Source organism: Cygnus olor, chromosome 16 (genome assembly GCF_009769625.2).
Source record: "Cygnus olor isolate bCygOlo1 chromosome 16, bCygOlo1.pri.v2, whole genome shotgun sequence".
Classification (NCBI taxonomy): Eukaryota; Metazoa; Chordata; class Aves; order Anseriformes; family Anatidae; genus Cygnus; species Cygnus olor.
Window position 1 is genome coordinate 14,327,612 of NC_049184.1, and position 68,595 is coordinate 14,396,206.

Sequence of the window (68,595 nt, forward strand, 5' to 3'; positions counted from 1 at the left end):
TTTTTTTTTTTAATACAGTTAAGATTAACATAGAGACCTCAAAACTTACTATTTCTGTTACAAAATGTATTTACTGAGATACAGCACGGCAAAGTTTATGCTGCATGCACAAGAGCTAATTTTTCACTTAAATCACTTAGTGATCCTAATAGCTACAAATGTCTTGGGCTTTGTTTCGTAAAGAAATTAATTTCCCTTCCATCCCCATCCAAAATCCACTGTGAAGAGCAAATGTATTCAGAGTAATTTGCATGCACCGTGCACCATTCCTACTATTGTTAGGATATCACTCCCTCCCACAGACACTAAAGCTGCTTACTCAGTGCTTAAGGCCAAACTCTAATACTACTTTGATGGATTCTAAATTGAGGTAAGTTGGCATCTTCTGGCAGCTCCCAAAACTGAGCTTTTGCAGAAATTTAACCTCCTTTATACTCAATTAGATTTTTCTAGTCTCACTTAAACTGCCACCCACCTTCCATCGTGTGTTATAAACCCTCCTAACACCCTAAACTTTCTTCTTTTGTATTAACATGTAAATTAAATCAATTTACCTTCCTGCTAGTCATCTTCATCTGGGTACAAATTAATCTAGGGAGAACCCAGCTGAGGCAAAGGCAGGCTGATAATACTCCACCATATCCCTCTGCTCTGAGTGTGTTTTTTCCATGTCTTGTTGGCTTGTCTGCTTAAACGTGAGCCACTTTACTTGATCTCTTTTGTTTTTAAGAACACTCAATGAACTAAACCCAAGGATCTGTGTAGCACTCATGAAGCCTAAGACTTGTTAGCGTTGTGGGGACCAAACGCGTTTGTTGCTCCTGACCAACAGTGTTTCCTGTGATAAGAATAGTTTCTGGTTACCACAGGCTGTCACATACTTATGCACAAATTCCAGTTTCTGAGAACTAAACCAGCATGCCTTGGGCTGCCCTTCGTGTGAAACTTGACAGGTTTGGTTCACACAGCTTGGTGAAAATGATCTCAAATCCCGTAGCTTGTCCATGGGCTTGTACTCATTCTCCCCAGGCCTTTCAGCTCCGGCAAGCAGCTTGCAGCATTTCACCCATGATATCTGTGTGTAATCCACCTTTAGTGTAATTTTCACCTGCAGCCATTAACCACCTCGTGTTGATTCTGCAGTCAGCTATGTTTTACACTGAGGGCTGAAACCAGGAGCTAGACTTTGGGTTTCATTACAGAACACTGGTATGACTCCAAGGAACCTGTTTCGGTAGCAACAAGCTAAATTCAACAGTAGTTTCTGTTTTATGCAGGCTGTTTTCAGAAGTTGTTGACCTAACCCCGCCTGCCTGGGCTTCTCTGTCGTGACGACATCTCAACCGTGAGAGCCCCTTGTTTGTGTGGCCGTCCTTTATTTGAGAGCTGTGGCTTTTCAAAATCGGGATTCTGGCCAGCATTCCCCAGCCGCCGTGCATGCTACAGGTACCTGTCAGCAGCAGCAAGTGTTGGGTGTTAGAACTCTCAAGTCCCAATTTTAACAGGGGAGCTGATGTCTGCAATCCTTAGTCAGCTAATTACCCTCTTGTGGCCTCAGGAAAATGAAGGCTGTGCTACTTGGGATATTCCCAGGCCTCATAAGAATCAGTTGGTTATTGTACGTGGAAGGTTAGAATATGTCTGATGCTTTCTGCACGACAGAGGTATTGAGATTTCCCAGTCACCCAACTATTTGGTGTCCAGAGGCTTGTACCTTCTTCATCGCTTTCAGACAAAAGTAACCAGCATAGCAGATGCAAGGCAGTATCGAGCATCTTTGCGCTTTTTATACTTGGCAAGGCCACAGGAGCCTTTCACGGCCTTGCCTCACGCCCTCAGCTCCCACTGCAGCTGGGGCGGCTGCTGCAGGCCTCGGCGCTCGGACTGAGCCCCAAGAGCAGTTCCAGGAAGGCCGCCGGGCCCCGCTCCCCTGCTGATGCGAGCTGGGGGTGCTCCAGCTCTTCGTTGGAGCCACTCTGGCTTGCTCTGGCCTGTGCCCGGCCATCTCGCTCCTGCCTTTCATTTCAGTTTGTTCACAGGCTGCCTCAGAGCTGAGGAGGGCTGAGTCTCTCAAAACACACTTGACAGGCTGACACGGCCTGAGCTACTAAGAAAACCACCGGCCGTGACAGACTTCTCCCTGTGATCCCCAGATATTTACAATCTTCCTGTTTTACTGTGCAGGTAAAAACGATTCCCTGTTGTGTTTCTCTGGCAGCTGTTCTGCTTCCATCCAGAGACATCTTTTCTGAGGACTTGAAAATATCATTCTTTAATCAGCTGAATTGGACGTTGAACCTTGTGAAGTGGCAGGGACTAAGCACAGTGTCTGTAATGCCCCATCTGTCTTCTAAGAAGCTGTACAGAGCGCAGCCAGAAGACCTTTGGGCTCATCTAAAAACACTACACTCGAATGAAAACTGAACTAAAAATAGTAATTACTGGAAAACAAAGGGGACAACCTGACCCCACAGTTGGCAGACTTCGTGCAACAGCAATGATATGCAATTGTCTGCATATTTCTAAACTATACTTGAGAACAGCTTCCAGGAGCTTCCAGGCAGAGATGCATACACACTCTGACAGATGGTTTCTCTTTACAGGAGAGATGGCTCCTTGGACTAGCCAGGCCCCATCCCAAATATAGACCCGACCGTTTGGCACATTGCAGCTCAGAGACCTGCAAAAGCTCTGAAATGGCCCAGACCTGAATCTTTTCCCTGACAGCTGAAGATTTGAAGAAAACAGTGAAGCTATAAAAAACCATGATAAATAACCATGATTAAATACCAAACCAGGGGTCATTTTACAGTAAGAGTGATGCGCTATGCTGTGGTAGTACTTAGAAATCCAAGTATAGTTCAGGATCCTGTATGATAAGGCAATGCACAGATGCCCTGGAATCAAGGTGAAGAAAATGGATGCATTATGAGAACTAACAAGGATTTGAGCTTGCTAGGGTTAAAGGACAGGTCAGCATCAAAGCTACAAGCAAGCTGTGTATCTTCTGAGCCACACTGAAGAAACCTGTGGTGCCATAAATGACTGCTAATGTCAGAGAGATCTGCTCTAACTACTCCCTTGTCCAGATGGCCTCTGTTTTTTCATGTAAAGTATACCAGCTAACACAAGGAACCCCATGTATATAAGGAACAAATATAATTCTCCTGCATTCTTCCTCTTTTCCCCCTGTAGGTTGCTTTGCAATTCACAGCTGAAAGAAAGATGACTTCAAGACAGAGAGATTCATACACACCAAAGATTATTCCTCAGACCAGAAGCATCCCTCCATTTAATGCAGCCCAAGAGAGGACAAAGTGCCTGGTATTCCCCGAGCCAGCCCATTGATAAGAAAATGAAAACCTCACTGGCCTCCTATGTCTTCATGATGGATAACAGCTACTTCAAGGAAGCCAAGCCTAGCATAGACAAAGAGCAAAAGAAAGAGGCCAGGGTCTTCAGGCTGATCAGGGCTGCAGAAACCTGCAATCATTTCAAAACCTGAGACTGCGCTATCAGGAGCCGAGGGTACGTTAACCACCAGCAGATCTCTCAGCAGGGATCAGGCCAGAGCAGTGTGAGGCAGGGCTAATGAATGCAGTGTTATCAGCCTTGTTCAGCCTGTCCTGAAATGTCACTTTTCAGCTGTTTTCTCTATGATTAGAACCAGGAAGAGAAGAAATAAAAAGTACTTTTTTTTTCCTCCATGCATTCGAGTTTCTCCTCTGTTTTTCACAGGGCACCCTCTGATCTGTGCTGTGAAATGGCATTAAGCTGAAGGAAAGCATTCCAAGAATTATCACAGACATCTGCATGTGGCAAACTTCTCTTGCCTTACGTTAGATGTGAAATTTGGACTGGAAGCTTGGACCACAGTTCTATGGTCATTTATACCAGGTTTGAGCACTACTGGACCATTTAGCATGACAAATTCGATCCAGATCCTGGGCACACAATTATGTTTCTGTTGAATTAGCCAGAGTACATAACGTGGTGTTATGCTGGCTTTATGCCGGCAGCAGGAAGAAAGACAATATCTAATCTGGCACAAAGCCTGCCAATACAGATTTAATGCCACAACTTTTTTGAACGATTTTGTATGGGATCAGTGCTTTGGGTTGTATGGACAAGTATTTTATAACCAGGAGCCCTAGGGCCAGATTTCCTTCTGCCAGCAACCTATGGCCCTTCTCACAGCATTGACAGTTTCTCCATATTTTTTTTTTCCTCTTATTATGCCTCCACATAAGCCCCTTGTCCCATTTGAGGTTATTGTCGTAGTCCATTATAGCACCATAAATATAAATAACAAGTATTTAGGATCAATCTCTAAACACAACAGCCTTCTACTGTTGCTCCCAGCATCCTGCAGAATTGTGGGTGCATACAGTTGTATGTAAATTTTCTAATACAAATATCACAGTTGTTTGTTCGACTGGATGGATGCACACTGTCATTTGCTTGCGCAGTTACTATACCGCTGCCCATGCAGCCATGGGAACTGTCACTGCTGATCTCTCAATCCATCTTTCTAATGGTCATTAGCAGCGTCTGATTTCTGAAAGGACCTGTGCTTCCGCATGGCTCCACGGTGCTGGACTTGGGCTGGAAAAGACTATGCTTGGTTTCATTCACAGAGGGTGCCGTTTTCTGAGGAAACCAAGAGCACCAGGCTGTCACTCACTGAGAAACTTTGAAGAATTCACCCTCTGTGCTGCTTTACCTGCTGACGCTTCTCATCCAGCCAGTTCTACCAAACTAATCCTTCTCACAACTACAGCCTGGAGCTTCTCTTTGGAAGAAAACCCACTCTGGAAAAGTTGCTTATTTTAGAAGCCACAGCCTCAAGGAAGATATTTTTCCCTAATCCCAAACTAAATGATATCATACTTGGCCTAGTGCTGTAACCATGGTACTGAAGTTATTTATGACTGAAATTAATGCTATAGTTAGCAACACTGGAACAGGGTTTCTTCTATGCTACTGTCCAACTGCCTCCCTCCCCCAGCCCCAGGCTACACTGGAAAGCAAGACCGGGTGTCTCCAGAGGGTCTTTAATCTGCGGTAAACAATGTCAGCCTCCACCGATCCCCAAAACTTGGCAACACACAGCTGGGTATGCACAAAGACGCATCTCCTAAACAAAAACAAAACACTTGGCTGTGCTTTTATTGATCTTATTTTCTTGGGGGATTTATCTGGTTTTGTTTATTTTAGTTCTTAAAGTAACTGTTAATTTCCACGGAGGGACCTGGGGCTGCCGCGGGCAGAGCCAGGCCTGGCAGCAGCGGGGAGAGCTCGGCTGACCGCTGCTCAGCAGCTCTAAGCTCAGGGAATCACCGCGAAGGCGAAGAGGAGAGGTCAGCTTTTGTGCCTGGGGACACTGCAATAGTCGCCTCGGAGAAACTGATAACCTCTGTATACAAGCTACTGGGAACCAGACCAACGTTATTCCTGTCTGATCCCTCCGCAAAGATCCCAGAGCAGGTGGGGAAGAGTTCAGCAAAGCAGAGAAGAACAGAAATGCAGAAAGCCACAGAGTGATGAGCCTCTCCCGGTCAAAAATCAGGCAGCTCCCTGCTTCCACAAGGCAGATCACAGAAAGAACAGCTCCCAGCTTCGTACGACAGCCCAGAGACCAGGGCACCTGTGCTCCCTTGGGGTATCTTCACCAGCTTCTGCACGCCCTACACAGCAAATCACCTCACAAGTCAGAGGCCCATAAAACAAGACCATGATAAAAACACCGCAAGCAGAAAAATAAAAGGTGAAATAAAATTAAAAAAAAGGAGAAATGAGAGACAAGCAGTATGAAGAAGTGACGGGATGCTGTGCTGGGAAGCAAGCGTACAAGGGTATCAGTCCATCGCTTGATCCACAACAAAGGGCAGCTGGAGGGAATTTAGGCATCACCTGTAACAAAGCCTGGCCCCCTCAGCCACACCACTGCTGTGGTTCTGCCGGATGGAGCAATGACTTCATGTCAGTTCTGCTACCTGGAGCAACCTTTCAATGCCTTTCTTTGAGCACCAGTTGGCACAGCAGCCCTTCTGTTCGCCCCAGGAATAATGAGAAGCCAAATCCCTACCCCATGGGTTAGGGCTTCTCAGATACTCTGACCTGGGTCCAATCCAATTTACAACTGAAGTCAACAGAAGAAACTCTTAAGGGCTTCACTGAGAGGTAGATAAGGCATTCCAGGAAAATTTACTTGGGGGGCAACACAGCATTTATTTGGTATCTCATTTTTTTTTACAGCCTAAAGCTCTGATTCCCAGAGCCACGATTCTCCCATTGCCCTCATGGAATTTACACTGGAGTCACTTGACTGGGTTTTGCTATGTCTAACGCGATTGCCGCCTTTATTTTTTGCTCTTTTTTGTTTTTAATTTTTCTTCTTTTGACCACAGGCAAAGGAAATAAATCATCTGATATCCTGCCAGCAAACTGCCATAGGCATTTTGAGACCGGAGGCATTTCTCCTGCCCCAAAAGAGCTTTAAAAAAAGCTGATAACTTGGACAGGATTCAGGTATGTTTGTGCACATACCAGCAGTTAAACTGATTTCTTCCACTATCTTATCTGTCCATTTCTGGTTTTGAAGGAGAGGAAGTTTGGCAGCCAAGTTACTCTTGGAATGCGCTCAGTAAACCATGGACAGGAGAAGTGAAGAGCATAAATAGAAATAACCATAGGTAGAGCAGCTGGGAGCCTGGCTTCTGGCTTCTATTCCCAGCTTTACCCATGACTCACTTGGTGACCTTGGAAAGCCACTTCACCTCTCCCTGCTCCAGCCTTCTCAAAGAGAAAAATCACCCACTGCACAGGGCACCCCAGGTAGAAGGGCCCAGCTGCTCCCAGCTGGGTGTCTTTGGAGGAAAAGCCTCGTCCTGCTCCCTCCATCAGCCCCAGGCCATCCCCTCCACGCAGGGTCAGGGCACGGTGGTGCCTCTCCCCCCCCGGGGGAAGCTGACAGATTTAACCGAGTGCATTTTGTGAAGCTTTTTGGGATCCGTCAAAGAAAGGAAAAGCGCTATAACAAAACGTTGCTAATTATAGCATGACAGCGTACAACACATTCCTGCTCTGGACGGAGCTCTGCTATCAGCCAACTTAATTATACATTATCTCTGCCCAATTCCCTCCTTATTAATTGTGGCCGAAGCACTGAGCAAAGCCAAATTGCGGCTTGGTCTCCATTTCTCCTTGTTCAAGACCAGTTCCTTGACAGCGACAGCTAGATTGGGAGGGCTGTGTCTGCTCCCCTGCCCACACTCCCTGCCCCCTCCACCAGCAGTTGTAAACATCTCTCTCCACTTGATTTCTGCCTGCCCAGAGCAGATTCCTGGGATGTCGGTGCCAGATACAGCCCCGGCCTTGGACAGGCAGTGCCATGGCTGGAGCAGGATGGAGCTGTGCTGCTGCTCCAGGCACCTGCGAACACCCAGCTGGGGGCCCTGAAAAAGCAAAACTCATTTCTCTAAGCCTCGTAGCGGGGCTTCGCAGCCTCCTGCTCAGCTGGAGGGGTGGCTCCAGGCACATGGGCAACGCTGCAGCAAGCCAAGCACCCACATGCACCGCTAGCCCCTCCACGCAGCGGGGGGGGAGCAGCAGCAGAACAAAGGCATCCCGGATTAATTGCAGCAATTACAGCCGCATAAAAACAGGAAACTGCCCCTCCCTTCACCAAGGCAGAGGAAGGGCTGCTACATCTGCACCGCTGAGAAACAGGGCAGGAGCAAACAACTCACCCTGTCTTATCCCGGAGCACATCCAACAGAGGATGCCTTGGTGAATTCCTTCTAGAGATGCTTTTACCTCTGCCCCAGCACAGCTCCTGGAAAACAAAGCGCTCTGCTCGCACCATGCTCAGACTGGGTGGCCTCGGCCCTGCAGCACCCACTTCCAGCAGGAGAAGCTGATGGGAGCTCTGCCACAAGCAGAACTTGTGCGAGCATTTTACATTTCTAAGGTGCAAACATTTCACATGGGGCCTCTGCTTTTGTGTCACTTCGGTATTGACAAACATCTTTAGAGTGCAGGGACATCAAGCAGTACCCATCCACTGTCCCACATCCACTACAGAAAGAGGGGAAAAAAATCCATACTCTACTTGTTGCCTTCACTGTCCTGGACAGAGGTGGCTACCACTGGCATACAACTTGGGACCCGAGCACCTGAGCTAGAGGAACAGGCAGGTTGGCCACACGAGCTAGCCCACGATGCCTTTAAGCAAATCCTGCTGCTTGTTTGCTCTGGAATTGCACATGCATAAGTCAGGCCATAGTCAAAACTTCCCCGTTTCGGTATCACCTGATCAGTTAGAAATAGGGATTGTGCAGTGCAAAGCCAAAAATCATGTACAGGAACAGCTGCTCTGCATGTAAGAGTTGTCAGCTTGGCACATGTGAGAAACCTCAAGGTCATGAGTGCTCCTCCTGACAATGAGCCCTGGACCTTGCTATGTCAAAACAGAAATATCAGAATGATACTTCGAGTCATCAGCTGTCATCTGCTTTGTCTGCTGCCTTGTAGCCAGCAGCTCACGCACACTTGTTTAGATGTGTCCACGTGGGAATCCAACCTACAAATAAAGAACTGCAACAGAAGCTGTGGTTTTGTTATTACTGCTCAAGACCCGGTTTGTATGAGAAAGACACTTTCCAGTTCAGATGGAGGAAATGGAAAGCACAAAGACTCATTAGTTTGTTATGCAGCAGGGTAGATTTCTAATGAAATGCATCTACCAAATAACTTAGAGATGAGGAAGCAGTGGGGAGAGGTGCTTTTCACACAAGTAGAATAAAAATCAGAGTACTTTTAGTGGACTAGATTACACAGCCAGGAATATCTTTACCTTTCCATCTTTTGCTAAATATTTCATTGTGATTGTAGGCACTTGGCCTTCACCCCAAGGACACCCTTCCCATCGCTGATCATCTCCATCATCTCCCCCTCCAACCAAAGAGCAGAGAACTCCCACCAGCTCTCCAACACACCTGCGGGAGCTGCTCCATCCATCTGTGGACTTCCACAGACACCAGACCAAACCATGCTCCTGGACACAGATGAAAGACTTCCACGGTGGCTTTCAATTCCTCCCACATATTAAAAGTTTTTGAACTACCACAGTGGACAGGTTGGAACAGGCCTGATGTGGTCCAACTTCTCTGCCTTGTAGTCAAGAAAAGGGCACAGACACCCAGGTGCCTTCTGCCTGCCTTGATTCCAACCAGAAGAAGCGGCACAAGAATGCATCTGCCTCAGCTTCGTCCCTGCTGTTGCCACTTGCCACTTCTTTCTGGGGCTCTGCATTACAACCATGCAGCTATCTCTCAAGCAGTGATGAGAGCTTGAAAGAAAGTCTGTCATTGGCTGGCACAGGTGGAAATTGTAATGCTAATATGCAACATTATTCACCAATAATGCAACAAGCAGTAAAGTCAACAACTAAGCGAGTACTGCTCTGTAAAAAGGCTCATGCCTGGGGTTTCCATACCTTCCACGACTTCACATTACAAACAAGACTACAGTGGGGTTAGCCAGTCACAATACAGAACTGTTTCTTCCAGCCTTGACCACGTCAGGAAGCAGCAAGGGCCTCACCAGCCAGGGTCCAGCCAAGCAAGGCAGCTCCAGAGCTCACAGCCACATCCATCCACGAGTCCAGGTCATCAGACAGATCCGCGATGAGGCAGGCCAGCAGAAGTCAAGCCAAGAAATCAGTCCCCGGGTCAGGATCAGGTCCGATGACTGCTAAGCAGCTCCACAGAGGCAAGGCAGGGCTGTGGTCATGAAGCCACCCTCCAGATTTGGGTCCTGCCCACCCATGGGCCCTGCATGAGCTGGACTCCAGCACTGCTGCAGCATGGCCCAAACAAGTGCTGAATGCTCTGGGCTGAGCTTAAATAGAGTTCCTGGCCTGTGAGCAAGGGGCGTGGATGGAGGCCCCAGGTGAGGCTACTCAGGGCCCTTAAGAAGTATTCGTGCCCCCTGTTAGCAAAGCTGACAATTCGCAGAGATTCCTCCAAGGAGGACACCTCTGCAATGCCAAAGCCTTTGGGGCTGCAGCCCCAGCGCTGCTTTGGTCCCATCGCTGAGCAGCAGCGCTGTCCCCCTGTCCGTGGCTTCTGCCAAGCTTGCTCCCCGCTCCTCCTGAAGCTCGGCACTAAAAAGCAAACAAACAGCCCTGCGAGCAGCAGAACTCACAGAGTCTGGCTTTCAGCGGGCTGGCGTCTCTTGGGGGACCGACCTGGGTGCCTGAGAGGGCACAAACTCCGACTGAAGCTTTTCCCACGGCTCGGGCATCAATCAAATGTCAGAGCCGCGCGGATTCTCTGGTGTCTAATAGGGGCTGACATCGTGTGTTGGTCTTTCTCACAGCTGCAGCCCTGGCAGGGTCACTCTTTACCCAGCTGATTGTAAATGGAGGAGTTGAGCTCTGTGCCGCTGCTGGTTTGGGCTCAAACTGGCCAAAGGGTTAACAAGTTTTTTAAAGAGAGGAATTTGGAAGAAAACGAATGCACTGATATACAATGTGATTGCATAAGCTCTGTTACATTAAGAAATCAAACTAATCAGCCCCTTTTTTTTCCCCTAAATATGATAGAATTTATAGTTGTGTTGCTCTTGGTGGTGCAAAAGCCCCTTTTAAACTTTGCTCTGTAACCTGAGGAGAGCCACAGCCCAGAACTTCATGTTGCTGCTTTATCTTCAAGCTCTGGGGCCTTAAAAGAGCACAACGGCTGTGAAGGGTGCCCAGGGTATTTCTGAGAAGGGAATAAATTAACTGTGATGACACTGCACAGCCTGAGCCAGGTGTTCTGCAAAGACAGCTGGGGAACCAAGACATCCAGGGAAGGTTTCTGCCCCAGGGCAGGGGTGCTCTCAGGGCAGCTCTGCCTCCTCCTGCCCACAGCACCACCTCGGGCTGCAGTGACAGCTTGATCAACTCTATTGATCCCTCGGAGCTCCGGTCCCAGGTGCCTTTTTTGGTCCCTCCACTCAAACTTCCCTCTGCCGCCTGCAAAGCCCAGGTGGGGTGGGAGAAGGAGGCCTTTCCAACACAAAGCCTCGCCGAGCAGCCTCCACACATCCCATCCCGTTGCCTGCCAGCCTCTTGGGGCGTGCAGAAGCTGGAAACACCACGGGAGGGATCAGCCCACTCCGCAGCTCCAGCGAGGCTGGTACTGCGGAGTGCTTTGGAGATGGGTATTGAGCAACCGTTGACAGGATTGCTCCATCAAATGGTGCTTTGCAAACCCACCGGGGAGCCTTGCTGTATCTCAGTCCTGACACAGGCTGACTCCTCTCAGATATTCATCAAAAGAGATCCCTAGCACCCCGCCTGGAGGTACCAGAGCTCTGCTTTTTGGGGTGGAAAACGGACTTTGCAGGTGCTTGCTTTGTGCCCCGCTTGCAGTCCCCACTGCCCCTGCTCTCTGGGCAGCGATCACCCAACGTTCACCCCGCACTGCCCGGCAGGAATCCCATCGGCAATGCCAAAAACCAGAGGCAGGCCCACCAAAAGACCCCGCTCTGCGCTTTGGGGACACGCTCTCTCCCTCCGCCAGCACCCAAGGGCCTCCCATGGCTGGGAGAAGGGGACCGTGAGGCGGCTGCCCGAGCACCCTGGGGCCGGGACAGCTCAGCCCCGGGGTCGAGGTAGCTCAGCCCCAGGCCGGGACAGCTCAGCCCCAGGCCGGGACACCTCAGCCCCAGCCCGGCCGCCCGCGGGGCCCTGTTCCGGGCCCAGCCGCCGCCGAGGGCCCAGGCCCGGGCCCCGCCGCCCCGCGGAGCCGCTCCCGGCGGAGTCGGGCGGCACCTGCGGGCGGGCCCCGCTACTGCAGCGGCCGGGCCGCTCCCGGGGAGCCCCGGAGGGGGGGGGAAGGAAAAAGCTGAGGGGTTTGGGGGGCACTGCCCGGGGCTGGGGCACGGCCGGGGGATGCACCGGAGTCCCCCGGGGCCGCACTCGGGGCTGCGGCCGCCAGCAGCGGCACTGCCACCGGCAGGCACCTGGCACGGGAAGGGCTGGAGCGAGGCCTTGTTGTAACTTAAGAGCTGGCTCGGGTTGGAGGGGAGCGTAAAGATCTCCCAGTTCCAACCCCCCTGCCGTAGCAGGGATGCCACCCGCTACATCAGGTTGCTCAGGGCCTCGTCCAGCCTGGTCTTGAATGCCTCCAGGGATGGGGCATCCACAGCCTCTCTGGGCAGCCTTCCCCGGGACGGTGGTGGCCTTCCCCTGCTCCCATCCCCGCTTCTGCCTTCCCCTGCTCCCATCCCCGCTCCACAGCCCCGGCTGGTGCTGGGGGAAGAAACTCGGAGCTAAATCCAAATGGGAATCCTGGTTGTTTGTTGGAGCTTTGGCAATTGCTGGAAAAGATGCGTTTCCCCTTCCCTGTGTGTGTTTAAGGAGGAGGTGTCTGGGCCAGGCCCTGGCACTGTGAGCACAGGGCTATTCATTGACCAGGATACTTTGCCGGTGATCTGGGAGCTCCGCACACCTTCTCCCCATTCACGCTTTCTCTTTCAAAAGGCTACCTCCTTCACATCCAACGCTCCTGGCTTTGTCACCATCTGAAGGGATGTCTGGCCCAAGAATCACAAAGACTCGCAAGCCCAAATATGCACGGGGATTTCTAAAAATCCCAGACACACACTATAAAGCAGTTCTTGGAGACGTGGGAGGCTTTACAGGCGCTTGCAAGCTCCCAGCTAAATGAACCGCTAAAGCAAAGCCGGGAGCTGGCAGCCCCACGCAGCATGAGGGAGCAGCCACCCGGCACTGGAGCTGCTGAGAACGAAGATTTGGGAAAGTTACAGCTGGAAGGGCCCTTGCCCAGGTCTGCCCTGAGCAAACTCTTTGTAGCGAGTGTGCTGCAGGGGTGAAAACAGGAAAATCCAAAGAGTATGCTGAAATGGCAGGAGGCGCAGCGGGACTGTGTGACCCGCCTGCACGGGGCAGGGGTCTCGGCTCCGAGATGCTGCTCGCACGGGAAGGGGTCGGGATTGGGGTTTTCAGCTCAGCAGTCACATGTAAAGGCCTATTTTAAACGCTTTCCCCACGTAGCAGAGTGCACGTCTCAGGGATTGAAATAGACGGTGGTTTGATCATTGTCTCTCCCAGGGAAATGGGTTTTAATGAGGTTTTAAATAATAAAGTGGGATAATTTCCCTGGCTGGCACGATCATGAAATTTTTATGCCTCTTTTCTCTCCCAAAGTTTTATCACACTTTATTTTTAGCGATGCATAATCCCCCTTAAAAAAAAATAGAAAAAAAAAAAAAAAGCAGAGAAACCACTGATTTAGGGAAAGCCGCTCCTTGGCAGGGACTCAGCCAGGGAAGCAGCCTCTGGGGCAGCTCCGCTCCCAGCAGCCCCATGCTACGGGGACCCCACAGGACCCCACAGAGGCAGGGGGACCTCCAGCACTTTCCTTTCCCCACGCATTTGGGGGAAGCCTCAGCAGGAGAGTGCGGAGGGGACACCTCCCTCCTTGTGCCCCCATGGAGAGGCACAGCGCGGGGCCGGCTGGGTGCTGGTGCAGGGGATGATACTGGGTCCAGCCTGCAGGGTGCTGGTGCAGGGCACCAATACTGGGTGCTGCTGCAGCTTGCAGGGTGCTGGGGCAACACTGGGTACAGCGTGCGAGACACTCGGTGCTGGTGCAGAGCACTGGGTGCTGGGTGCATGCGGCGGGTGCTGGTGCAGGGTGCTGGTATTGATCGCTGGTGCAGGGTGCCGGTTTGGGGATCACAGTGCTGGGTGGGGTGCCAGTTTTGGGATCATGGTGCTGCGTAGGGTGCCAGTTTGGGGATTATAGTGCCGGGTAGGGTGCCAGTTTGGGGATCACGGTGAGGGGTAGGGTGCCAGTTTTGGGACCGCAGTGCCGGCTAGGGTTTTGGGATCGTGGTGCTGGGTGCTGGTGCAAATGTGCCGGGTGCTGGTGAGGGCATCGTGCTCAGGATACCGGTGCAGGGTCCCAGCACCGTGTGCTGGCTCAGGCCACCAGCACTGGGTGTGCGCTGCTGGGTGCTGGCGCAGGGTACCGGGTCCACGATACCGGTGCAGGACCCCAGCCCGGCCGCACGTGCGGGACACCAGCACGGGTGCACACCGCTGCCGCCGCGCACTGGTGCGTACTGGGAGCTGGGTGCTGGGTGCTAGCTGCCGGGACCGCCTGCACGCCCAGTACCCCACCCACCACCCCCCCCGGGCACCGGTGGGGAGCAGAACCCAGCCCCGAGCACCGCCGCCCGCCGCCCGCTCCGTCCCCGCGTGTCCGCGCCGCTGTGTTTCGACGCGAGGAAGCGCCGGAGCCGCAATCGCTTTAGGAAGTCGATCGCAGGGGCCGGGAAACGCGTGCGCAGTGCCTCGGCTCGGCTCGGCTCCGCTCCGCTCCCGTTGCCTCTCCCTCTCCCTCTCTCCCCCCCCCCCCCCCCCCACCCCTCACCCCCCCCACCCCCTACCCCCGGTGCCGAGCCCGGCGGCAGCGCAGCGGCGGCGGCCGGGGGCAGCGGGGCAGCGGCGGCAGCGGACGGCGCTGCTGGGCGGCGGCAGCGCGGATGCCCGGCCCGTGAGTACCCCCCCCCGTGCCCCCCCCCCCCCCCCGCCCCGGGCTGGGCTTGGGGCTTTTTTTTTTTTTTTTTTTTTTTTTTTTTTGGGGGGGGGGAGGCTGGAAAAAAAAAAAAAAAAAGGGCGGGGGGGGGCACGGACACACGCGCACGGGCCCGCCGCCCTCCCCTCCCTCGCGTATTGCCGTGGACCCCCCCCCCCCCCGCCTCCCCGCTCCAAAAATCGGTGACCCCCCCCCCCCCCCCGCCGTCCCTCCCTTCTCCACGCCGCCCCTCCGTGCGCGCTCCCCCCTTAACGTGCATCCTCCCTTCTCCTCCTCTTCCTCCTCCTCCTCCTCCTCCTCCTCCTCCTCCTCCTCCTCCTCCCCAGCCCCGGCCACATGCACGGCGGGGCGCTGGGGGCTGACGGAGGGGTCGGGCTGCCGGCCGTGCGTCCTGCTGGCCCTGCGTCCATCTGTCCTGCTGTCCGGGTGTCCGGCTGTCACCAAACCCCCCCCCCCCCGGGGCCGAGGGGGCTGCCGCCCGCAGCGGGATGCTCCGTGGGGACCCGGCGCACCGAGCGAAAGGGGGGGGGGGGGGGGGGGGGGGGGAGCTTCCCCGCCGCATTGCCCCCGGGGGAGGGCAGGGCCCCTGCGAGGAAGAGGAGGATGGAGGAGGAAGGAGGAAGGAGGGGGCCCCCAGCCAGCCGCAGGGCCGGCTGCATCAGGGCTTGCCCAGCCTTGGAGGGGGGGGGGGCTGCTTGCCTTGGGTTTCGCCCCCCCCCCCCCCGCCCTTGGAGGCCTCCCCGGCCTCGCTGCACCCACAGGTGTGCACCAAAGCAGCGCTGGAGCATCCTGGGCAGGACGCCCGGGTCCCTGCGTGGTCCCTGATTCGGAAGGGGCGCTGTGCCCCACCGCTACGAGCGGCAGCACCGGGGAGCCCCGACCTCGCCGGCTGGGGCCACGGCTCGGGGAGGTTGGCTGAGGTCAGGGCGACCGCGGGCTCCGGTCCCCAGCGGGTCCCCCAGCACCAGCACCGCCGGAGGAGCGCTGGGCAGGGGGACCTGGCTCGGCGGTGCCCGGGACATGTCCCCCCCCATGGGGATGTGACATCTGCCCGTCGCCCAACACGAGCCCATCACGTGGGCGCCGTGGCAGCGGGGTGGTGCCGCCGCTTGGCGCCGCGTCCCCGTGGCCGAGGGATGGAGAGGGCCAGGCGCGGCCGGCGGAGCTGCGCCGCGGGCGGCTGGCGGCACATGGCGGGGCGCGGAGAGGTTCCCCCCCCCCCCCCCGCCCTGCCCCGGGAAGCTCCCTCTCTCTCCCCGCCGCTGCCATGAGGCTGCTCTGGCACGGATCCGTGGCCTTGTTTAAGAAACTAAACAACAACAACAAAAAAGTGTTAAGTGAGTGGGAGGGATTTCCCCCGCTGCGAGGGGAGTTCGTTCCCCTCCGGATGCGTCGCCACCGTCCCGGTCGATGGAGACGCTCGTCCCGTGGCGCGCCGGATGCGCCGAGCCCGTGGTGTTTGCTGTCCTGGTGGATATCGTGCTCGTTGGGAACACGGGTCGCCCCAGTGGGCACATATTTCAGAATGTCTCCCAGGGGAGAGCGCCACATCAGATTTCCCTACAAGGATTTTAGCTCCTCCGCGTCAGCCCTTCCCCACAAATGACTCAAGCCGCTAATCAAAATACAGTCGTGTTCTTCGGCAATTAAACAAACTCCACCTCATAAGATTATAGTGGAGAAGAAGGAATTTAGTGACTCGAATATATTTCAATCAGGGTCTGTGTGCCCGTTTTGATACTGTTATTAAACAACAACAACAAAAAAAGGAACCGAAGGGAGATAATCTGATAATGCTACTCAAACCCAGAGAGAGCAAGGGAGAAAAATACCTCGGCGGGGTAGTTAATGCTGAGCTGCCCACGGTACAGGAGTAGCACGTCTCTGCCACCTCCCAAAGTGCATCCTCTCCTGTCTTTGCTTCTCTTTGGTTCTAATCTCACTTTTAGGCTCGACTCGGGCTACAGCATCTTGAGTTTCAACTGGGCCCATGCAAAGGGCACAGGGAGCTCCACGCTCACAGCGCTTCTCTGCACTCCGGCGACCCCCAGGTACGGAGTGGCGGAGCAGCGCCGTGCCCCTGGCACTCGCTGGCGCTTTTGACCCATCCAGGCCAGAAGCTCCTCGACCTCTGCAGGGAACGGGCAGCGGCTGCCATGGCTTTTCCTCCTTTCCTTCAAGCTTTTATCCTCTGGATAGAAAATGACTTTGGAAAGGCAGCTCCAGAGGAGGTGGGATCGCCGCGCGCGCTTCTGGCTCCGTTCCTCAGCCATCCCGGAGGGGACCCTGCGCCGCGCCTTCCCCGCCAGCGCCTGCTGCTCCTCGGGCTGGTTTCTTGCACCGAACCCCCCCCGGCCAGGAGTCAGCACCCCAAAAACAGAGCAACCACCACGGACGGGCCGTGCCAGAGGCGGCATCGCCGCGGGGCGCAGCGCTTCGGGCTTCGGCTGGGATCGCAGACGCTTCCGGGTTACCCCGTGCCCGCGGCCTCGCCGAGACTTCCTATTACTCAGTTCCTCGTTCGTCTCTGCACATCTCTGTGCGTTTCCATTACAGAAGCTGTTCAGAGGGGGGGGGAAGGATCTAAAGCCAGTTGTTTATGGACGTTATTTAATCGCTACTTCTTAATTTGGGGGAAGAAATGAGATTGGATGTCGCCACCGGTTATTTTTTTGCCCTCCAACTTGTTCCAACAATGATTTTCAGCCGTGTGGGGAGGAAAAGACAGGGGAACGGCGACCAACACCTTGTGTGGTGCAAGAGGGGAAGGTGCTGAGCCCGCCGGCAGCCCCGTCACAGCCCCGACCTGGCAGCTCCGTGGGGACATCGCCGTCCCTGCTCGAGAAAGCTCAGCGTGCAGGCGTCAGCCCCACAAGCATCTCGCCCTGTGCCCCAGCCGCTGAGCGCTCCGTGAGCCTCTTCCAGCTCATTTCCATCACAGCTGGGCTTGCCCAGTCCATTTATTTCCCCCGTCTACTTCACCACGTGCCACCCAATGCTGCAGTCCCTCCTGCTCCCCTCCCTATCATCAGGCGGCACCCGAGCAGTTTTAATTTCCCTGTTTTCTTCCGTTATCCCTCACTGCAAACCGGGCCCGGCCAGCGCTGGGGACACCTGGGCTTTTTAGCTGTTGCAGTGAGCCTGTTCGTGGCAGCCCACGGGGCCGGGGCCGCCCTCCGTGCCGGCCGGGGGTGCTCCACGGGGAGCTTGACCCGCAGAAAGCCTCAAATCCCGCTTGCCGTGGTGGTGCTGAGCCGTGCAGAGCCGTGGAGTTGTTTGTGGCGAACAGCCCGTGAGCCTTTTCGGGACAGCCACAACCTCCTGGAGGGATCAGATGCCTCCAATCCAGCTGTGCGTGCGTGCTGGGGACGAGCGTGCCCGTGGCCTGGATGCGTCCCCTGTGCAGCCACCCAGGTGCCGCGTGGCACCCGGGGACCCAGCAGCTGGTGGCTTTGGGGTGAAACCAAAGAGAAGGCAAAAGCTGGGCTCCTGCTGGATCCGGGTGAATGCAGAGGCACACGGGGAGGGGAGAGCCCCCAGCCCACGCTGTCGGCTCCGTTGGGTGCACAGGACCATGGAGCTCAGCATCGAAGCAGGGGTCGCTCTGCCTCCCCCCGTCCTGGTCCTGCACGGCCTCCTGCCCCCGGCCGTCTGTGGAAGCAGGGCTACAACCCCGGGGAGGGCGGAGCGGCACCAGCAAGGAGAACTACAAAGTCCTTTGGGGTTCAGCTTGAATATTCATCTCGGGCATGGAAAAAAGGGGGTTTCCTGACGGCGGGGAAACGCATGGGAGCGTTTCAGAACAAGCCGCCCTTCCAGTTCTCTAACCACCCTTGGAAACAGCCTCGCCTGCTCTCAGCTGACCTTCTGAGGGCTCCTTGCTCAGACTGCGAGGATCCGCTCGCTTTGGGGACGGAGCTTTTCCACGCTCCTGCCTCGCTTGTCAGCACTCGCCCAGGCACAAGGCAGGGGAGGCTGCGGCCGGCGGGATGGGCGCCGGCGGCCGGGAGCCCTCCCGGAGCCGAATTTGCTGCTGGCCCTATATAGAGGGGACTCGGGGAGCCGGCAAAGCTGTTTGGGGCTGAGGGTTTGAGTTTTTTCCCATTGCTCCCCCTCCTGCAGACGTGAAGCCGATGGGGGCTTGGGGAGTTTCCTCGAGCAGGAGGAGGAATGCCCCAGCAGCATGTCAGTGCAAAGGGCAGGAGAAGAGCAAACAGCCGCATATTGGCATTAGCGGGCAGCAACCCCGGAAAAGGAAGGGAGAGCTTTGTGCCAGCCTTGGAAAACAAAGAAGAAATGGGGAAAGACACCGCTCGTGAGCCCGGCGAGGCTTTCTTCACGAGGAGGGGGCTGGCAGAGGGGATTTGGTGCTGGGCATTGCCGTGGCAGCGGTGGCGGGCGAGCACCCGTGTCCTCCAACAGGCACAGCCGAGCCCTGCAGCATCCCCTGGGCCTCCCTGGCCTCCAGGGCTCCAAAAGGGGACCGGCGTGGCCTCTCACACCAGGGGACTCACTGAGGTCCCCAGCGAGGGCCACCCCTGCGATGCCACGGCCCAGGGAGCCGCAGTGAGCACCCCGCCGTGCCCGGGCTGCCCCAGCCGGAGCAGGATGCATCCAGCGGCTGCGCCGGTGCCGGAGGTGCCTGCGCAGAAAGCAGCGGCCGTGGGCTGTCCCCGTGGCGCAGGGGCCGTGCAGGGTGACAGCGCTTCCTTCCTCTGCCGCTGCCAGCTCCTCCCCGGGGGTGGCCGAGCCGAACCCCGCAGCCTTTCTTCCCCTTTGGTTTGGGTTTTTAAATAACCCCCGGGGCTGCTCTCGGAGGATGCGAGCCGCTCGCAGAGCTCCCCGGTGCTCAGCAGGGCCAGGGCAGGGCAGGGCAGAGCATCACCGCTGTGCTGGCAGTGCGGGGGTCACCTGTGTCCCCTGGGGTGCTCCAGAGCTGGGACAAGGAGTCAGGTCACCAAATCTCCCCTGCCCGGGGTGTCAGCCCGCGGGACGCTCTCCTGGGGGATGCCCCGTGGATGGGGGCAGCAGAGGGGCTGGCAGGCGTCCGCAGGGCAGGGGCCTGCTGGGCTCTAGCAGCCAAGCTGAGCCGACGCCTCCCGTGTGCAGCATTTGGGAGGTGTTCCCCTGAGCCCCCGGCCATGGGGGTGGCGTGGCCCCGGCCGGTCCCTGTGCCAGGCGAGCGGCTGCTGAGCACAGCCCTGCCCTGACCACATCAATGAGAGCGGGGCCGGACGCGTCCTCGGTGCGTCCGGAGCCACCTCCCGCCCGTGCCAGCTCAGGATCCCAAACCACCGGGTGCGGGTCCCCAGAAACAGCCAGCAGCTTCCCAACAGGGGTTTGGTCTCATCCCGGGGCTGGGGGGAACGTCGCCCATCGGCGAGCGCTCGGAGCCACGGTAAGCGAGCCCTTTGATCCAGCACTCCCCGGCACGCAGGGGTTTTCCCCATCCTTTCACCTCGCTCCGGGGCTTATCCTCCTCCTGGTTCCTCATTTCCTCGGAAAGGTCAATTCCTCCTCTTCTTCCCCTTCTTCTCTTGCACTCCCCAAGCCCCCAGATGACTCCGAATCCCGGCGGAGCCGTGCCACGCGCTCCCGGGTGCGTGTGGATGGGGTCGGGCGGTGTCCCCCCCGCACCCCACCTGGGTTCCTGCAGGACAAAGCCAGGCGGGAGCAGATCCTCGCCGCGCTCTCCTCTCACGGGGCGGGGGGGGTGGTTACCCATGGCCGGCTCCCACCGATGCTGGCGTCTCGGTGCACGGTGCAGGCGCTGGGGCCGGGGATGCTCGGCACCGGGTGCTGCCTGCCCGGCTCTGCCTGCTCGAGGTGCCCGACCAGTCCTGCCGCCTCCCGCTGCAATTCCGGGGCTGGAGCTGCGGCCACGCCGACGCTTCTTCCCTCCCTTCCCTCGTTCCCTCTCTCCTGCGAGCCTCCGGGCTCGGTCCGTGCGTTTTAGCCCCCGCCGGGTATTGATTACCGGGATCTTTCTCCTTTCGCATGGCTCATTACCGAGTGCTTAACGGGAGCCTGCCTTAACAACGCCACGGTACCTCTCCTAATAGAAACATAATTGTCAGGGCTTGCCTTATTAAACCCCCCAGCTGATTGTCGCGGGTGCTATTTTTAACGCCGTGAAATAATTAACCACGTTTCTGTGCAGGAGCCGGGGCCGAAGGGGAGGCTGCCGGCCGCGCGTCCGCTCGGGGCGTGTTCGCTGGGGTGTTTTGGGGGGAATAGCGACGGGTTTTGGCTCGGAGGGTGCTCGCTGCAGAAATACCCGGTGCTAAAGACGAGGGAGGTGCTGGGACAAACCAAGCGCCGCGTGCAGCATCTCCTCCTTCCTGTCGGCAGGCCCTGCCTCTCCCCCGCCGTAGCGGGTGGCAGAAAAATCACAGCCGGGCTCCCCCGGAGGCATCCGCTCGCTGCCGCCGCCTCCGCCACGTGCGCGGGTGCCTCTGCGGGTGCTGGCGGTGCTGGCGCTGGGCAGGGCGGTGGGGAGGTGCAGATGTGGGAGCGTCACCTCCACCCTCGTCCCCATGGGGCCACGGGTCCCCGGATCCGGCCGGTGCCCTGCTGCGGTCGTGGGCAGCGCTGGCACCTCCCGGTAGCATCCGGGGTCAGCCTTGCCCTGTGCCCGTAGGACACCAGGCCGGTGCGGGGGCTCGAGCCCAGCCTTTTTAGTCCTTTTCTAATTGTTGAAGGGAGAAAAAAAAAAAACAAACACAAGAAAACAGTGTCTAAGAATAGCTCCTAAAACTTCCTGTGCGCCGGCAGGTGGCTGGGGCAGGCTGCGGGGGCGGGAGGCAGCTGTGGGGCTCGGCGGCGCCGTGCGCCCATGGGGCAGCCCTGGGAGAGGGGGTCCCGGGGGTCCCGGCCCCGCTGCCACCCTCTGGGGCTGCCCACGGGGCTGGCCCACGGCTCTCCGGGCCCGGTGGCCGATTCCAGATGGATTTGGCAGGTTTGGCAGAGGTCGGAGGTGCTGAGGTTGTGGATGCCAGAAGCTGGGAGGGCTGCGGGAGGCATGGTGAGGACGAGCCCCGCGGTGTCCCCGCACCGTCCCGTGGGGACGGTTCCACGGGTGGCAGTGGGGGGCACGACCTCCGGGTGTTTTGCAGCCCCTCTGGGGCACGGAGAGGCAGCAGAGCTCATATGGCTGCGGGTCCAGCCTGGCCTTACCTCTTTGACCCCTAAAATACAAAGGGATGCTCCCTCCTTCGGCAGAAAGCCAACCGCCGCGGTGGAAAATAAAAATACCTGCGGTGCCAGGCGGTGCCCAGCGAGCTGGGGGTGCTGGGGGCTCCCACGCGGGTCCGGGAGCTGGAAAAGGAAACCCCATGGAAAATAAACGAGCTTCGGGTGCGAGGCACTCTGCGCCCGGAGAAACGAAACGTCCCCACCCAAGGAGCCCCGATAGCCTCCAGGAGAGCGGCGCTGCTCAGCTGCTCCGGTCCCCGCAGGCGGTGCAGGATGAGGCCCGGCGGCGAAGCCCCAGCTCCGGCTCCCCAGGCGCTGTCTGGGCGCAGTGGGAAATGCAGGTGCCTGGTGGGAGTCCCGGCCCCGCAGCATCCCCACCCGGTGCCGTACCCCACCGTGGGGCCAAGGTGCAGGAAAAAAAGCTGCTAAAATGCGGGGGGACTTCGCAGGGGGCTTCCCCCCCGCTGCGGTGCGTGCTCGGCCCTGGGATGGTGCCGATGCGGCCGCTTTGTTTTTGGGTGCTGGGGTGCACGGCGTCGGGAGGAGGTGACAGCCGGCATCCCCCGGGGGAGGCGAGGCAGCGAGCAGGGCGCTGGGCCAGGCTGATAACGGGCACGTGCTGCGGCCGGGGCTCGGAGCTGCCCTGGGGTGGCCGAGCAGGGCACGCTGCCATCGCCACGGCCCCTTGGCTCTTCTCGTGGCAGCAGCGGGGCCGTGCCCGGTGCCTGCACCCGGAGCCGGGGGTGGAGCCCCCTCCGCCCGCAGCGCTGCCGAGGGCAAATTCAATCAAGGAAGCTGAGGTCGTGCGTCTGATTTTTCTCTCTCGTGTTTTTTTTTTTTTTTTCTAAAGAGGAAAAAAAAAAAAAAAAACCAAACAACTTTGTTTGTGAGTCACTCTTGGCCGAGGGAGTACAGCTCTACTCTGCATGTCAAGCAGGCTGGCGCATCCCTGTTCCGCGCAGATGCTGCTAGAAGGCACCGTGCGAGGCTCTGACTCAGCCCGCCCGGACTCACCGGCCCCGCTCGCCCGCCGCCGAATTCCTCGCCCCGCGGGCAGAGCCCTGGGAGGCTCCGGAGACCCGAAAAACCCTGGGGCGCGGCGCGGTGGAAACCACGGGCTCTTCGAAGTGCTCGGGACGGATCCTCGCGTCACTTAGGATCACTCGGATCCTCGTGGTGGCCGCTTCCTCGGCTGCGGGGCTGCTCCACCGCCGGCGCGCCCTGACCGTCCCCACCATGCCCAAAACGCCCGGCACCGCGATGGGCTCCCGGCACCGCCGGGACAGCCCTGTCCCCACGCTGCTCTCACGCTTACGGCATCGGCAGGAGGCAGCCGAGGGGAGGAAGCAGGAAGAAAGCACGGCCCCGCCGCCGCCGCCACCAAGGCTCCTCGTGCCCCCGGGCTGCCCGGTGCCCGTGGCGCTGCCCTCCCGTGCCACCCGAGCGGGCGCCCGCGGCTCTTGGCCGGCGCGGAGCAGCGGCGGGGCGAGCAGCCGGGCCTTGGCGGGGCTTTCCCAAAAAAGGTCTGAACTCTTCGTTTGAGTTTGCCACTTCCCTTACCACTCCCTTTCCTGTGAGAGGATGTGTTCGGCTTCTTTTCTTTTCTCTTACTTTCTTCTTTTCTCTCCCGTCTCCCTGCCCGCCGAGCCGGGCGATGCCGCGCTCCCGCTGAGGCTGCCGGGCCGAGCCCAGCCGGGTGCCGGCGGCGGCGTGGCGATGGCCGGAGCGCAGGTACGCGGACGGATGCGCTGCTGTGGTGGCCCCTTGGGGACGCTGGGGCTGCCCCTGGGACGTCCCGACGGGGGCCGGGTGGGTGCAGGGGGGCTCGGCGAGGCGGGGCCGGGGCGGGCGCGGGGCGCGGCGCTCGGTTGTGCCCCGATTTGTGGCCGGAGGAGGAGGAGGAGGAGGAGGAGGAGGAGGATGCCCCGGCGCTGCCAGGGTGGCTCCAGGCACCGTGCCCAGCTCGGGGAGCACGGGGTGCGTGCGGGGGCATCACCCCCATCGCTTGGGTCAGCGCTCGCCGTGGCTTTGCTGCGCGGTGTCAGGGTGCGCGGGGCCTCTTGCAGCCGGTGCGGGGCGATTTTGGTGCCTTCACCCAGGGCCAGCAGTGCACATGGTGCCTGGGGGCCGAGCTGACACCATGGCGGCCCCCGTAAGGAGGCAGCCAGGCTGGGGAAGGGGACTTTTCCCTTCCAAAGCGATTTTGGGTAGCTTCCAGCATGCGCAGCCGAATGGGGGCTTGGAGCGGTGAAAGGCACCGGGGCGGCACGGCCCCGTCCTCGTCACGCTCTGCGTTGGGATGGGGAGAGCTGCGGGGCGGCACTGGGCTCAGCGAGGAAGTCATGGGGGCACAAGATGCCACGGTTTGGAGACACCCAGCACGCAGGGACCCCGAGGCCGGGTGCCGCGGCTGCCTCACCGGGCAAGGGGCAGCACCGGCGAAGCCCCCAGGGAGCTCGGGGAGCTGCCTGGGTGGGGACGAGGGTGGCTGTCGGGGCGTCTCTCGCCTCTGCTTGGGAAACGTCCCCTTTTTCGTCCGCCTTCCTCTTTTCGCAGCCTCGTGCGCACCCGCGCCTCCCCTCCGGCGCCCGTAGGCTCTCGCACCGCGCGGCCCCGCTTCCTGATCCGCCGGCACCCCTGGCCCCATCCCTGCGGCCCCGTCCCCCTGTCCCCAGCCCTCGGCCACCCCACGGCCTCCTGCTCTTTGCCCCGGGGCCGCCTGCAGCAGGGTGTTCCCAGCACCCAGCTTTCCCCCGCGTTTGCCCCGTTCCCGCAGCCCCGTTGCTGTAATTCGCACCCCCAGTCCCTGCCGGTTTGCTGTGGGATTTTGCTGCCTGCGGGCAGGGGGGAGAGCGGCTGGTGGGAGCGAAGGGGGCCTCGGTCTGGGAGAAGCAAAGCAAAGGGGAAAAAAAAAAAAAAACAAACGAGGATTTTTAAATGCACCTGACAGCAGCGCCTGTCTGAGGGCGCAGAGCCCGCTGCCGAGCCGGGTGACAAGGTCACAGCCGTCCTGCCAGCACTCGGGTCTATAAATAGGGACAATTGGGAGAGAAACACAGCCTCGCTCCTTTTTAGTTCCTGTGGGAGCGAGGGGAGCCAGCGGGAGGGTTTCAAGGGCCGGGGCCAGGAGCTCGCTGAAGGCTCTGCCATGGGGTGGCCGTGCCCGGGGAGGGGGCGACCGCAGCCCCCGGCCCTTGCAGCCTTGGTGCACGGCTCCGAGCGCCCGCCACCAGCATCCCCCCGCTCAGCCCGTCCCCAAAACCTGGGGACAGCCCTGTCCTGCACCCCGGACCTGGGGCTGTGGCAGGATGTTGACCCTGGGTGATGGGACAAGGGGCGGTGGGGTCGGGGCTGCTTCGGGCCAGGGCTGCCGGGGGCCGTGGGGCAGGCGTGCGGGGTGAGCCGCAATGGAGAGCTCGGGGCTCGGCCACTGCTTGGCACCCGTTGGGTCTGGTTTAGTGCCGGGAGCTCGGAGAACTTCCCCCCCGGTTCCTTCCACTCACATGATGCCGCGGAGCGGCTCCGACTTCCCCATCCCCAAAATGCGCCGCCGGGGTCCGGCCGCGGCTCCCCGGGGCACAGCCACGGCACGGGGCACGGCCGGGGGCATGCAGGGCTCAACCCCGCTCCCCGCCCGGCCCCGCTGCTGCGCGCAGGGCTCGGCACCCCCGACCCGCTTTGTGTAGCCAAACACAGCAGGGCAGAGCCAAGATTTGGGGGCGTCGAACCTGGGGCCAGCCCAGAGCAGCCCCCAGGAGCCCCGCACCCATGGGTGCCCGGCAGGGCGCAGCTGCCGTCACCCTGCCAGCAACGCACGAGAGGGGGTCGCAGCGCGGCATGGGGCAGCCGGAGCGCCCGCTGCCTTGCTTTCCCCTCCTCCTTTCCTTTTCACTTCCTTTTCTCGCACCGTTTCTGCCTGCCTGCCGTGCCCCAGCCCGCAGCCTGCGACGGGCCCTTCCCAGCATGGAGCAGCCCTGCCCGAGCTGCTCCCCGGCAGGATCGGCGCTCGCCGCGGGGGTAACGCGGTGCCCCCCCCCTCGCTTCCCGCAGGCTCCATCCAGGAGGCTGCAGGGACGCTAGCGGGGCTGTGTCGGCGCCACGGGTCACGACCCACAGCCTGGGAGGAGCGGCGAGCAGCAGAAGGGCCCCCGCAGCACGACCCCCCCACGTCCACCGTGTATGAGGCTGGGACGCAGGTGAGACGGAGACCGGGGCTGGGGTGGGGGTGGGGGGACGGGACGGCAGGGGCGAAGGCTCGGGGCTGGCTGACGGCTGGGATGGCAAGGGGGAGCCCAAAATATAAGTCACGATGCTGGGGTCCCGCGTTCACCTCCGTGTTCGTACGGGGAGGAAGAGCCCGAGCCTTCACAGTGCTTGGTGGGAGCGCTGGGGACAGCGGTTTGCCCATGAGCAGAGGGTTTGGGGCCTCCTGCTTGCAGCGGGGAGCTGCCCTGGGGCTGCCCCTCGGATGCGTTTGAGCTCCAAGGTGTCGCTGCCCACAGCGCGGGCCCAAAAGCTGCTTTTTGGGCTGGGGGAAGCTGGTGCCGGCATCCTGCCCGCAGCTCGCTCACCCGCCCCGCGCCCTCCTCTGCCTTCCAGTACGCAGGACCCGCGTCCGCAGAGACACCCCTTCCGATGTCCCGGCATGAGACTTCTCCGACAACGGTGCAACCCGCCAGCAACCACCGCCCCAACGCCTGCTGCTTCTGCTGGTGCTGCTGCTGCAGTTGCTCGTGGTACGTCCCCCCCACCCCATCCCCGCCCGCCGCGCCCCCCCCGTGGTCCGAAACGCGACGGCGGCGGCCTGGCCGTGCGCGCGGGAGGTGCGAGGGGGTCGCTCCTGGTCCTCCGTGGTTTGTGCAGCACCAAGGGCTTGGGTGCGGCCCCTGCCCAAGGAGGTGCGCGGGATATGGGGGACAGGATCACAGGGGGGGGACAGGTTCCCATAGCAGCCCCCACCCCGGGGTGCTCAGCAGCCTTTTGGTCGCAGCCCCCTGGGCAGCGGGTGCGGGAGCGCGGCCGGGATGGAGCCAGCCCCTCTCACCTCCGGGATGTTTGTGTGCTCGTGTTCGGCTGGCAGCTGAAAGCCGAGCGGGTGCTGCGACCAGAAAGGATGTGCACAGGGTTTGTAGGCGGTGTTTGTACCTGGAGGGGACCGGGAAATCCGCGGGGCTGTTGCGGGGAGCACACGTCGCTCGCCTCTGCGCAGAGCCCGGGGAGCTCGCGCTGCGGAGCCAGGCCTCGGCGCACCACGACTCCTTCCCTTCAGCCAAGGCTTTTAAAATATCTCGAGCGGAAAGCAGCATCGGGAACCCTCGTCCTGCGCTGCATTAAGGGCGCTGCTGGGGCTGGAAGGCCCCGGCCGGGCTGCGCGTGGGAAGCAGGCGGCAGCAGAGCGAGGAGCTGGGCCCCGCTGCCCTCCTGCTTCATCCCAAACCTGGCCCCCCCCCCCCAGGGCACCCGGCTGCTCTGGGCAGGTCTCACGGCCGGGCAGAGGGACCTCTGTGCGTGGTGCCGTGCAGAGCTGGGCCCCGGTGCTGCCCGAAGCCAGGCCACCACCAGCTGCTCGCCTTCGGCTGCGCCTCCCCTCCTCTCTGAGGATTCCCGGCTCCCTTTTGTCGCTGGATGACCGGATTTTGGGGAGCCCGTCTGCTCTTCTCCGTCCTCCGCGTCAGCCCACTGAGATCCCTGATGACTTCGCGGCAGCTTCAGGCTTTGCGGCCACTGAGAGCATCCAGACCCGGAGCTGAGCGCCGGGCAGCCCCACGGCACACCCCAGCGCTGGTGTGGCAGTCCTCTGCAAACCCCCGGCGCCTCCGCAGCACTGCCACACCGTGGCCCCGCAAGCCTCTGCTGTGTCCTTGGGGCCCCATCTCCTCACCAGCTTCGTTTCCTCCAATTTGCAACGCAGCGAGGCCCCAGAGCAGCTCCCCTCGCAGCCAGCCCCAGGCTCGGCGACACTCGGGCACGGGCAGCGTGCCACCTCCCTGCCTCCCTCCTCGGTGTCTGCAAGAGCTCACGAGCAGAGGCGGGACAGAAAAGCCTCGCAGAAAGCGAGCGAGGACCGGCGCGAGCCATCCCCGGGCTCGGCAGGGCCGGGTGACAAACCCTTTGGGGACAGCGTGGGCAGGGACGTGCCCGCAGCCGCAGCCACCGCGCGGCGGCTTCGCCCACCCGCCCGCTGCCGGGGGGAAGAAGTTTGCAGGGCCGATGGTGTGCGAGCGCCGAGGGGCAGTGTCGCAAGCAGGAAGCGCTGTGGTTGGCGCCGGGCTCCGAAATTCGCGGGCCCCGGGGGGAAGTTGGCTGGAGGCCGCTTTCCTCTTGCACCGTGGGGGCGAGGATCGGGGGGAGCGGGGGACGCCGGTGCCCCGGTGTCTCCGTCGTGCGCTCCGGCTCCGGGTTGGGGCATCCCTGGTGCACCAAGGGTGCAGGGTTCAGCCCTTTGCCTTCCCAAATTTATCCCAGCCGCGCGCTTCCTGCACGAGCCGGGACCCGCTGGCAGCTGGAGAGGGCGATAACCCGGCCCAGCGCCCGGCCCGCAGCATCCTGCGGCCATTTATTGGCGATGGGTGGCGCGGTGCACGCCGGCTGCACCTGGCTGCCGACCTCTGCGGCTGCTGCTGCTGCCCAGCCCCGGTGCTGGCCCCGGTTCAGCCCCGGCACAGCGGCGCCCCGAGCGCAGGAAACACCATTGCACGACCGGGGTGAAGTTGCACAAGAAGGGAGACGGGGTGCTGGGCGCGGGCAGGGTGCTGCTGCACCCGGGGGAGAGCCGGGGGTGCGGGATGTGGGTGCCCACGGAGGAAATTTGTCAGCCAGGAGTTACCGGGGATGGGGTGGGGGCAGCAGCCCCGGCCCCTGCCGCCCGTTTCTACCTTTCCGTCTCCCCGTTAGGAACGAGGACCGGGAGCGAGCATGGAGGGCGTCTCGGGAGACCAAACTGGAGACCATCCCAAACTGTGAAGCGTGGTGAGTGCAGGGGCAGCGCCGGGGGCATGGCACGGCATGGCTTGGCATGGCACAGCACAGCTTGGCGTGGCACGGCACGGGGAACCACGCGCCGAGCCTCCTGCGGCACCCACGGGGAGCGGGACCGGGGTGCCAGCACCAAACGTCTGCTCCCTCGGGCACGGGACGGACCCCCCCCGCACACAGCCCACCCACGGGTGCTCTGTGCAGCACCAGGCGCGGCGTTGCCGGGGGTCAGGTGTCTTAATTAGCCAGCACCAATTATTGCCCCTGCCTTGCTGTAGCGAGGGTTGTTTGCGGGGAGCAGCCCTGCCTCCTCGCCCTGCCCGCAGCGCAGCTCGGCACGGGCAGGGGCTGTGCTCCCTCCTGTCTTTGTGCAAGGCCGGCAGCAAAACGGGTCTCATTTGGGGAAATTCGGTTTAAACCAAGCCCGGGGTCCGGCCTGGCCGAACAGAGGCAGGACAAACCCCGTGAGTGCTTCTGGGGACCTCCGGGAGCTCCGCAATGAGCAGAGCCTGAGCAGGAGCTCAGGGGGTGCATTTGGGATGGCTCGGGGGGGGGGGGGGGGGGCGGTCCTGGGACCATCCCTGTTCTAGGGGATGTGCACGGAGTCACGGGTGGGGATGCAGTGGGGAATCCACAGCCCTCCCGTCCCATCCCGTGTCCCGGTCCTGCGGTAACCCTTTCCCCTTGCCTCCCCCGCCCCCGGCGACCCCGCAGCGCCAAACCCACGCCCGAGGAGGTGCGGGGCTGGGCACAGTCCTTCGACAAGCTGATGAAGAGCCCGGCGGGCCGCAACGTCTTCCGGGAGTTCTTGCGGACTGAGTACAGCGAGGAGAACATGCTCTTCTGGCTGGCGTGCGAGGAGCTCAAAACCGAGTGCAACAAACACACCATCGACGAGAAGGCCAGGATGATCTACGAGGACTACATCTCCATCCTCTCGCCCAAGGAGGTAGGGGGCAGGGCCCCTCCTGAGCTCGGGCAGGGGTCGCGCGGGCCGAAAGTGAGGCTTTGGGGGTGGTTTGTTAGGGAAAGGGCACCCACGTGGCTGTTTGGGGTGTCGGGGACACGCTGGGGACCCTGGCTCAGCTGGAGGAGAGCAGGGATGCGGAGGGATCGTGCCAACCCCCCCGGGACAGCACAGGGTGAAGGCTTTGCCCCTTGCTCGTGCACAGCAGCGTCCCAATCCCCATCCCCATCCCCATCCCCATCCCCAAGCTCCTCGCAGCGCTGGGCCGTGGCTCAGCAGGGCTGTGCTGCGGGGCCGAAACCTCACGAGGGCACCAGCGGGCCGAGGAGATGCTGCAGCATCCCCGGGTGGGGACACCCCGAGCCGCAGCCCTGCGCCCAGCGAGGGGACAGGGCGACAGCACCCCCCCCTCCACCCCCCCCCCCCCCAAAAAAAAAACCAACAAACCAGCCCCGTGCGAGCCCATTTGAAACCCTTTCCCCAGCCCCTTGCCAGGGATGGAGCAGGCCTGCCGGCACGCCGCGGTGCCCCGTTTGTGCGTGGCACCGGGGCGGTCCCCAGTTCCTCCCCTCGGAGCCACGGGGCCAGCATTTGGCACTGTCCCGCGAGGCTTTTGCCCAGGGGTGGGTGTCGGGGCCGGGAGGGCTCGGCGCTGGGCTCCCCCCAGCCCCAACCCCGATTTCTCTCCGTGCCGCCCAGGTGAGCCTGGACTCGCGGGTGCGGGAGGTCATCAACCGCAAGATGCAGGAGCCGTCCTCGCACACCTTCGACGACGCGCAGCTCCAGATCTACACGCTCATGCACAGAGACTCCTACCCTCGCTTCCTGAACTCTGCCATATACAAATCGCTGCTCCAGAGCGTCTCCCGCTCCTCCTCGGAGTCCTAAGGGCACCCGCCGGCCACGGGGACGCCCAGCGGGGACGCGGCACCCGGGGAGGGGGACACACGGCCCGTCCTCACCCCCCCCCCCCCCCGCCAGCCCCCTCCAGCCCCCCGAGTTTTTAGCTTTTTACCTACGAACCCTCAGGCCGGTTTCTGGGCCGCCGGGCAGCGCTGGCCCCCCCCAGGGCCACCCTCCAGGATTGTCCCCGGGGCTGGTGGCACCGCAGCCCGGGGTGGCTCCGTACTACTGAACCCTGCCCCGTCCCCGCCGCCGGCCGGAGCGAGCTGGGGAGCGCCCGGGGCTCGCCGCCCCCCCCCCCCCCCGTCTCCCCCCGCACCCCGTTTTGAAGAGGTCACTTTATCCCCTCTCCACCGCACCTGGGGACACAGCACATCCCCGTTTCCCACCTGAGACCCATTTGGGGACTGTTTTTGGTTTTTTTTTCCTTGGGGGGGTTTGGGGGGGGGGGGGAAGGTCAATCGTTGTTTGTTTGTTTTTTTAATCTTTTTATTTTAAATGCTTTTTTCGTTGGCTTTTACGGGGGGGGGGGTCGTCTCGAGGGGCGGGAGGGGGGTTTGACAAACGTCTGTGTACATATAAAAACTTGTCAGGTTTACATCGCTCCGTCTGTTTGAAGTGGCCGACGGGGGGGGGGAGCAGTCCTGCAGCCCGTTTGTGTCCCCCAAAAGGTCTGGGGGACATCCCAGGGCTGGAGTGGGGACAGGAGAGGACCACGTCCCACGTCCTGCTGGGGGAGAGCCGCTCCGAGGGGGCAGAGGGAGGCAGCCTGAGGGGCTCAGCCTCCAGAAGGGCCCCAGCAGTAGGGATTTGGCCCCAAGGATGCACTCAAAGCGTGAGGAGGGGGTGTCCCGGAGCTGCCCCCTCTGCCAGCCCGTCCCCATCCAACACCCCAGCACCGGGGCTCGCCCACGTCACCCCAAGCCCTCAGCACCCCACGTCCTCGCTTCAGCGAGCCCAGGGCCAAGATGCGTGCGGGCTGCGGGTGAATTTGCCCTCCTGCAGAAACCCGCAGGCACGAGGACCCCAAACACGAAGGCTCTGCCCATCCCGCGCCTCCCCCAGCACAACAAACGGGGGTCTGCCCTCGTCCCGCGGGAGGAGCTTGGCGCTGGGCACGCAGCAGCGGCCAGGCAGGGCTCCACGTGCGATGGGAAATGTCACGGGGAAGATATGTAAGATCTGTGTATTTCTGTACGGCATGAGGAGTTGTTTACTGGAGCCCCGGCTCCCAGCACCGCGACGTTTCTGCCCTCCACGCTGAACCGAAGCCAGCGCCGCAGCCCCGGCTGGCCACGGACCCGCGAGCCCTTCGGGGAGTCACGCCACGACAGCCCTGGCTCCTCCCGGCCAAGAAGAGCCCCAGGGCTCCATGTTCATCCCCCTCCCTTTTCTCTCTTCAGCCCTTTCAAAAAAAAAAAAAAAAAAAAAAAAAAAGCACTTCTTTTTCTTGAAGATATTCTTCAAGCAAACAAAAAAATTCCCAGCTTTTTTTTTTGTTTTTTTTTTTTTGTTTCCTTCCTTCCTAGTGGTGTGACTGTGTGGAAATTCATGTCAGTAAACTTGGTTCTGTGTGCCAAGCTGGAAATGCAGTTCAGGCAAATGTATTTTTGAGAGAGACCAGGGATAGTTCGTTTGCTCAGGAATGTCGGTCTTTTTATTGTTCGGTCCTTACCAACATGTGAGGCGATGGCAGGCTGCGAGCCCCAGCAGCCGGGCTCCCACAGCGGGCGGCAGCTCAAATCCTGCTCCCAGCAGCCGTTTAAAACCCAAGGTAATGTTTGTGGTGGGTACAAAAGCTGCAAAGCAACAGCCTCGCTGCCTGGGGCGCTCTCCCTGCTCGTGCTCGGGAGTGATGCGAGCCGGGCAGCGCCAACGAGCGATGCCAAACGAGGGGCTCGGCCAAGCGAGTGCAGCAGGGCAGAGCTCGGACCCCGCACTGGAGAGATTTTACCTCTGAGTCTGGGTTTGCCTCATTTCCTTACTTGCAGAACGTTCTCAGAACCTGCTCGGTGCAGGGTTTGGAGGCTGAGCATCCCTGAAGCCGTTCAAGAGCACGGCAGGGGGTCGGACCCTCTCTGCTCACTGCAGGTCTCAGCCCAGCAGAGACCCCAATTCGTCTCCTGCTCACAATCCTGCTGCTTTTACGTTTCTTGTAAGGGAATCTTTCCCGCTGAGACACCTCTTTAACCAAGGTCTTCCCCCTCCCGGACTGCCATCGGTGTGTAGCTGTTCCTGTCCCAGAAGCTAGAGCAAAAGGCACAGGAAGATGCCACGGGACCAGATTCTGTTCCCCAGCTTTTGAGGAGCTCCTGTTTCTGCATCTCCACATGCAATTCGGGACTGTCAGCAAATTGCACCCGAGCTTAACTCCCCTCCTTACAGTAATACAAGAAGAAAAGCAACAGCAACTGGTAATTAGCTGGCTCCTGTTCACAGTGCACGAGCCAGAGTGCCTTGGCCAGCTTTGGGTTTAGATCCTGAAGCTTTTTTTAAGCATTACTGTGAGGACACTGTTCCCTCACAAGCCTGGCTCGAATAATCCCATCCGCCACAAGACTCGTGAGGCTTAACAAGTTGTCAGCGTCTTTGAATCTTTTCCTTCTTGGGAGACTTGGCTGCACCCCGTAAAGTGAAAGCCCTGAGCAAAGGATCCTGTTGGGATCACTGCCTCGAGAGGAACACAGCCCTCAAAGGGCCTGCGAGCACGTTTTCCATTGCTTTCATGTGGCTGCTTACTCCCCTCTAAGCATCTCCAAGGTCTCTGGTGAATGTCTGCTGTCTGGCATGCTGAAAAGCCAGTGGAAATACTTGTTTTTCACTCCGGAACGGGGGAGCGATGCTGTAGGAGATGTTACTGCAAATGCTCCTGTACTGCTCGTGAGCACAAAGAGCTGAAGCGCAGAGGGGAGCTCCCCAGCAGCCTCGTGCTCAGAGATCTTGTGGGGGTCCCCTGAATGCTGCACCACCCCAGCCAAAGGCGAGGAAACCCAGGAAAGAAGAGAAGGGAAGAGGAATTAAGTCTCAGACCAAAACCTATTGTGAGGGAAGAGTTTCCCCAGCAGGTTGTGGTTACCCCGCACCAACAGCCCGATCCTGCAGGTCCCCGCAAGGTCACAACGCTCCCCCTGGCCTGTGGATTCCCTCCACCTCCTTTACTGAAGGCTTCTCCCTGTGTAAAACGGATTGCTCCCAGGTTCCCCGCATGACAGCAATCGGGAGCAGGGGAGCAGCTCAGTCAGCAGGAACAGCAACGAGCTGCTGGGCCCTTCCTGCCCAGCTGGGTGCCAAGGGAGCTCTTGGCTCCGAGTCTCCCTTCCACAGAGGGATGGAGCTCTAGAAAATGCGAACCTTTGCTGGGCCGGGCGCACCTTCCTCCCTTTCCTGCTCCTCCAAACCAACAACGTGTTCCTTCTGGTGGCTGGTGTCCATGCTTTCAGGCTGCTGCAATGTGGAGAGCGATGTCCTCGATCTCCTCTGTGCAGCAATCCCATGCCGTTGGCATTTAAAGGCATGAGATCACAAGGTCTGCATCACCGTGCATAATCACATGAAGGCTACAGATGTCCAGCGGAGCTGGAGAGCTGCACCTCATCGCTGCCCCAAAAGCTCTGTTCCATCAACGATCTCCTCAGCCAGGTGAGGAAGGCCAGTACCGCCACCCAGTGCCCCGGGATTTGGCTCAATGGTTTTATGGGCTGACTAGAAGCTACCTTTGGTGCAGTGAGGGTACACCCACGAGCAGCTTCTTGCTTTCTGGTGCTCCAGGCAACGAGCAGTTCCCAGCCATCCGGACACTGACTCCCTGACTCCAAGCTTCCACGCGGCTCCACGTCGCGAATGCAAAGCGCTGCACACACGCGGTTGAAATAAAAAGTCAGAAACTGACAAATGTTTAATATTAGTTTTGAAGAAAAAGTGACCATACTCGCTTAAGATGAGAAAATAACAACTAAGTGTGTTTAGTGAGCTCTCCTGCCACGCCGTCAGCCCACAACAGCGGCTTTCCAGCAAGGCCCGAGCAGAGAGGCAGGCCTCCCCGCAGCTGCTCTCAGCGCGTGACAATGCAAACTCACTCGGGACACAATACACAATTGCCGTGGGAGCTGGCGTATGGAGGTTGCACTCTGATCTGCGTTTGGCTGCCGCTCTCGGGCCATGGCACATATCAGCAGAACTGCAAGAGAAGGGAGTTTAAACCCTGATTAGAAAGCCTCACTACCAAGGGGAGTCGCAGGTCATGCGCTTGCTGCCTAGAAGACAGGAATCCGGATGACAGTTCTTGTTTCGGAAGCTGGCAAGGGCTCGGGGATTGTGCGGAGGCAGGGCTCAGCCCCTGCAGCAGGGGCTAAACAGAGCTCCCATTTGAATCTCTCAGCTGTGGCTCTGGCACTTTGTAGTGGTGCCAATTCTGCTCACCATCAACGGGGAGATTTCTGCTCACATCCAGGCTCTGCACACAGTATAAAAGCATTTTTTTTTTTAAAAAAAAATCCTACACGATGTCATCACCACCATCTCTTGGGTGGCAGAGGGAGCGAGAAAAGCACTGTGAAGTTGGTCATGGCAGCAGCGGGGATGTGAGGAAGGAGATGGGGAATGTGGAAGTGAGGCATGGCCCCAGCTGGTCTGCAGAGATGGGATGAACCCAGGAGTTCTTGCCTCTGTGCTGGGAGGAAAGATCACTCGCTAGAGCCAGTCAGCGTTTGGCAAGCACCTCTGAGGACAGCAGCTAAGCATCTGCAGCATCGTGGGTACAGCTACCCTAACACCCCTCAGTGCCAGTAATATCCTTGGTGTGCTACCTTCCAGCGATTCCCACACTCGTTGCACACGACGAAGGTGGTCATGGGCTCGTCGGAGCTGCGGGTCTGCACCTGGGGAGGACACAAGGGAAATGAGAGCTGAGCACCGCACGTGGCCTCAGTGCGGGGCTCACAAAGCAGCTCCTTGTCCCTCTAGCCACCGAGGATTTATGCTGGCCATCTGGTCACATTGTCAGAAATCATCGAGACACCAAGGCCTGGGAGAGCACAAGGAGCCTCCCTGCAAAATGGGTCTGGTTATTGTTTCACACACAAATTTACACATATACACACATGGTCTCCGACTCTTCGGAGAATTCCCAATCCTGCAGCTACGCCAAGCTTCCCATTCTATTGCAAATGCCTGTATAAATTACAACCTATTAAGCCAGTGTCATCAGCAGCTGCCTGCCAGCGTGCCCAGGGTACGGTGGGTACAGACCAGAGCAGTTTGAACATCTGGCGCTGAAAGGCCACCGGTAGGAACCAGAGGGCTGCCCCACCAGGCACAAAAACGCACCCGTGAAGGGCACCGGCACATACACCTACAGCAGAGAAACTGCTCCCCTGGCCTGGAGCATCTTCAAGGACTTCACTGCTGCCAGAGCCCCACATCTCCCCAAAGAATCGCACAACGGAGCAGCTCGGGCTCTGATCTCCCCTTACAGCCACCTTTTCTTTGGGGTTGTGACCAAGGCAGCAGCAAGAAAATGATCCCGCCGGCGTTCAGCAGCAGCTGCTCGAGGAGACTCTTGCCTCGAGACCCCTCGCTAGCCCTACGCTATCTGAGCGACTCGTCTGGGGCAGCAACTTCCCTCCTCAGCCCTGCGCTGCCCGCTCTTTGTGGGTGGCTCTGGCGGTGCACGTACCCACAGCCGGACCCTCCCCGTGCTGCGCCCCGAGCAGGGATGGATGCAGCTGGCTGGGAGACTGCAAACCCCTCAGCCCATCAAGCACACGCTCCACAGGAACACATAAAAAAGCACTCAAGCCATTCCCGTTTACAGACCCAGTCCTCTGTCCTGGCCTCCCAGAAACGTACTCTGGGTTACCAGGTTCTGCACATTTCTCGTCTGGTTTGTGTTTGAGCCATTAAGGAACTCTGATATTTAACCCAGATGTGACGGCTGCCTCTGGCTGGCTCTCGCCAGAAACACATGGTTTGCTAAAAATCAGATTTTCATGGCATTTGAGTACCACAAGACACCAGGTCTGGACACAAAATACTGGCACTCCCTGTGCAAATCAGACAGCAGAACTATGCCGAGTGTAATTATGGTGATCTACATGTGTAATTACCCAGTGTGCAAGAGCCATAGCATTTGCATGATGCAAACTAAACATGTTTTGCAAGCACGCTGGATAGCTAAATTCTGTAATTCTCACCCGATGTTACTGCCTGGCTCCGAACGCTTTCACAAATGCCAGTTCACCTACTTGAAATGTAGGACATGTCAGTACCAGTGATTGTTTCTTCTCTGGAAAACTAATAAAAAAAAGGCATTTTTTTCTTCTGATATTTCTGCTGAGAAGATGCTGCCGGGACCTGCCCCAGCTCCGAGCAGTCGGACTCCAGCCCACTACAAGCAAAGCTCGGGGCCCACGTGCTGCCGAGGCGAGCAGCACAGCTCAGGCAGGGACTTACTGGGACGCGTTGTGGGATGCAAGACGGCTTGTTCAGCCGAAGGAAAAACCCCGGTCAGCCGCCTGGCTCTCCTCTGTGTTTGCACATCGCATCCAAGCACACCAAGGGGTTTCACTCGGCGCTTGCACGCGCATTTCGGGCGCACCCACTCGGCAAACGCAGTAGCAATCGCGTGGTTGCTGGTGCATTTTTGGGTATCTGCACATTCTGCAACACTGACTCACAGCAAAAGCACATTTATCTCCAGATGCCTGGCACGAACACGGGAACTAAAACGCGCTGGCAATGTGCAAGGCTTCCAGCAGCTGTCCCTCAAGGGGAAGGAATCGCCGCTGCCTGCTCACACCAGATTCATTTATTCTTTATTGATATTTCACCTGTTTCGTGTTTTATTTTAAATAAGTTGGGGTCTGTCCAGCCGCAGCTTATCTACATTCCTAATTTGCACTTTTAATACCATCAACGTGCCTGCCTCAGTTTCTGCAGTCTCTCTCCTCTGTGCTACCCACTCCTTCCTTCTCTGAACCGTCACATTCCCAGCACCTGCTTTCAACGTGCAGCTCTCCCAGGCTGCTCAGCAAGCAGCATGACATGCTCTTGAAATCTTCCCTGGTGCTGCACAAATCCCTGCTCTTCCAGATGCAAAGCAGCATCTGCTCAAATGAACAAAGAAAGTTACACAAGCTCCAACGAAAGATGTATGCAAAAGCATCAGCACTGTATTTTAGAGGGCCCCAAGCATTCAAAAAGCTTCTCTCTATCAGCAGCAAAATTTCTGCCATGCTGCATGGCCTGTCCAGGAGCAGTACGAGCTCAGGACTGTGACAGATCTTGTCCTGTGCAGAGGTCAGTGCTGTGGAGGCTGTAGGAGCAGGAAGACTAACCTGGGTGTAGGTGCAGTTCTTCTTCTTGCACTTCCCACAGGTGAAGAGGTCAGTTTGCGTCCCTCCTGTCTTGGCCATCTGATGCTCCCGAATTGCTTCTTTCGTCATGGCTTTCCTGATCTCTTTCAGCTCGTTACTGGCCATTTCCTTTCAAAAAAGGAATAAAATCGCATCTGTCCCGTTTTACCACCACACCCGCCGCAGTGGAAAGAACCAAGGGGACAGAAGGGCCTAACAGATGGGTGTTAAGACAGAAAGCCTTTCGGTTTTGGTTACTGGTCCACCCCTGTGACGAGCTGACACCCCAACAGACTGCTCTCCACATTGCAATCCCCACGGCTAGTTTCCTCCCCGTGCACTCGGGCAGCAGCTGCTGAGAAATCTGCAGTCCTGGCGCGCAGACCAGCCACTTGCTTCAAGCTCATTCATACGACACGTTCCCTGTCCGAAAGCAACCCTGCTCGGGCTTCCTCACCTCCGAGGTCATCACTGCAATCTGCTCAGGGGTAATGGCCCCGCACAGCACGTTCTTTTTCAGCTCAGGATTTTTGGAGTCCTTCAGATTGGAGATGCGGCTCCTCACGCGGTTTTTTGTACTTCATGTCGGTGTTCTTGATGTCTTGGTATATGCGTACGCGGCAGTCAAGGACTTTCCAGCCAACCCAGAAGCCTCCAACCACACCCTACACCTACAGGGAGCGTTACTGCTGCCAGGACACAGACGATGGTGCTGGAAGCAAAAGACAGTCTCTGCTCTGGGAAATTAACACTGTATTTGAGCACAGACTTACGTGATCCCGGAGACCAGGGGCTTTTACACTGTGCTAGAAATAATCTTTATTTTTAGTTAGGCTCTGGTTCTTCAACCTGCTCTTCCTCGCAGCAAGGCAGGCACAAAATGCTCAGCTGAGAGAGCCCAGCTGCACCCCACAGCCACCGTGCCAAGGCAAGCTCCACAATTATCCCAATCTACACCCAACTCCACACTTACTGCTCTGTCTTCCCCCTTTCTTTTACCCCCTATGAACACACTGCTCTCAAGAGCGAGGCTCAGGACAGCTGTTAAGTCTTTGGAAGCAGAGCTGGGAGCAGGAAATAGTATTTTGACAGGAAGGGGAACTTGGGACGCGCAAGCCCACGATGGTGTGAACAGGAAGGAAATCTCTGTGTCAGTCACACCAGCAAGGGCTCTGCCCTGAGCTCCCAGCACTGCTGGTGGCTCCTGCGTGCCCCAGGACACAGCCAAGCAGAGCCGGAACCTGACAGCCCTGACAAGCAGAGCTGCATCAGAACCTTTACACAAAGTCATACTGCCCCGTTTCTCCTCTCAGCTCGTTCAATTCATGGCCTGGAGACACGCAGGCCCTTGAGGGAGCCCAGTACAGCAAGGATATATTCTTCAATCTGGGCTGCTATGTGCTCGCAGTCAGCGCCAATGGCAACGTAGTCATCTGTAAGACAAGAGGAACAGAAGGTCAACGCTTTCCAACCAGGCACGGGGTCCCTGGGCTCAGCATTTCTGAGATACAAATCTAGACAGTTTGCGATTTTGATTTACGTGCTCTTTCCGTCAAATGGCATCGTGGCCTTTGCTCTAGGTACCCTCCGACCCTTTTGAAAAGAGCAGTGATGAAAATAAGCAAATCCAGCCAGTTTGTGCCCTCCGCCTCTCTACCAGGACTACACAAAGCTAACAAGAACCTGCCCCACAAAAGGAGTTTTCCCATATCCAATGTATTTTTGCCATAGTTGCAACCAACAAGGAAGGAATTGATTCTCCTCAGATATTGGTGTCAACAAGAAGTAGCTCCACTCAGACCAAATCTGATAGAGCCTGACAGGCAGCATCGAAATCAAGCCTTTGTTTTTCTTCTCAGCTCAGGGTTCCATCTGCCCTTTTCTTTCACATGCTGCTTCTTGCCAATTAAACAGCATCAGAGTGCGAAAACTGTTATGAGCTGGGACACTGGGTATGGTAACCACCACCACCAAGCAGAGGAAAGCGGTGCAGAACCGGGCTGAGCTTAAAAGCAGACTTCAGGGGACTACTTCCCGGGCTTCCCACGGAAAGGGTTTTTCTAGGAGTTACACAGAGTACTTAATGCAGCATATACAAGCACACACGCAGAGGAAGGCTAGAAAGAACGACTCTGTGAACTTCTCCATCTGCTGTCTACGTTCCTTGGCTTCAAATTAACAAAACTCTGCAGTGCTCAGGCAGATCCCCCTTTTCCAAAAGGATCTGCAGCTTGGACTCAAGCACGTGTTCAGCTCGAGGTGTTCAAAAGCTGACTGTCAGAGATGCTGAGCACCTGCAGCTGCCTGTTTTAGATGGCACAGCACGAGTGCAAGCAGAGCCTATTCCATCCCAGATCCACAGAGGACCCCAGTATTTAAGCAGCTCCAGTCTGCGCGGGCAGGGGGAATCTAAGTGCAGGAGGCGACTGGCACGAGCACCATTACCGACAAATTCCGTACAGTGAGTTACGGCTTCGCTTTGTGCCCCAGGGGTAAGCAGAGATGACAGCTTCACTCTACAGCAATCAGGCAAGACTGAGACCTGGAAAGGGAAGCAAATACCTGCACACCTGGAGATCAAACTTCTGGCCAGACCCGCCCACCGCAGGCTGCGGAACAGAAGACCACACATGACCCCGTGTTCTTAATTACCATGCCTCTGGCACGAGCCAGGCCCGTATCCACGTATCTACAGATGCTGTGGTGCCAGCCAGCCGGACAAAAGGGTGATGGGGGGCTAAACCAAACTGATAGCAATAATCCTTCGACGAGGCCGCTCCAGAAGAGCCTATCTAAAAGGTGCCGAACTTGGCACTGACCTACATGCAGAGGTCTCTGGCAGAACACACCAGGAGCTGCGAAATATTTTAAGTATTTTAAGCAACGCGGGGTTTCCCCCAGCACTCACCGTCAGCCTGTAGAGCTGTTGTCAGCATCTCTCTGCATTTGTTGCGGACAGCATCGCAGGTGACGGGCGCCGGAGGGAAGGTGGTGATTTTGGGAGTCGTCGGGGTCTTCGGAGGCTCCTGCCTTTTGTTGGAGCTAAAAGAGAAACTTCACCTGTCAGAATGCCTCAGCTCGGGTCACTGAGGGCAGAGAAGGGATCAGCAGGCATGTGGCCAAGCATCCTGTTAATTACAACCCAAAACCAGTCAGAGGAAAACAGTGCAGATGCGTGCCCCAAACCAGCACGTAGCGCAAGACAGCAGTCAGTGCCATCAAACCAGACACGAGCTCTCCTGTGGAATCTGCTGGCTGTAACTGGAGGTTTAATCCACGAAGCAGGCCTGCTAACCAATTCCTGTTACTGAACATGGACCACGTCTGCCAGACCACTGGGCATCAAGTGAAAACATTATGAAACCATCGGACACCATCGGTAAATCAAATGCGCTCGGGACTCCTGAGAGCATCAGCACGCCCTCAGTCGGACCGCAGCACCCAGATCACGGTGCTGAATTCCTCTCTTGCTTTGCAGGACCCCATCCTTAAATGCTTTCAGCAGAAAGCAAGCAGAAGCCACCCTAAGGTTAATCTCAGCAGGTACCAGAATTGGTTCCTCATCTCACATCCTTCGCTATTAATGTCAGCAGCAGGAAGAAGAGAACAAACACCCTGGCTCCCTCTAACCACCAAGAAGGGCAGCATGCTGCCTTCGGGGCAGAAATCAGAGAAGCCTACCCCAGCCTCTCCAGAACAAGGGGCTTCTGTGCAAAGGGAAACAAAGCTAATGGCTTCTTCAGCTCTGATACACCAAAAGAAACGCAGCAAAACACATAAGGGGATCTTCCTTTCTCCTGTGATCTGGCAAGACTCTGATTGCTCATCTCACAGAGGAGCACCCCTACACAACCACAAGCAGCTCACGCAGGTGCCAGGCTAACACGGGACTAACAAATATTACTTCCCTTGCAAAAAGAACTTCATTTTCTGCCTGCAAGCACTTGTAGGCACAGGCAGGGGAACGCAAACATTGCCTGCTGTGACTGCATCGCTCGGGTCACCTGCCAGGAGAGACAGAGGGCACACAGCCACCGCGTGATGCAGCAGGTTGATGCAGCACAGGCCCAGGTTGGCATGCCGGAGGAGAAATTTCACCGAGCAGTTCAGCCTGGTGAATACCCACGATGCTGAAACATCCTGCCCGTAAAAGCCTAACATCTGCACATCGGGTTAGTTAGCCCTGCAATTGCTGCAGATAAAAAAAAGCTGGGCTGTTATGATTCCCAGATGATTTTATGGAGCCTTCCTTCCCCCCCGCCCCCTAAATCTAGGCAGTAGAACAGCCAATTTTTCAGCTGAGATTACTCTGACTTTGGTGTTCGGGCCATAAAATGCACATTATTTATTGCCAACGTCTGGGTAACATCAATGCAGCAAGAGACAAACAGGGAGAAAAAGAAAGAAGCTCTGGTATTTCTTTCACCCATGCCATAGCGGCAACATCTCCTTGAGACACAAGTGGCTTTACAGCTGCTGTGAAGCTGGGGCACCACCTCCAAGTTTTTGCCATCAAAAATAAATCTCTCATGAGCAGGGACTTCCACTGCACCGTCCCAGAAGGGATTAGCTAGCCCGCAGCAGAGCAGCGCTAAGCTGGAAGCCGCCTGAATGTGCAGGTGTACGAAGTGAGCCAGACAACTTCAGGGACTCAGCCCAGGAGCCCCTGCTGCTGCTGCCAAGTTCAAATCCAGGCTGGCTCCGGGGTGCCTCAAAGCCCTCAGATCACCGTTAGCGCTACTGGATTGTCACAGCTCAAAAACCTCCTCGGGCCCTTTGCAGGAGCACTCACCAGTGCACCTTCAGCAAATTGCTCAGGTCAGACCACAGCTAGAAGATTAATTTCGTGCTCAGATGAAATAGAAGGACTCCAAGGGAGATTACATTGTGGGCTTGCTGCATTTCTCTTTGCCCAGCAGCCGAAGAAGGCTTGTTACCATCCAGTTTTACCGGTCAGCACTGCATGAGGCTATTGAACAGATTTACTGAGGTGTCCAAACAGCTAAAAACATTCCATAGGATTTACATCACACGTATTACAAAAAAAAAAGTAAACTTAGCTTGCAAATAATCAATTAGATGCTGATCTCGTCTGGATCGTACAAATTGCTGCCAGGTACTTTTGTGCCTAGGGAACTACGCACAGCTCACGGCTGGTGGTGCGCACGGGGGTGAACGCAGCAAATCATACACAGCTTGGGAAGACTCGTCTGAAAACGATGGCTGATCTCGTACAAAACAGTTGGGAAAAATGAAACTTCCCGAGGGCAAAGGCAAAAAGCCTAGAAAACACCTCCAACAAAAGGAAACGCTGAAAGGATTAGAGTGGTTTACAGCAGGGAAGACTCTGAGGAGACAAGTGCTGAAATACTTGAAGACTTGTTCCAAAGGAGGAGTGCAGGAAAAACCCTCTGCATTCGTAAAAATTTAACAAGAAGCAAAGGTCTTAAGCAAGATGGGTTTTGATCAAGAGTAAGTTTCAAACTGTAAAGGTGAGTTATGAATTAGAAGAGCCTGCCAAAGGCAACTCTGGAAATACCTTACCCTGATGATTTTTTGGGACTGTCAAAAAAAAACAGCTTAGAAAAAGGGCTGCTGGGAGCAGCTTGGGCAGAGATCGTGTTGTCCTAGGAAGGGGTGGCAGAAGAAACTTTCCTGAGAGCTCTTCCAGCTTTAAGTTAGTCCCATTTTCCAGGCAGTGACACGAAGGTCTCCCAGAGTAAAATACTGGTGTGAACTCTTGTAAGTGTCAGAAGTAACACGGGGTGAAGGTCAATGAATGTTTAAAAAGAAGCAGCGATAACCAGCCCGCACTCTGACATGCAGGAAAATAAAGCCAGGATACTAAGTTTCGACACAAAGTCAGGTTTTTAAACCACTCTTTACACAGGTACAACTTGACTTTCAGGAAGGTTCCATCTGCAACTGCTACTGACTTAAATATTCCATATTGATTTAAATATTGTTTATTCCCTGAAGGAGGAAAAAAAAAAGCTAGACCAGTTGCATGGTTATTCCACTTCTGTTAGCTGATGAGTAAAGGAATTTGCCTCCATGCCCATACGTGCCCCGAGATGACAACCGATCACTCATGAATTAGATGAAAGACTCCTGAGACATGCCAACAACTGTACTGAAAGTTATTTATTAAGTTTCAGAAGTTAGTTTGTTATTAGAATCGTTGGGAAATAGACCTCAAACACACCTAGAAGACTTATTTCAGGAAATCCTTGTGGTTCACACTGTTCCTGTTCGACAAGAGAGGGAGCTTGTAAATCTATCCAGACAACAAAAGATTACACACACACCAAAAAAAATAAAATAAAAATGCTGGAACAAAATGGTGGCAGAGCGAGAGCCATGGACTACAAACAGAACTCAGGGCTGCACTGGAAGAAAATCTCACCAAAGAGCTGAATTCAGGCCACGGATCCAAAACCGCCTAATAAAACTTTCAGAGAACATTGGAAAAGGAAAAGTTCCTGCTGTCAGGCACAGAGACATTAGACACAGCCCATTAAAACGGGCTACGCTAATGGTCTAAACTACTAGAGCCCAACGGGGCATGCTTTGGATTACACTAGTGCAGCAGATAATTTTACAGGTGCCAGCTCCGCACTGGCGGGTTCGGAGCCTTCAGGTCTAGCAGCGCCAGTCTCCACAGAGGGATTTCTGCATCTGTGCTCCAGAAAGCAAAGACAAATTTCAGGCCAAGAGCTATTCGAGTTTCTCCTCCCTGACAGAAGGGGAAGGCCCAGCCAAAATCCATCAGACTCAGCGGCCGTAGGATCTGAATGCAAACTGATTTCGTTGCTGTCTCGATGGCAGCCTCAGCTGAACCAGCAAGCATCCCCCGAGCAGCCGGTCAGACCCCTCCCCATCGCAGCCTGCACTTTAAAGCAAAGCCAAAAAGCTTTGCTGCTAATATTTTTTTTTTTTCCAAGGCAGATTAGCAGTTCATTTTGCAGCACTGGAGAATAACCACTTTGGGCTGCGAAGAGAGCCTGGCTCAGCCTAGCACCAGAACTAGCCCCTTCTGCTGGATCCGTACTAAGTTACTCCCTTTGCTGCTGTTTATCCTTCACGACCAAGGGGACGCTCTGCCACTCAGAAGATGCTGGAGGATGAATACGTAGAAAGCATCAAGGGAAAAACTGCAGCAGCTGCAACACACCCTCGAGGCACAGCGGAAGGGTAGCAGCACAAGCCAGAAAGCTCGTTGCTTCCACCCCACAGCCCCCACGCTGTCTGCTTAGGAAAAGAGTGGGGCTTTTGCCTCTCTGCCTACAGCCAGGATCCCGTTGAGCAAAATTACTTCAGGCCTCCCAGCAGACCCACCTCGTTTTGCTCGTGATGTGTCTGCTGCCACTGCACCCAGGGGATGCACCGCGCTTCCTTCCTTCCCTCCCGGCTCCGCGCTCCCCAGGGTCAACCTTGCGAAGGTTAAATCGGGAGCTTCCCTTTCTCTTTGAAGTGCACTACTGCTTCCTGGCTCGAGCACTACCAGCCGAGTTTGTAATGCTTGCCCTTTCCTTTCCCCAGCAGGAACAGCTCACAAGTGCTTCCACTCCAGCTTCTGGCCTTAGGCTGGAGGGAAAGCTGCCTCCCCTTCCCAGTAAGGACAGGCTCAAAGGCTCTCACCCCAGCAAGTGACTCAGTTTTCACCCTGGTTACTCACACAACAGATCTTTCCTGCCTGCACCCTGGGGAAGGGAGCACTAGTCTGCAATTTTATGGGATATAAGGATCATAAAGAGAAGGGATTTGCATCACAAAGCTGGTGGCATTGCTCAGACTAATTAGCTTACAAAGCAACCCCTTCTCAGCTATCACTGGCTGCTTTGTGGCCTCCAAGCCTTGCGTCCTCTCAACAGGATGAGAGGAAACAGCATCTAAGAAATCCCATCCTACTGCTCTTATACCGGTACTGCCACTGGATGCATTACGCACACAGAACTAAACAGCTCCTGCTCTCACGTTGCACTACGTCATCACAAGGCTCGGTTCTTCCAGCTGTGAAGTCTCCTTTATTAAAACGCTCGTTGCAACACCTCGCAAATCCCTTTTCACATTTTACAGAGGTGAGGTAGCCAAAGATGCACGTAAATTAAAGTTTCATAGCTCAGCATCAGTAGCTTTCTCCGTCACCTGCCCCGTGCAGAGCTGTGAAGGGTGAGAAGGCTCACACCAAAACAAGCCTTGGGAGGTGTGAGCAAAAAAGCAGAGGAGGATCAAAGCACAGAGTGACAAGAAAGCGACCAGCAGGGGACAGGCTGCAGACACGGAAGTCTGCAAACCAGAAACTATAGCCTTAATACTCTAAATCTTCTGGCAAACTTAGGAAGCTAGCTAAATCTTTAAGTGCCAAACCTACGAAGGACCCACCCTCCTGGGATCTGAGGCTGAGGGAAGCCTCTTGCCTCTGGAAGAGGTCCAGGACAAAGGTTTAAATCGCATTCGCCCTCTCCCCTTTGATCACACTGCCTCCGCTCAAGAGCTTAGCATGTACAGGACAGTGGGAACAGGATGCAACACTCAACATGTGGCAAGGAACAAGCATGCAGCAGACCTGCAAGAGGGGCAGACACCAGTCCAGAGTGAAAAGAGGACTTCTGCTGGGACTTGCTGAGAAGAGGACAAAGAAATGGAAGTTTTACAATAGCGATGTATGAGTCAATCCCATCCATCACTTGATATTGCAAAGGCCAAAAACAGTCTTCATTCTAAAGAGCTCCAAGTTAGAAACAGGCAAAAAAAAATATAAAAATGCAACAAAAATGTTTTATTAATAAAAAATAAACATAAAACAATAGAAAAACAAAAAGTCATGAATAAAAGCAAAAAAAATCACCAAAGCCACCATCTTTTCTGATGTTTATTTCTGCATTACAGTTCAGTTTATTAAAAACACCATGCAGCTCACCCCTGAAGCAGCCTAGACTCCAGGCGCTTCTGACCAGGAATTTGAACACACAAAATCCCCAGCTCAGACACTTAAAAGTAAAAGTTAATGTAAGATGGCAACAGAAAATTCAGGTTAGGTAACGGTATCATCTTTGGCTAAAGGGAAGCTTTACCTTTGGTCTTTTGAATTACCAGTGTCCTTTGAGGAAGAAGTTGGCAAGGACAGGCTTTTCTTTTTCTCCTCACTTTTCTCCTCAGAAGCATCTATATTCAAAAGAAAGAAAAAGCAAGCTCGGATGCTGAAGGGTTCAGAACCGTTTTTTATCCCACAACCCTGCAAGCACTAAACGGTGTCTTAAGACCACAGATCTGGCCTAACGTAAATTATTAATCTACAAAAAGAATCAGGAAAAGGCCTTCAGGGCCTCCCATGCTTTCCGACAGACCTTTTATTTGCCTCTAAGTAGAAAACTAAATCAAATAAAAGCGTTCCCCATCAAACCAGGGAGCAGCGAGCAATCACCTTCCCTCCTTAAGAGATAAGCTTCCTCACAAGACATGCCTCATCACAAAAGTCCCTTTCAGAGACCCTGGCTGCTGAGCACGTATTGGATCAAGTTCTGCAAAGCGTCGCTAAATGCAGTGTTTCAAGCCAACGACATCTGAAGGGCCAGTAAGGGCTAGTCCTTCTGGGAATACCATTTCTTGCATGTCTCAGGCGCTGCCAATAGCACAGCCCTGGAGAGGACTTCCATTACACTGCAGAACAAGATCAACCCAGCGGTAAACTGCCTCAGCCTAGGCAGTATGCATCAGCCCCAGCGTGGAAAGGACAGTCCCAGACGGGAGAGGAAAACTGCTGCTAACTCATTCGGTCTGTTAAAACGGGGAGCATTTTATCTGGTGCAGATACATTTCACTTAGCCTCAAACACTTCATCACGTGTCTGTTACACGCTGCTGCCCAAGAAGTCAGCGTAAAGAGCGTCTGAATTTCACATGGGGCTACTTTGCCACTGGCGTAGACTGGAAAATACTGCTTTGCTAGCAGGACACATGTATGGCTGTCCTTCCAAACTCAGCGCTGCCGATGCCTCAGTCTTTTATCACAAATGTAATCATTAAGACAATAATTGTAAGCCCTCTACCACTAATTTTGACATATGGTGCCGTATCAGCACAGGATTACTCAGAGAGAATTACAAGCTTCTGTTTACCAGAGTCAATCACCACGAAAGCCTCCTCAGCAGAGAGCAGTCAACGTGAATTCGTCTGCAAGTTGTAAAATTAAAATCCTTCCCCAACTCATCACCCAAAACGCATTCCAGCTTTTCTCTTCCTCAGCTGATGCAGAGGTTGACAGTGCACGCTGCACTAATACCACACAGCACACAAGTCGGGGTGGAGGGTTCAGAGTACAGACATTGTTTCTACAACTAATTCTAATTATGATCAGGTACACGTTAAGGGTAGCCCTAAGCTTTCAATGCTCTTTCCAGGAAAAGCTAGCCGTTGGGTTGACAACAGGAATGCAATCGAGAGCTATGCATGGTTGTAGGTGAAACTCAAAAGACAGTGCAATTCTAAAGGCTGAATTGCTAGAATGTTCCATGTAAATCAATCCATAAGTTCTCCTGAGAAAAACAGCGCCTCTGCAAGTTGAATCTGACAGGAACACGATGATTTTCTTACCTAGAAGTTTTTTCCAAGACTTGATGAGCGATTTGGCAAGCGCTATCACTTCTTCATCTGTGCTCTGCTTTCTCAGTGCATTTACTGACATGCCGATGCGGGTGGACTGCAAGTGAACATTCAGATGAATCATTCAAGAACAGATTCGTTATTTGTTACTAACTGAAATCAGAAATAACCATAACATAGTCAAAGCAACGACCGAGATATGTAGCATCCGAGCACTTCCAGAGTGATTAGATCTTTACAGCTCTGGAAGGACAAGATGACTGACTCTGGCTTGCTAAAACCGATCCCAAGCTAGGCATCACTCACAAATACCTCCTCTACACACCTGGAAGTAGCATTCTAGTTTAGAGTGAAAAAATCCCAGATGCATATCTTAATCTCTGAATTGTTATTCTCTTCACACCTCCCCAGTGTCCTGAACATCACCATCACAAAGACTTACAGAACTTCCCCGACTGCCCTTTGTGTTTGCTACTTTAATCTCATCTTCCCTTTTGGAGATCCCTGAAAGGATTTGAGCAGCCACCCACATGTCTGACCAACTACACACAAAATTCAGGCAGCACGTCGTGGCCCAAAGCTATTCAATTGCCAGTCCAAAGCGCAGGTTCAGTACTATTTTCTAGATGTAACGCTTATTTTGATGCTTTGAGAGAGGCAAAGAGTCAGAGGAAATCTAGGAAGCCCACGTAAGCAGCATGCTGTGCTTGTCCAGAGACAGACTTCAGCTTTGTACCCTAAGCGTGCAACTCACCTGCAGCAAGTCCAAAGTCATGGGCATACTTTTCAGTTCTTTCAGTAAATCCATTGCACCATCCTGGAGAGGAAAAGAGATACTGAGAATGAGTGCCTCAGGTTTTAATTAAGAAATTTAACACAATGGGAATAAATTCAGAAAGGTGAAATCAAAGCAAAACCAGAAAACCTTCCTTAAAACACCTTCAAGACTACTGAGCATCAGGCCATTACGTCTACGCGACAAGTTTGTTTTCTTTAACACCTGAAAAATACACTCTGAATCAGAGCCGTCCCCTCAGCACACGCTTGGTTTGCACGAGCAATTCTACTAACAAACTATTTTGTGGGCCCAGATTAATGATATCAGTCTGCAAAAACAGTTGGGCAGAATTGCAAGAACCCACCTAAACCTCAAAATCATGACAGAGCAGCAGGAATCTTCTTTCTACCACACAAAACTCAGCGTAGCCACGTCCTAGTAGTTATATTGATAGATCACTGCTCAGCACTAGAGGTGATACCGGGAGCAAAGCCCTCGAGCAGCAAAGCGAAGGAGCCGCTCACTCGAAACGCATCACACGAGGCTTCCTCGCAGCAGCTCCGCATCCAGGAACCCAGATGCAGAACGTACCCGACCGGGCAATCTGTGGATCCCTAAAATTGATAGTCAGAGACAAATGGCAGAGAACCACCAGCCAAAACTCCCTTCGGCAGCAGTTCAGCCTGGAATACGCCTGTCTCCATCCAGCTGGCTCCTTCCCCTCGTTCCCTTTCTATCAAACAAGGCTTTCCAGTGTTCACGTTTAACAGCTCATTTCAAACACCAACCACTCCAAGCCCGTTTGCAGCACAAGACCTACAGGGCCCGGGATTGTAGCGCCACGAAGGAGCCCCACTGACAGCCAGACTGTCTTCCCTGTGCAGGAGGGCTGCTCCCAATTCACTGCAGGAAGACATCCAGCCACCCTACAGAGCAGGGCTGAGAACACCAAAGCAAAAGGAAAGCTGTCGGTGTGCACGCAAGCATCTCACTCAGCACAGTACCCAGAACAAGGAGCTTCCCTCCCAGGCAGCTTCACACCTTTCAGTTTTGCCCGAGAGGAAGGAGGCAGACTGCACTAAATCCGGCCCTTCACGCCCAAAACGACCTGGTGATTCCCGATCCCGTTATCGGAAACGGAGCCGCTTGGGCCAACGGCAGCAAATGGGGGTCCACACAAAAACTAGAGCAACAAACGGGTTCTCCAGGCAACCGTCCTGCAGGAAGAGTTCGCAAATTAGCCGACGGACAGTAAACACGCTGTGGCTCGGCACCAGATAAAATGCCAACCAAGAGGAAAGATCGCATACCGCTCGTTTTAAGAAGCTGCCTCTTTCTCAACGAAGCCATCGACAGGAGCAGACATCGCAGGCTGTGTTTGAGCCCCAGCACGTGTCCCTGGGATCTTACAACAGCTACTCAAGTGCCACTGCTCACCTGCTCTGCAGCCCAGCATCCAGAAGCTCACCTGAACGCAGCCACACCCGGCGCCCCATAACCCAAATACCACGTTCCCTAATCCCAAATCTTGGGATTTCCTGCAGGGAACAACTCAAAGAGCCCCGGGAGGGGGGGGGACACGCACAAGGGTCCCCCCCACTCGAGGCGATGGGGAGGGAGGGCTGGGGATGCTCGCCAGGGCGCTGAGCTGGGGGTGGGCGAGACCTGGGGGTGCAACGTGGGGCTGAAGGGCTCCCACAGCCCCGCACGGGGGAGCAGGGAGCCCCCCCCCAGCAGCAGGCAGCGAACAGCACGGTGGCAGAGATGGAGGTGAGGGGGGCACCCCCTGCAGCCAGTCTGGGGAGGGGGAACTCCACGGGACTGGGGGGGTCTGCATCCCTATGGTAATGGGGGGGGGGGGTCCTGCACCCCCAGGGTAATGGGGTAATTGGGGGGGGGGGGTCTGTGCCCCTATGGTAATGGGGGGATCTGCACCCCCAGGGTAATGGGGGGGGGGGGGGGGGGTCTGCGTCCCCATGGTAATGGGGTAACAGGGGGGTCCTGCACCCCCACGGTAATGTGGGGGCGGGTCTGTGCCCCCAGGGTAATGGGGGGGGGTCTGCGCCCCTATAGTAATGGGGTAAGGGGAGGGCCTGTGCCCTCACCATCATCACCGTGGGCCTCACAGCGAAGGGATGGCCCCCCAAAACCGAGCGGGGGCGTGGCCGTTGGGGACGGGGGATGCCCTCAGGCAACGGGGACGGGGTGGAGGGGGGTCCCCTCAGGACAGCCGCCCCCCGCCCCAAAACCCGCGGCGGGGGGGGGGGAGGAGGCGCCCCCTCCCCGAGGCTGAGGGTCGGGGCCAGCCGCCTCCACTCACCGCGCTCTTCTTGGCCACCATCTTGTCCAGCCGCCGGGCGATGCGCACGATCTCCTCCTCCCCGCCCATCGCTCCGCTCCCCGCGGCGGCCGGGACCGGGGAGGGGGGGGGGGACCGGGGGCGGGGGGGGGGGGAGAGCTGGCGGCGGCGCCCCGGTGCCCACCTCAGCACCGGTACCGCAGTCCGGAGCGGGCGGGCGGCGCGCGGGGTACGCCGGGACTTGTAGTCCTCGCGGCTCCCGCCCGCCTCTTCCCTGCTTGCGGCCGTGCGAACGGACTACAGCTCCCAGCATGCCCCCGCAGGGCGGTGGGCGCGGGGCGCGCTGGGAGTTGTAGTCCGCCCACTCCGCGGGCTGAGGCAGGTCCCGGAGCTGAGGGAGCCTCGCGGTGTCTCCCCCGCCGCCATTTCAGGGCTGAGCGAGCGGGCGGGTACCGAGCGCGTTTGGCTCGGGGGCGCCGCAGGCTGGGCCGGCCGCTTGGCCTGGCTCGGGTGTGGGCCCGGCCCTCAGGCGTCCCTTGGGGCTGTGGGCAACAGCTCCTCCACCACCACCACGTCCTACACCTCCTACACCTCCATCACCCCCTCCGTCACCCCCTCCACCACCACACCAGTAACGCCCGAAGCTGAAACCCCGCTGCTGCCCTCCCTCAGGGCCGTGTAAACACCATCCCATGTTTAAAAACAGACATTTCGGGGCTTCAGGGCACAGCACGGCACCGGGGGGGCCGAAGCCGGGCTCCGGAGCCCCCCTGTAGGTGGCACTCGCACGCTGCGCAGCGCCCGGGTGGCCCCGGGGGGAGCGGTGCGGAGCCGGCTCCTGGGGCCGGCAGAACATTGTCGCTGTCCCCAGCCGGCTCCCGGCAGGAGGAGAAGTTCCCTGCCTCCTGCACAGCTGGGCAAGGGGGTTTGGAGAGGGGTCAAGGGGAAAGGAAAAAGGAGAAGCAATGCAAAGAGCCCCAGCGAGCGCTGGGTGCCGGTTCCTGCCTGCTGCTGCCTGTACTGGTAAATAGCTGCTGGCTGGGATCGACTAAAGGAACAGATATTTGTTCCATAGGGTCATAAACTGCAGAATTAGCTGCTGGGAACCAGCTCCCTGAGCTCAGCCCCAGCCACAGAATCACAGAATCATCTAGGTTGGAAGAGACCTCCAAGATCACCGAGTCCAGCCTCTGACCTAACAAGTCCTCCACTAAACCATATCACTAAGCTCTACATCTAAACGTCTTTTAAAGAAGCTCCAGGGATGGTGACTCAACCACTTCCCTGAGCCCTGCAAGTCACGGAGTTTAGGTCAGCACACAAAGGTGGGGAGCACTGAACAGGCTGGTGCTAAAACTGCTGGGTGGCTGTGCCCCAAAACTGCCTTTTCGGTACCCAAAGCCACTGGCTTTGCTGTTCTTTATGGCAGCTCCCACTGAGTCGGACAAATGTCTGGGAGCCCCTCGAGCAAGAGCTGCTCCCCAGATGTGCGAGGCGAACGTTTAGATTCGTCCGCAAACCAGCAGCGGTGGCCCCGGACCAAACCTGAGCTACAGGCCCTCTCCCTGGCGTGACGCTTGGCGCTACCTTGAAACTTCTTGGCTTAGCCCCATGTTTGCAGACGCGCTCCAACCCACAGTCTGGAGCCTTTGCAGCATCTGGAAAGCCTCCATCCCTTGGCAGGGTCTGGCCACGGAGCGAGGGGGTGCCATTTTGGAGAGGCCCAACTCTGCTAGGGAGGAGGAGGCGAGGGGACCCTCTGGAGGTCCCTGGGAGCGGGCGGCTGCCTGTCCCCTGTGTGAGGTCGGGTCATGCCGGTCCTTGGCGTCAGCGGAGCACTCGAGAGGCACTGCTGCCACTGTAAATGTGGTTTGTATCACTGCAAGGCGAACATGGTTCCCGACCACAAGTATGGCCCGGGACGTGTCTCGGATTCCAGAGCGCTCAGTCACGCCGAGCGCCATCACCCCGTCGCTCCCCGCCTCGGAGCAAGAAGCCCGTCACCCCGCTGGAGCCCGCTGCCTGCAAACACCGGCCTCCCACTGGCCTCCCACCGCGGTGGCCATCCTCACCCAGCCTCCACGGCTGCCTGATGGCAGCGGGGCCCGGAGGGATGCGACTGCATGAAATGCTCGCACGCAGGCGGCCCCGTCCTCTGCCCGCCGAGCGGGAGAGCAAAACGCACGCGTGGAGGGCACGGACCGGCTCCGCAGCCGAGCCCTGACCCTTCCACCCTCCTCTCTGCTCTCCCCAAGGGTTAACAGGACAGGCGTTAGCGGTGTGGGGAGGGTTTCTGGCTGACCTTGGCTGGGAAGCAGCGTGGCGTCGCTCAGCCCAGCCCTCCGAGCGCGAGCCGGTGGCCGGAGCGCTCCCCGAGCCTGGGTGGAGGTAGATCCAGAGGAAACTCCACCTCCGCGGGAGCCAACCTGCTATTGCAGGAATTCCCAGAGAAATTCCCGCTTGGGCTGATCTGTCAACGGATCCGTGAACTTTCCTTTACCTCTTGTGAAAGCAGCTACTTCAATGCGCTAAAAACAGAGCAGGGGCGAGCCTGTCGCTGGAGCCGGGCTCGGGGGAGAGGCTGGGAGGGGGCTCGAGCTGACCCCTGCACGCCTGGGAGTCCTCCGAGAGTCTCCACATGTGGAGCCTCGCTTGCAGGCTCCCGGAGGAAGAATTTGTTGCAAAAAGCAAACCCTGCAATACCTCACCTGGTTTTGCCACTGGGTTACAGCATTTCCCGAGTGACTCTCAGCAGATTTCGGACCTGGCGGGTGGGTCAGCTGAAGGGAGATGAGCTTTCCTTGTTTCTAGATTCAAGTCACCGTCACTCATTTGGAGATCAGCTGCCAAAAATCACCTTTTCTATCGCTCCTGACCACGGTGTACCCATCTGGTTAGAGCCCACAGAGGCTCAGTCTGATGCATTTTTGGAGAAGGTGGAGATGAGCCCCTCCCGGGCCCAGCCATGCCCACCTACCCCTACAAAACCCACAGGGAAGCCCTGTCCCCGAACACCCCTTCCTTCAGGTGTTCCCGGCTCTGCGGGATCTCAGCCTTGGGGTCACGACCACCCAGCAAGGAGCTGTTAGATCCCAAGCCCTCACCCAGCACTGCGAGCACCAGCGGGGAGATGGGAACAGCTGCTGGAGGCTTTACCAACACAGCACTGATTTGGGGAATGTGCCCTGCAGAGAGTGGCTCTGTGATTCCTCCCCGAGCCCAGGTCAGCTCACATTTGGGAGAGGAAGAGGAGAGAGATGGAGGAACCAGTCCCCTAGACATGAGCTTGTGCCAGCCCCAAACTAGAGGCAGGGATCCTGCCTTTTGTCCCCTCCTTGCTGCAGATGTCTAGCCCTGATGCTAGGGACATTTAACCCTGGAAACCAAAATTCTCCATCCAAACATTTAGGAAATCTGGAGAAATTGGCCCGAATGGTAACTTGCATTTCTGACATGCAGAATCTTCTGATTTCTCCTCTGGGGAGCCAAGGGACTTCTCCACACCTCGGCTGGTGGCACAGGTCCCCCTAATGCACCAGAAATTGGAGGCTCCATCCGTGCCTCTCCAGCAGAGCAGCCCCACCAGAGGCTCCGTGCCCTCCTCTTCCACCCGCCTCTGTCCCAGGGCTGCCGGTGAGCAGCCGGTGCCCGGCGGCCCTGCCATCGGCACCTCCTGGTGTGCACAAGGGAGGGCTGCAGGATTTGGCTGTGTCAGGCAGCAGCCGAGGAGGGGATGCGTGGCCAGGACCACCCCGCGTGGCAGCCCAGCCTCTGCCCCGCTGCGAAACGGGGAGCGTGGAAGGGAAGACACGGAGGAGCTGACGGCTCCCCTGGGCCCTGCTCATTGCCAAGGTGGAGCCGGGACCTCCAGCTTTGCAGATGCTCTTCCGAGAGACACTTTGGATGTTCCCTAAATCTCCTCCTTCTAGCCATTTTAATTATCCTGGCTGCTGCTCAAAAGAATAATGACGGGGGGGAGGAAGAAGTGCTGAGCAGCAGCCCCTGATGCTACGGGAGGTGTTCCCAGGGGACAAGCAGCAGGCCCAGAGCCGTGCCCACCAGGTGGGTGCAGGCTGCCACCGATGGCACCGCGGGTCCGGGCCGGCTGCGTGTGTGCGTGCGAGCGTGTGCAAGCACTCGGGGCTCCCTTCTCTCCCCATCTCTCTGTCTGCTTGTAGTCGCCTCCATAAAACATAGGAAGTTGAAGCCATTCATTTCGCTATTTGTGGCTCGCTCCCCACGCCCCGGCTCCCTCCCCTGCCCCCTGCAGCCTCTCGGCTCGCTGCTTGCCCAGCATCCTTGACCCCGAGGAGTCTGGTGTGTATGCACTTCCCTTTTGGCCCATGGAAAGCACCACTCTGAACTGGTGCCTTGATAAGTCTGCTGTGGGAAGGCAGGGGCTCCTGGGCTCTCACACAGGGCTTTCCCATGTAGCATTTCCTATATTGTCCCTGCTCGCCAGCGTGATCTCCAGACCAGGGCGGTGGGGAAGCTCTCCGGATGGCGGTGCCCCTCCACGGCAGCAGGTCTGCCCTCCTCGGGCTCTCGTGGCTTGCTCTGGACCGAAAGCCATGGTGCGTGGAGGAGGAGGATGGTTGGCTTCACAGCAGAGAAGTTCACCGAGCTGATGGTTAACGGTGGCATCCCTCGGCTCACCCACAGCAAAGGATTGCAAAGGGCTTTGACCCCACAGCCCCTTGGTCACTGTGGTTTGCAAACGGGGCTCCGGTGTTGCCTCCACAGAATTTGGGGTGGATGGGACCTGCAAGCACATAGCAGGGCAGCCAGGGCTGGGACTGGGACCACCGAGGGGCTGGCAGAGAGGGAGGACAGCTTGGTGGAGGAGAGGCTCAGCGAGGAGGTCCAGGGCGGCACAGAGGGAAATAGCAGAAATAGCTCAGAAATGTCTTCTCCTGAGCTGCCCTGCCAAAGCATGACATCCTCAGGGTTTCAACCATGGGCTGGGGACCACCACCATGGGGACACAGGGACGGTGCCTGTGCAGGGCTGCACGGCCACAAACCTCCCAGCAGCGAACAGCACAGCCGGGAGGCAAAGATGCAACCCTGGCAGCGTTTGGCCTCCTTCAGCCACAGCAGGAGCAAAAGCCCTTTTTGGCGTGGCAGGTTCCCCCCACGGTGATCTGAAATTCAGCAGGGCTGGGCTGGGGCTGCATTTGTGGGGCTGATGGGTGAACTGGGGGTTAGCGGGAAGAAAAACCTTTGTGGCCCCATGGGAAGACCGTGGCCAGGGCGCAGCAGAGCCCTGGGGTGAAGGCAGCATCCTCAATGCCTCCCCACTTTCTCCCTCTCTCTGACACCACCCCAACTCCCCTCCTGCCTCATTTTAACCGCACCACGAGGCCGAGCAGAGCCGGGTCACCAGGATTTCTCCACGTCCCCTGCTCTCCAGCTCTCCCCGCAGCGATGGCACCGCAGATAAGCCCATCTCCTGCTTATCGCCCCATCGGCGGCGCGGCAGACGGCTCAGCTGCCCCACCGCCGAGCAGCGAGCCCTGATCTCATCAGCGCGCCGCACACTTGCAGCTCGAACAATAACCTCCTTCCCTGCCCGACACAATTCCCAGAAATGCACAGCCTCCTGCTAGAGCCTCCCTGGGGGAAAGCATGCCAGCCGGCCTGTCGGCACCAGCACGAGCGTCGCTGCCAGCCGCTGGCAAACGCAGCCTGTTGCCTCCCTGGCGCGGGGGGCACCTCGCGCTGCCCGCTGTGAAAACAAGGGCGTGCAGGGCAGGGCGGAGGAGCGGAGGGAGAGGCCGAGCCCTCGGGGCCATCCTTCAGCCGCCGTGCTCAGGAAGTCCCTCTCCCGACGGGCGCCGTGCCCCGGCACCGCCAGCCCTCCAGGAGGGCACATCGGTCGCCCTCACCCTGCCAGCCCCGAGCATCTGCAGGGTGCTGGGGGGCTGCGAGGGGCCGGGAGGCAAAGCCCAGCCCCAGCTGGGAGGGCAGAGACGGGGCTCTCGCCCCCCATACCCCAGCAGAACCCCAGCAGCAGAAGTTCTGCCTCCGGCTGTGCCTCGTGGCATCCCGAAGTGTCTCGGACTGCCGGAGCTTTTCCTCCACATGTTTGGGTAATCGCTGCCGCCTCGAACCGATGCGAAAGGCAGGCAGCAGGCGAGGCTGGGTGCTCAGGGCGGGTGTTTGCACTGGGAAGGCGAGAGGACCAGGCCAGCAGCCGGCACGGCTCTCTTTTTCTCCAAGGGCTTTTTGGGGGGGCTCGCCAGCCTGTTTGGGGCTTGCCGGCCGCTTTGGGACTCTCCAGCCTTTCTTCCCCACACACGTGCCCTCTGCCCCGCTGCATCGCAGCAGCCCCATGGGCACAGCACCGCAGCGGTGCCAGCTGCAGCCCCCTGGGGGCTCCTGCCCACCTTCCCCCGACCTCGCAGCAGACCCCGTGCAGAAGGCACAGCGCCAGCCCCATCCCACCCCGATGGGCTCCGGCACCCGGCTGGCGCGGGAGGGCCAGGCTGGCCGGGAGCATTGTTCACTAAACCACATGGGGAGGCCGAGGAGGACAGACTCGCTGGCTGCGGGGAGCTTCCTGCCTCGCGGCGCGGCCGCCGCCTGACATCATTGCTCCCGGTGGGAACGGCGGCCCCGGCCCCGCTGCTCGGCCCCTGATGGCTGCGATAAGCTCCTGACCTCCTGCCCCGCTTTCCAGCCCCCCGCAGCCCCGTGGAGGGGGGGTTTCACGCCCGCTGTCCCCCTGTCTCCGTGGCATGGCGGGTGGCAGAGCTGCCTGATCCTCCTCGGCGGCATGGGCACGGCCGAGGCGATGCGCCCCGACACCGCGCCGTCCGCCTCCGAGGGTGCGGGATGGCACCGTGACATTTTTTGGATGCCAAGGTGGTGACCGAGCTGATGGGACAGCGAGGCCCCACATCCCTCTGCCCCGCTGTGCGACCTGGGGCGAGTGTTTTTGTCCTGGTGGGGACCGTGACCAGTTTGGCATCTCTGCTAGCACCCAGAGAGGGCCACCTGAAGGGGTTGCCCGTCCTCACGCTGCGTTTATGAGAGTAAAACCCTTCTCCTCCTCGTCCCCAAACAGGAGGGGCACACGGAGAGAGCGTTTCCAAACCAGTGGCAGGCAAAACCTACCGAAACCAGACCCCAAAGCATCCGTGTGGGCTGCAACATCCCTGAGGACAGCGGGTGCGGGGTGGGGCTGGCCCCATCACCACCAGCACGGTGCACCCCGAAGGGGACCCCCAACGTCAGCAGGAGCACAGGATGGGCTCCTGACCCCGTGGGGGACACGCAGCAGGAGGGGGCAGCCCCCTGGCCTGGGGACGGGGTGCCATGGGGTGGAGGCACCCGGGAGACACGGGGCTTGAATTTCACGCTGCCTGGGATCCCCAGCCAAGCCTACTTTTATTTTGTGCCTTTCTGCACGGCGGTGCAAATGCAACGGCAGCTGGCGCAGGCCGTGGGGCGGAGAAGCGGGACGCAGAGCCCAGGACACAGAGCGCAGCCTCCAGCTGCTGCCTGTCACCATGGGGGTCTCTCCCCCATGTCCCCCATGCCCCCCCCCCCAGCCCCAGCCAGACTTTTTCCTGGGTAATTTCTCCCGAGCCAGCAGAGCTGACGTGCTGCGGAGCTGCCTCCTGCCCTCGTCCAAACCCGCTGCGGTCAGCACTTCGCTGCGGCTGCTGCCAGGGCTGCTCAGAGGGGTTTTCCTTGCACCCTGACCCCCCCCCTCCCCGGCTCCATCCTCCTGGCTCCAGCCCACGTGGGATGGAAGGTTTCTCCTCCCTGAATAAAAATGTAATCTGCTCAGCCCTGCTGTTGATCCCGACTGCATCCTCTCATCCTGAGCTTTCATACAGCGTGCCTTTTATACCGGTAATAGCACCAGGCTCCTTCTCCCATCATTGTTGACTCGACAATGAAAACTGTTTGTATTATTGTGTCCCCGAAGCTTTGCCAATAGCACATGTGTCCTGAGCTGATAGCAACAGGCTTTGGCAAGGCTGAGGCTCCATCAGATAAGAGCCTTTACCCTTATTTCTCCAGCCCGAGCACGCCTCGAAGGCTGCCCTGGCTCGGACGCTTGCTGATCCGTCCCCGCTGCTTGCAGGCAGGGGCGAGGTGGCCGGGCAGGGGACGAGGGTTTGGGGACGAGCGGGGCAGGGACACAGGCGCCGGGGTCGGGTGGCCTGGGAAAGGGCGTCGGGCAGGGCGACGGAGGAGCCCTGGAGGGAGATGCCAAGATAGAGCGACTTTCCCAGGCGAGCGGAGGGCTCGATGCGTGGCTGTCCCCCGCCGTGCTGTCCTCAGGGACCTGCCCCACCTCCCCGAGCTGGCCCAGCTCCCGACACAGCAGGGGCGAGCGGAGGAGAAGCGCTCGGACCCGGCGGCCCTCGGGCGCGCTGCCGGCTGGCGCGGGAACAAAGCCGTGCGCTCCCCCGCGCCTCGCTCCGGCCCCGTGCCCCGTGGAGAGCCCCGCTTCGTCCAGCCACCATCACCCGTACAGCCTTCATCCTGCTGATCCGGGGGGCCGCGCCGTCCTCCTCCTCCCACCCCGCAGCCCTGCGCCCAAAACCCCGTGGCCACAGCAGTTCACAGCATCACCAAGCCCCAGTTCCACCGCCACGGCCATCCCCGCTGTCACTTTCCCCAGGCTGCAGCATGAGGCTCTCAAATCAGACAGGGAGAAAAAGACCCTTTCTGTGGCAAGCTTTGAAATCTCATTTTTAGGCCAATTTATGGGATGTAAAAGAGGTTCTTGGGATTTTGAGCTGCCGGCGTGGTGTGTTCATGTGCTTATTTCCCTTCCCTTTGTGTCCCTGGTGCAGCACCAAAAAGGAAAAGTTGCTCCTCTGCTCAGAGCCTGCAGGGAGAGAAAGCTCCCAGTCCCTTTTTAAAAAATATATATATTATTATTATTATTATTATTTCTCAGGACAGAAGCATTCTGTCAAAATTGCCCCGACACACCCTGCCCTTTGCCGGGATGACCGTGCCACCCCAGGAGGGGAGAAGCAAGCACCTGGGGAAACCGAGGCACGGAGCCGCAGCCGCAGCCACCCCCCCTGACCCACGGCCCCTTCCTCACCAGCCTGCAGCTCGCTCTCGGCTTTAGCTCTGTGTGAAGGCGAGGGTGCCCTCAGCAGCATCCTCATCCCTCCTGCTGGGCACCAAAAGCCTTGGCAAAGCGGAGAGGTGGCCACGAGGCCGTGATGGGCAAGGAGGTGGCTACGAGCGCCGGCAGGGCTTGCTGCAAAGCTGCTGCAAAGCGCTGCCCCGTCCCCAGCCGGGCTGGTGCGATGCTCAGAACCCAGGCACATTCTTCCCCAGCCTCCCGCGAGCAAATCGGGCAGGGGATGGAAAATCCGAGCGGAAAATGCTCCGTCCAGGGGCTGCAGACGGAGCGGGGAGAGGGGAGAGGAGCGCGGCGCAGCCAGCAGCCATCTGCGCCGGGCGGGTGAGGTAATGCCTGCGCTAAGTTAAACCATGTCGGGAGCCGCCGCAGCCCTGCACAACGGCAAACCTTTCCCAGATGCAGGCTCTGCTGGCTCGGGGGGACGGGGCTGTCAGCTGGGGGGGCTCAGTGGGTGCCCCCGGCAGCTGGTCCCGGTGGAGCTGTGGGATCAGGGTGCGCCCTGCTCCCCCCCAGCTGCTCACCTGCTGCTGGAGCCTGGTTTTAGGGTGCGGAGGGGCAGCGGTGGGCTTAGCCCTCACTAACCCGCTCCCGAGGGCAAAGAACTGAAGGTGTGACCGCTGTTTTCTTGCTTAATTCCCCTCCTTTCCCCTGATTGGATGTGGCACCCTGAGCCACAACGTGGCACAACCCCATTTATCCGTGATGCTTTCACTCGGATGATGCTCGAGGAGCAAGGAATGAGCAAACACCTGGAGAGGAGATCAGGCACCACAGAGCCCCAGAGGGTTCCTGCTACAGGGGGGCTGCACTTCTGGCCCAGACCTGACCCACTCCCCCAAAAAGCAGGCTCAGAAGTCCTCCTAATTACAATTTTCCGCTCTTTTCCTTTCCTCCGGCACCCAAGAACAGGCCGGCCGGCCCAGAGCAGCGAGCCCAGGCTCTCCGAGAGAGCGGGATCCAGGTTCTTGGACGCGCCTCCTGCCGAGCTGCCCGTGCGCTGTGTTTTCTGCCAACTTGGGTGATGGAAGCAGAGAATAACCCCCACATGCCCGGGCTTCGCAAAGCCCAACTGTCGGCCAGCTGCCTGTTCCTGGGAGGACGCGGTGCCACAGGCAGAACGCGTTTGCTCGCTATAATCAAGAAAATAAATTGTGCCGATCGGAGCAGCTGAATGGCAGCCAAATCTGCTTCTCGGCGGCTTTTCCACACTCTGCGTTCATGTATTTGGCATGAGCAGCTCCGCATTGAGGTAATTCATTAATGCTGAACCAAAAATGTGTTTATGGGAGTCTTGGAATAGTTGGTAGAAGAACTTTCCTTCCTAAAAGCCTGCTCGCTCTCCGGGATGGGAACCCAGCACCGAGGCCGCCGTCACGGTCGGCTGCCGGGGAAGCCCACGTGTGCCCAGCGCTCCTCGCCCGGCCCTGAACACACAGGGGGGGGGCTTTTTGCAGCGTTTTCCCTCGTCTCGGAGCATGGGAGCCGCATTTTGAATTCCTGGGGAGCGGGTCTGGGAGCACGGATGTGGTTGTGGCTCGGCGCGACGGGAGGGAGCCCCTCCAGGAGGTGGTCCCCGGACAGGGATGCCCCCAGCCACCCCGTGCTGCATCGGTTGCTGCCCCCAGGAGCGGGTCTGCCCTGATAGGGGTGCCCTGATGGGGCCTCCTCTGCTCTGCTGCCCCCCCAGGACCATCTCCCACCCCGCACAGCCCCAGGTGCACGCTGCACGGGCACATCCCTCGGGTGTGCACACCGAGAGGTGCACACAGGACCCGGTGGCTCTCTCATCCCCTTGGGGACATCCCTACAAGGGAGCAAGGGCTGAGCAAGAAGGGGCTGTGCCGGGGCAAAGACCAGGGGCCAGGGATGCAGGACCAAGGGCCGCCGGCCGGGATGCTGCCGTGACTGCGCCCGTGCAGAGCGACAGCTTTTTTGGGTTAGCCACGGGTTTCGCTCCCCAGACAATGGGCATTGCTGTTGTCGTTCCAGCCGTAATCCTGTGTAAACAAGGCTGACCTCTGTTTACTGAAAAGAGCTGAAGGAGAAAGACGACTTTCTCTGCTTCCTTGGACGCGGTGCCCAGATGCTGGCTCGGCCGGCACAGCCCGTGCTCGCTCCCGGCTCCGTCCCCTCGTGCCAACGGGGCCAGGATATGGGGTCCTGCCCGATGGGGAGCTGGCGGCCCCCCCCCCGCAAAGCCTGGACCCCCGTCAGGGCTGCGGCGGTGGGGACAGACTGCCCTGGTGGCAGGGAGCGAGGGAGCAGAAGGCAAGTCCCAGCCCAGCTGAGCCTACTCCATTTTTCCAACTTAGCTCCGTCGTCGGTGCCTCGGCCGAGTGGGAAAGCTCCTGCCGAGGGTTTGGGGACCTGCACACGTGGGTGGCAGCAGGGACAACGCGGGGTGGCAGCAAGCACCCAGTCCTGGGGCAGAAACCCGCTGTGACCCAGGGCGCATCTCCCCAGCATCATCCGTGCTCTTCTCTGGTCAGATTGACCTGGAAGCGAAGAAAAAGAGCGAATGAGCCGAAAACAGCAGGCCAAAACGGCAGCTTTCCCCATGGGGAGACCTTCCTGGGGCCGTCGTGTCCCCATCCATCTCCCCTTTAGGGGTGGGAAAGGGTCCGGCCCTTCGCCTCGGGGACTTCCCTGGGGTTTCTCGGCACCAGCTGTGGGCACCGGGAGACGTCACCCCCGCACGGACACGGCGGGGTCAGGACTCACGACGGTGCTCACGGGGCCAAGTGGCTGCGGGGACTTGGTGCTTGCAGCCCCAGCGCAGGGCTGGGGGCTCGGCCGGGCGCTGCGTGACCCAGGGGAGCGTTCATCTGCGAGGAAACCGGGCGCTGAGCTGGGCCCTCGAGAAAGGGAGTCTCCGCCGAAACCCGAAGCGTTTCCCAGCAGCCGACTCCAGCGTCCCGCCAGGGCTCTCACGCAGCCCTGGCCGCGCGTCCTTCGCCCCGCAGGAAGTGCCTTTGTTCCAGACCGGCTGCAGCGGCCACGGCCCCGGGGGAGCCCGCGGGACCCGCCGGCACGGGGGGCAGCTCTGGGGGTGCCGGGGGTGGCACGGAGCGGCCCTGTTCCCGTGGTGTCCCCGTACCCCTTGGGCATCTTCATCCCTGCCTGGTGGCACAGCTCCGTGCACGGCGCGCCTCGGCTCCCACGGCACCGAGGTGTGGCCTGACGCTAATTAGTGGCTATAATTGATGACCAATATCTTCCTGTGAAATATCCAAGTCATCGAGCTAAACTCACGGGGACACCCCACGTCACCAACCCTGTGCTGGTAATTGCATACCAGTAATTAATTCATCATCATAAGGGACTGCTGCCTGCCCACGGTGCCCAGGCAGGGACAGCCCCGATCCTGCCCTTTTGCTCTGAGCCCCGTCCACAAAATGAGAACAAAAATCAATTTGCTGGTCACGGTTCAGTGCCTTGCTCTGGCTGCACAGGGGGGGCCCTGCCAGCATCCACCTGCCTCCTCCATAACCTGGGTGCAAGTTTTGGGGACCAATCCTTTGCATTTGCTTGCACAGCACCGGTGTGCCGGACTCCTGCATGCACCCGTAGCCATAAGGAGCAGAAGTAACGCTGGGCTCATCCAGCAACGCTCATTTCTACCTGCTTACACCCTCCCAAAGCCCCCCGAGACGCCTGTGCATGGACCCGGTGGTGCCACATCTATTTTTAGGTGGGTGGGAGCTCGGCGGCAGACCTGGCGAGGAGGAATAAGCAGCAGCAGGAGGCGCAGGCTGGGGGCGGGGAGGGAAAATGCCTTTGTGCCGGGGGGAGCGGAGGCTGCCGGCCCCGCCACGCTTCCTCTGCGAGGTGTGGTGCTGGGGCTGCGCGGCGCGGGACGCTAGGAAGGGAAACCGGGGGCCGGGGTGGGGGCCGTGAGCCGCCAGCCCAATAAAAGTGGGAAAAAAAAAAAGGAAAAAAAAAAAAAAAAAAAAAGCAACCCCCCCAGCCTGGGCGCCAGGCTGGGGTCCGGCTCGTCCGACGCCAGGGGTGGTGAGGAGGGCGCGGGGAGAGGTCACCCAGCGGGGTGCGCCGATCTTATCGACCTTATCGCTGCCCGGGGACATCCAACGCTTCCTCCCCGTGCTGCCACGACGGTGAGGGGCTGGGACTGGAGGGGTGGCAGTGCCCTGTGCCCCCCAAAACTCCCTGTGGGGATTCTGGGCTGGGGATGGGAGCTTTGCCCCCGTACCGGGTTCCACTGGGCAGATGCTGGCCGTGGGCACCGGTTTGGAGCAGTGACACTGCCCCCAATGCCAGGCCAGCGGGTGCCATCAGACCCTCATGGACAGCCCCAAGCTCTTCTGTCCCCTTTTTGGGCCGGTTCAGGTGGTTTTGGGTGTTCTGCCCACTGCTGTATCCCCCCTTGCAGTTCTCTGTCCCTTCTCTCCCGCTTTGCAGCTCGCATTCCTCCTCCTCCATCAGCCACGCATGGCGCTCGCCGTGCCATCAGCACGGAGGAACAGCGGGGGAGGGATTTCAGAACATCTCTGAGCCACATTTCCGAGGTGCCACCTTTTCCAGGAGCACCGAGCCCTGAGCACAGAAGTGGGCTCACAACCGCCGGCCTCCCTCCGGGCTCACAGGCTCTGCTCCATGGGCACAGGGTGGTTTTTCTGCACCGGGGTCCCAAAATGCAGCCGGGGCAGCACCCCGGCACCCTGCTCGGCACTGCCCTGTTCCCAGCCCTTCACGGGTGATGCTCAGAGAGCCTCGGGGTCCCCACCGTTCCCCTCTGGGCACTGCCCGTGGCTCCAGCTGCTTCCCGAGGACACTGGGGAGGTTTTGCCCTTCATGGCAGCAGAGGTCCAAGAGGATGGGACAGGGGGGGTCTTCACTTGCATCCCGAGCCCACTGCTTTCATACACGGAGGTGCCCACGCTTTGCCGCTGTGCTGGTGCCAGGCTCTGCCTCCATCTCCCCCCGGGGGGCTCAGCATCAATTCTGGAGGCAGGGGACAGCCGAGCTGCTCCTGCTACCACCCGCAAGGTCCCAAATTCCAAGGGTGGCACCAGGTCCCAAATGCCATCGGTGGCACCAGGTCCAGCCCCAGCACCGGGGCAACTCCGGGGTGCCGCTGTGCGCCCAGGATGGTTGCAGTGGGGAAGCACCACGTGCTCGGCCAAAGCCCAGGAAAAGGGTCTGAAGGGGGGGGGTCCTGGCACACCCCAGCACACATCCTGCCCTTCACCCCACTGGCAGCCATCGGGTATGAACTGGGGGTCCCTGGCTCCCCCCAGCACTCCCCTTGCTGCTCCTGGGGCAGGAGCAAAGGGTAAAAGCCTCAGGGGTTTGGCAGTACCTGGCTGCTCCTCCAGCACGGCGCTGCTCCGGAGCAGGACGGGGAACAGCAGAGAGGAGGCTCCGTGCGGCCGCCCGGCTCTCCTGCGCGCTGGTGCTGATCTGCTCTTGCAAAATATTAATAAGAGCCTCCAGGAATGTGAAGGAAATCTAGCCTGAAACCTCTGTCACTCCTGGCTAGCGACTGAAGAATAAGTGAGACAAGATTTTTTTCTTTTACATTTTTTTTTTTTTTAAGGCCTTTGTTTTGTTTAGGGTTAACGGCAGATTGGCTTTTTCAAATCACTTCCAGACGCACAGAAACCATGGCATGCAACACCCCGCCGCTGCTGGGAGCCTGGCAGCTGGGCTCTTGCGCAAGCCGGTGCCCCACGTCTCCCTAACCCCACACTGCACATTTTGGGCTGGGGGCTCGGCCACGTCCCCTCGGAGGGGGCTTGGAGCCGGGTACCCGTGGCCGTGGGCACCTTTCACACGCAGCCTGGGGGTGCCGGGGAGCACGGAGAGACCCCCGTGCTCGCAAGCTGCTCCCGCAGAGCTCATAACTCCCCCGTGCCAAGGGCAGGAGGAACCTTTGGACCACCTAGCCTGGCTCTTGGCACATCTCCGGCAAATATCCGTGGGCTGGCGGGGGGGACAAGCAGCCGGGAGGCAGCGTGCCATGGGCACGGCGCGTGCGGCCGCAGCGTGGCCGTGCCAGCCCCCAGCAGCGCAGCCCGGGGCAGGTTTCGGCTGCTCGCCTGGCTGCCGTCATCCTGCCGGTGAACCACCGTTCCTCAAAAGTGCCTAAGATGACAGAGGCGCGTTTCTTTTCACGTGAAGGGCACTGAAAGGCAAGGAGAAATTTCTCCAGCCGCCCAGAAAGCCCCACTAGGGTATTGCCGGGGGAAGAGGGCTCGCCCCTGCCTCCAGCCCAGGGCTGCTCCTGACCCCGAGCGGCGAAGGCTGGCCAAAACACACACACGAAAGAAGTCATAAGAAAAATAAACGCGAAGCCCCAGGCATCCCCGTACCCCTGCAAACACGCAGCAAATCTAAACACTTCCCCGGGGCTGCGGGAGGCTCTGGCAGACTTCAAGTAGCCAGAAAAGGGGCTTGAAAAAAAAAATAAAAAGAAGGAAAAAAAAAATAAAGAAAAGAAAGAAAAAGAAGGAAAAGGAGGGAGACAAAAAATGAATAACTCTCCTCCTTGGAAGGAAGGGAACCGGGTAGTGGTGTCCACACCGGTCCCAACCCAGCCCTCCCCAGGCGGCTTCTTCCTGCCTGTGTCTGGGGACGCCCCCCTTCCTCCTCCTCCTCCTCCTCCTTCTCCTCCTCCTCCTCCCCCTCATCGCCTCCTCCTCCTCTTCTCCCTCTCCCTGTCCTCCTCCTCCTCCTCCTCCTCCTCCTTCTCCTCCTCCTCCCCTCCGCCCCGCTGATTGGTCCAGCCCGGCTATATTTTGCCCCTTCCAGCCCAGCATCATCCCAAAAGTTTTTTTGGGGGGGAAAGGGGGAAAAAAAAAAAAGAAAGAAAGAAAGAAAGAAAGAAAGAAAAAAAAAGCAAAGCAAAGAAACCAAAACAAAACAAGCCGACCCCAAATCCCCCCCGAAGGCGCCCGAGCGCAGGCGAGGGAAGCGAGCGGCGGCGCTCCTTGCTCGGCGGCTGCTGGACCCCGTGGGACGCGGCGGGACTCGATTCTCTCTCCGGCACCCGGTCGGGTCGGACACAAAGTGCTGTCCAGCTGGAATGAATATATCTGAGTCAAACTACTGCCGAGAGGAGATATCGCAACCCCGGGGCGACTGTTCATGGGTCACCGCCGCCGTGCCGGCCGCTGAGCCCGGGCTCGCCTTCGCGCGCCCCCCGGGAGCTGCCTCACCCGCCAGCCGCACGCCCAGCCCCGAGCCAGGCTTCGCCTTCGGCCCCGGCCCCGGTGCTACGGCTCCCGGTGCGGCCCCCGGCGCGGCCCCCAGCCGTACGCCCAGTCCCGAGCCGGGCTATGGATACAGCCCCCCGGCGGGCCGCACCGAGGGCAAGGCCGGCGAGGATTCCCGCATCCGCCGGCCCATGAACGCCTTCATGGTCTGGGCGAAGGATGAGCGCAAGCGGCTGGCGCAGCAGAACCCCGACCTGCACAACGCCGTGCTCAGCAAGATGCTGGGTGAGCGGGCTGGGGCGTCGGGAGGGGGGTACGGGGATGGGGGATGTGAGATGACGGGGCTGGGGTTGGAGGGGTATGGGGTTGGGGGTGTGGGTTGTTGTGGTACGGGGCAGCGGGATGCACAGATACAGGGCTGGGGGTGTGGGATGCCAGGGTACAGGGCTGGGGACGTGGGCTGCGGAGGTACGGGGTATGGGGATGTAGAATTTGAGGCTGTGGGACTCACAGATACAGGGCTGGGGGTGTGGGATGCCAGGGTACGGGGCTGGGGATGTGGGCTGCAAAGGTATGGGGATGTAGGATGTGGGGCTGCGGGATGCTC

At 58.3% G+C, this 68,595-nt stretch overlaps 3 protein-coding genes and 1 long non-coding RNA gene across 7 annotated transcripts in view; 2 read left to right on the forward strand and 2 right to left on the reverse strand.

The window, feature by feature from the left end:
- Nucleotides 1-14,494: 14,494 nt before the first annotated feature.
- RGS19 (regulator of G protein signaling 19) lies at nt 14,495-31,114 on the forward strand. Of its 4 annotated transcripts, none has more exons than XM_040575777.1 (6): nt 14,495-14,576; nt 25,863-26,008; nt 26,412-26,548; nt 28,707-28,781; nt 29,502-29,736; nt 30,454-31,114. In XM_040575777.1, the coding sequence occupies exons 3-6, from the start codon at nt 26,448-26,450 to the stop codon at nt 30,640-30,642; spliced, it is 600 nt and encodes a 199-aa protein (XP_040431711.1). In that variant the 5' UTR covers nt 14,495-14,576; nt 25,863-26,008; nt 26,412-26,447; the 3' UTR covers nt 30,643-31,114. The 4 variants fall into 4 exon arrangements, with proteins under 4 accessions (XP_040431711.1, XP_040431713.1, XP_040431710.1 ...); XM_040575779.1 differs by lacking the exon at nt 14,495-14,576 and adding an exon at nt 23,052-23,335; XM_040575776.1 differs by lacking the exon at nt 14,495-14,576 and adding an exon at nt 23,388-23,543.
- Nucleotides 31,115-34,521: 3,407 nt separating this feature from the next.
- TCEA2 (transcription elongation factor A2) lies at nt 34,522-51,926 on the reverse strand. The gene is given in 11 exon segments (XM_040575774.1): nt 34,522-34,834; nt 35,463-35,534; nt 37,992-38,138; nt 38,467-38,583; nt 38,585-38,622; nt 39,386-39,442; nt 40,918-41,051; nt 47,087-47,177; nt 48,605-48,710; nt 49,368-49,430; nt 51,712-51,926. Coding segments are annotated over 11 exon segments (903 nt in total). The 5' UTR covers nt 51,781-51,926; the 3' UTR covers nt 34,522-34,825.
- Nucleotides 51,927-62,819: 10,893 nt separating this feature from the next.
- LOC121079055 lies at nt 62,820-66,316 on the reverse strand. The gene is made up of 2 exons (XR_005824844.1): nt 66,134-66,316; nt 62,820-63,308 (listed from the first exon to the last, which is right to left on the reverse strand). It is a non-coding gene; the product is annotated as an uncharacterized LOC121079055 (long non-coding RNA).
- A 1,332-nt stretch (nt 66,317-67,648) lies between these two features.
- Nucleotides 67,649-68,595, forward strand: part of SOX18 (SRY-box transcription factor 18) — a 4,581-nt gene continuing 3,634 nt past the window's right edge. The window contains exon 1 of the mRNA XM_040576017.1: nt 67,649-68,273. Within this exon, the coding sequence (XP_040431951.1) occupies nt 67,859-68,273 (415 nt within the window). The 5' untranslated portion in view covers nt 67,649-67,858. The remainder of the gene's footprint in view (nt 68,274-68,595) is intronic.

Excerpts from the sequence above, each read along its gene's own strand:
- RGS19 (XM_040575777.1), top strand. The coding sequence starts at position 26,448 with ATGTCCCGGCATGAGACTTCTCCGACAACGGTGCAACCCGCCAGCAAC. Across the intron at positions 26,549-28,706 it reads TGCTGCTGCAGTTGCTCGTG|GAACGAGGACCGGGAGCGAG; the intron begins GTACGTCCCCCC and ends TCTCCCCGTTAG. Across the intron at positions 29,737-30,453 it reads CCATCCTCTCGCCCAAGGAG|GTGAGCCTGGACTCGCGGGT; the intron begins GTAGGGGGCAGG and ends CGTGCCGCCCAG.